We start from the raw sequence: 72089 nt of genomic DNA on the forward strand, positions 1-72089 counted from the left end.
TTTACTGTATGGCTTGGTATGTATCTACCTCACACTGGAAGGAGCCATCAGAAGATGGGTACACTGTAGTCATAAAGGGATGGACATGGTCATCAACAATACTCACGTAGTCTGTGGCATTTAAACGATGCTCTATTGGTACTAAGGGGTCCAAAGCATGCCAAGAAAATATCCCCCACACTATTACACCACCATCACCAGCTTGAACCGTTGATACAAGGCAGGATGGATCCATGTTGTTTATGCCAAATTTTGACCCTACCATCTTACTGTCGTAGCTGAAATCGAAACTTATCAGACCAGGCAACTTTTTCCAATCTTCTACTGTCCAATTTTGGTGAGCTTGTGCAAATTGTAGCCTAGTTTCTGGTTCTTAGGTGACAGGAATGGCACTCAGTGTGGTCTTCTGCTGCTTCAAGGTTCAATGTGTTGTGTATTCAGAGATGGTATTCTGCATACCTTGGTTGTAATGAGTGAGTATTTCTATCATCTGGAACCAGTCTGCCCATTCTCCTCTTGAGGATGCCCCACAGATGCTCAATATGGTTTAGGTCTGGAGACATGCTTGGCTATTCCATCACCTTTACCCTCAAGGAAGTATTCGTCTTGGAGTTGTGTTTGGGTTCGTTATCATGTTGGAATACTGCCCTGTGGCCCAGTCTCCGAAGGGAGGGGATCATGCTCTGCTTCAGTATGTCACAGTGCATGTTGGCATTCATGGTTCCCTCAATGAACTGTAGCTCCCCAGTGTCAGAAGCACTCGTGCAGCCCCAGACCATGACACTCCCACCAGCATGCTTGGCTGTAGACAAGACACTCGCCTTTGTACTCCTCACCTGGTTGCCGACACACACGCTTGGCACCATCTGAACCAAATAAGTTTATCTTGGTCTCATCAGACCACAGAACATGGTTCCAGTAAGCCATGTTCTTAGTCCGCTTGCCTTCAACAAACTGTTTACAGGCTTTCTTGTGCAGTGTCTACAGAAGAGGCTTCCTTCTGGGATGACAGCCATGCAGACCAATTTCATGCAGTGTGACCCCCCACCCCTTCAACCTCTGCAACAATACTGGCAGCTAGGCTTGTGCAATCCATTTCGTAATGAATCGAAATTCGGCCGAATTTTGCATCTTTCGGACATTCGGATGCATCCGAGTGTCCGAATAAAAAAATAACGAATAACAACGAATACGAAAGAAATATAACGAATTAATTTGACATGATTCGGTAATTCTTTAAAGATCTAATGAAACATATGGTCAGCTCAAAGTAAATCTTATAGTCCAATCAGCTAATTAATTTGTGCCGGAGGTTGGATTACTGGCAAAGTGCATTCCTGAGAACTGAGTTAGAAGGGTGTTGTATTGTATTTGAGCCAAGGAGAAGAGATATTGTCATTGTGTGTGTTAAAAGATTCAATAAACAAACGACTTTCCAAACTACGAATCATTATCACAAATGTCTATACATACATAAATAGCGAATTTCAACAAATACGAACGAATGAATTCGACACTCTACAAATAATAACAAATTATCGGAAAACGTATTAACGTAACATAACGAATATAACAGAACGAAATGATGTATTTTACGAATGACAACGAACCGAAACTAAACGAAATTTTCCATTGTGCACAAGTCTACTGACAGCACTCATACGTCTATTTCTCAAAGGCAACCTCTGAACATGACGCTGAGCATGTGCACTCAACTTCTTTGGTCGACCATGGTGAGGTCTGTTCTGCGAGAAACCTGTCCTGTTAAACTGCTGTATGGTCTTGGCCACTATGCTGCAGCTCAGTTTCAGGGTCTTGGCAATCTTCTTATAGCCTAGGCCATCTTTATGTAGAGCAACAGTTCAGATCTTCAGAGAGTTCTTTGCCATGAGATCAGTATGAGAGTGAGAGCGATAACAAATTTAACAAACCTGCTCCCCATTCACACATGAGACCCTGTAACACTAACGAGTCACATGACACCGGGGAGGGAAAATGGCTAATTGCCTCCAATTTGGACATTTTCACTTCGGGGTGTACTCACTTTTGTTGCCAATGGTTTAGACATTAATGGCTGTGTATTGAGTTATTTTGAAGGGACATCAAATTTACATTGTTATACAAGCTGTACACTCACTACTTTACATTGTAGCAAAGTGTCATTTTTTCAGTGTTGTCACATGAAAAGATATAATAAAATATTTACAAAAATGTGGGGGGTGTACTCACTTTTTTGAGATACTGTATATATATATGTGAGTGGAGTTATAGATTAATACATTTCTGGGGTGCCAGTCTATAATCCCGATTCTTGTATTTTATGGGTGTTGTTACCACTTGGGAGGGCAACCCCAGCAATTTACTGTTTGTTGCCACCACCAAATGATTTTATAGTGTGAGTTGTGAAGTACCCCCTTCCCCATTCCAAGTGCGGCCCACCCCAATGTACAATAGGCTAAGAATAGAATGAAATGACGGCCATCTAATCAAATATATTTCTCTTGGACAATAAAACTGGTATGATATTTAATATCTCTGGTCTTTTCTATTTATATTTTTACAATATTTCTACTTTTTATTCATACTTATTAACAATCCTCTGAAAGCATGCACTGTATAAAAAAACATTGTTTTATGGAGTTTTGGATTAAATGTTTTTAGCAAACCCGGTAAAACATATGACAGATTTTTCATCTTCTTTTTTGCCAGGCATGGGAATTTTATACATCAAGCCTTATGGCAATTAGGGCGACTGTCCATAGACTTGCCACAATATGATTTATTTAATTGCATTTGTAATTGCCAAGGTCGTGTGTCCTTGGACGGAATCCCACCACGCTTCTCCTTCAGGGTATAAATTCACGATAGGAGCAGCTAAGACTTTCACTCAACATCTCAGAGATCAACCATGAAGTTCCTCGTAATTGCAGCCCTCCTGGGCTTGGCAGGTATGAATTTAAATTGTACTATACAATAGCTATCTGCTGTTTTATCAGTTTTTTTTTAATGACTCATAAACGAAGAGATCTATTTATTAAACAAATGTCACAAGCATTTATCTAGGCTTCAAACATTTTCCCTGTATTTTCACTAATACTATAACCTTCAATGATCACCATCTCCGGCTGGTGGCAAAAATGCAGTATATTTCAATGCAATACTATAGTTTGGCCACTAGATGGAGATGATGATCATAGGAAGTCATAATATTAGAGGGATAGGCAACCAGTTGCCCCCCTGCTGTTGCGGAACTATATTTCCCATGAGGCATTGCAAGATAGGCAGTTACAATTACTCCCAGAGGCATGATGGGACTTGTAGTTCTACAACAGCTGGAGGGCCTCAGGTTGCCTACTATATGGCTAAAACTTGTGCAGTCTGGCCAAATGTTTGTGACATTCATCCAATAATGAATGTTCCATAAATAGACTCCTAAGTAACAGTTTTGATCTTTCTGATAAAAATGACTCAATGGAAATATCCTATTTGGCTGTTTTGCTTTGGTTAAAAGTAGTCCTTTTGGCTAATGTTTTTAAAATGGTAAATATAGAAAATATAGAACACCCCTCTTTATAAATGCCTTTTTAAAATCCCTGCCCTTTCAATGCTCTGCTTTATATTATAAGAAGCTGAATTCCAGGCAAATGTATGACACATTTTAATGCAAATCTGTATTAATTAATACATCATTCAATTTAGATTTTTAATACAATTTGACCTGGTATCAGCCGCATAAAGTCCCTGTACAGCTGACTGAGAGAGGGACGTACAGCAGAGCTTATAATGGGAGAGAGAAAAGCAATACAACGTGTCAGTTAGCTGTTCTGCAATGCCCATGTGCTAGTAAGAGACATCCTGATAGGAGGAAAGAGTAGTGTGACAGAGAGGTGAGATCTAGACATGTGCATGATGAAAAAAAAATGGTTTAATTTTTTTTAGATTCATTAATCTAGCTATTTAGTTTCATTCAATTCATATTTGGAATTTGTATTCGGAATTAGTTTTATCTTTTGAATTTACAAGTTGTTTTTTTTTTTGGATTCAAAACCTTCAAATCGATAGGTTTAGAATCGGTTGAATCAAAAACGTTATATTTTTTTTCAATTAGAAGTGAACAAACAAAAGAAAGATCTTCAAATTATTACAATGACTCTTTAAATCACCTTTGGCTTAACAAAATCAGCATTATTTCAAAATGGTACTCTAATAACACACAGTCTTAGATTTCAGAAATATGTTTACAGTTAGAATTCAAATGGAATTCAATGTAAAATTCGATTAAAATTTAAATTAGAATTTTCATAAATTCGGACTAATTTAGTTTTGTTATACAGAGCATTCTTAAAACTGTGTTTATACTGTAATTCGGGTATTCAGAAATAACCAAATCTCTGAATAGCGAAAAATTTGCCTGAATATTTATTTGAAACGAAACGAATCGCACATGTCTAGTGAGCTCATCAGTCTGCTGCTTCTCCTTCACTGTCCTGTGAAAGGCCGAAGGAAGGACAAGATCTGTAAGTATTATTAACTGCAGCAAAGCAAAAAGCAGGTCTTCTGCGGGGTTTTGCTGCATGACCCCCTTTCATTTCATCTATGTTTAGCAGAGGGCCTGGAGTTCAGCTTTAAGCAATCTGCTGTTATACTGGCTGGACAATAAGCATTACTAAATGACATTTTTGACTGCAGCTGCCTTTGATGATGATGACAAGATTGTTGGAGGTTTCACCTGCACCAAGAACTCCATCCCTTACCAGGTCTCTCTGAACTCTGGGTACCACTTCTGTGGAGGGACCCTGATGAACAGCCTGTGGGTGATCTCTGCTGCTCACTGCTACAAATCGTAAGAGCAATTTCTCTTCTTCTTTAAATTCTGTATGTTTTTTGTCCAATACATTTTTGTTTTCTTTGCTTTATTGAAATAGTCAAAGAATTTTTGCTCAGAAGTTATCTTTAAAGTTGAAGTTTGCCTTTCTTGGTTCCTCCCCCAATCCCCACCAGACTGCTAGTGAAATAAAAAGAAAAGCTTTTTTATTTTTTTACATATCTTATTTTAGCCCCCATGATATCATCACTGGGTCACTGTGCTTCTCAATGCAATGCTGGCAGATCGTGGCTGGTGGGAGGGCGCAATGCCTCAGTACTTCTTTCAAGAACCCTCAGCCCTGATGCAAGCAGTGGGCTGGCTTTTGGGAGGGGTTATGCAAATATCATGCCTTAAAGGGTAGATGGTGGTCTAGGAGAGAATCATAACTAGGCAGACTGCATTTGCACAGAGACAGCCAACTCTAGGGTCTGCATCTCCTCCCTGAATGGCCATGCCTGTTGTATTTTGGTCAGTTGCCTGATGTGCTGAATCCTCTTTTTCCTTGGTTTACTCTCTGCAGTGAGTGTGTCTGGCATATGCCAAAAGTGGTGCTGACATCAGTATAGCTCTGCATGAAAACAAGGTGCTCAGGGGCAGGGCAAAGGATTTTTCCTTGCGGAGGGTAGTCCTGATGGATGCACAAAGTAGTGCTGACATGATGGCATCAGCATAACTATCTGCATGAATACAAGGTGCTCAGGGGTGGGGCTAGGGTTTTCTCCTTGCGGAGGGTAGTCCTGATGGATGCACAAAGTAGTGCTGACATGATGACATCAGCATAACTATCTGCATGAATACAAGGTGCTCAAGGATGGGGCTAGGGTTTTCTCCTTGAGGAGGGTAGTCCTGATGGATGCACAAAGTAGTGCTGACATGATGGCATCAGCATAACTATCTGCATGAATACAAGGTGCTCAAGGATGGGGCTAGGGTTTTCTCCCTTTGGTGGAGGGTCCTGAGAAATGAAGAAAGTGGTGCTGACATGACATCAGCACAGGACTCTGCATGAATACAGGGTGCTCAGGGGTGGGGCTAGGATTTTCTCCCTGCGGTGGGTGGTCCTGACGGATGCAGAAAGTAGTTCTGACATGATGATATCAGCATAGCTCTCTATATGAATACACAACCCTCAGGGGTGGGGCTAGGATGTGCTGCTATCACAGTCTAGCCTTCTGGTTGCTTTTGAGTTGAGTGATCCTGGGAAGACTGAGGACATCTTGTGGTGAAGATAAGGTACTGTAGGCAACAGCAGTGGATTGAATGTTTTTTGTGTTTTTTAGGGTGCCCATTAAAAAAATGCCCATAAGTGAAGTTTTAACCTTCCTGAACCAATTACCTTATTACTCAACCAAGCTGCTAAAATTGATCACTTAAAGGCACTCTGGTGCTATGTAAAAGACATTCAATTAACTACATAAAGGCATAAAGATCCTTTTAGCATGTGATAAATATTTACATTTTCCTAATTTTTTCAGGAGCATTCAGGTCAGACTGGGAGAACATAATATTGCCCTGAATGAGGGCACCGAGCAGTTCATCAACTCTGCCAGGGTCATCAGACATGGAAGCTACAACTCCAGAACCCTGGACAACGACATCATGTTGATCAAGCTCTCCTCTCCTGCCACCCTCAACTCCTACGTCAAGGCCGCACCTCTGCCCTCTGGCTGTGCCGCTGCCGGCACCAGCTGTCTGATCTCTGGATGGGGAAACACTCTGAGCAGTGGAAGTAAGTCACAAAATATTATTTCCTAGACTTGTGATTCACAGCTAAATCTTAGATAGGTCAAACATAGAAGAATCATTTTTTGCTGACTTTTTTGTGTTTTTTTCCTTTTAGCTAATTATCCAGATCAACTGCAGTGTCTCAATGCCCCAATTCTGTCAGATAGCCAGTGCCAAAACTCTTACCCTGGAGAAATCACCAAAAATATGTTCTGTGCTGGCTATCTGGCCGGTGGAAAGGACTCCTGCCAGGTAATCTATGATTGTTTTTGTATTTGTAGAGCTATTTGCAAATAGGGTGGTGAAACAAAGTAACTACATCTGCAAATGTACATGTACTTTTGAGGAACCAAATAGCTAAGATATATAAATACATATTCCACTGGGTTTCATTCAAGTATAGTGCTTACCAATAAGTTTAGTCCAGCCAAAAAAAAACTGTTTTAGGGCTTTTTGACACACTTTAAAAATAAAGTTCCTTAAATTAGGATTTCTACACAGGGTTCAGCTTCATACAGCATTTAAAGCACAAAAACTTCATGTTACTAGCAGTTCACCTCATGCTACACAGCTCTCTGGGATACAGACTCGCAATCCAGTTCACACTATGCATCTACACCACTGAAACTCCAGGTGTCAGCCTGGTCTGTGTAGACGTGCCCCTGCTGCTCCCTGCAGCACTGGCCCATGCCCTTGCCTCTGGGCAGGGGACCTTCTGTCTCCCGGTTTGAGCCCTGAACTGCAGACTGCCTTTTGATTATAACAGCTGTGTGCTCCTGCATACACAGCCTGCTGGTCCTCATTAAAATCTGGACAAAATGATAGAGAATTTGTACTTTCATTGACTCTTTGAATCCTCCAAACGCCAGAATCCATGCTGGGTGTTCCTTGTTTATAAATGCTGTATGCTCCTGCGCACACAGAGTTGAAAGTTCAGTGGGCATTGAGTATTAGAGAATATATAACTATAAATGATAAGTACTGTGCATTAAGTGACCTCATAGCAGCAACTTTTCTATGATACACACACAGCATAAGTCAATAGTCCATAAATAAAGTTGCACTAAATTTGTGAAAAAAAAGTTAGACAAGAAAGACAGCAGAAAGACAGCAGAACACGCTGCAAGCAAAGAGTCCAAGCAAAGAGTCCAAACAGCGATGAAGGAATCAATCCCACGTAGCACTACTGATCGCCGGAATAGTGTGCGATTTCCACAGAAAAGCCTCTACCTTATAAATTTGCCGCTTACCTGCTCTTTATGACCTGCTATTATAGAAGGTCTATCACGCTGGCTATTATACCCAGCCAAGGCCTCTGTTCTTCCAGGGGGATCAAGTTGAAATGCACTTGCGACTCAAGGGAGAACCCGATCATAAAAGGATCCCAAAAAAAGATAAAGCTTCCATAGTGTAAAATCTTCAACATTGTGTTTAATATAAAAAAGATTGCACTTACAAGTCAGTAAAAACATGCATAAATAAGCCGGCCATCTCAAATGTAGCAGCCTGTCCTTCCGGGACCTGTGTGAATGTCACTGTTGAAGATTTTACACTGTGGAACTCTGGTTGAGAAACCTTGCCATACCTCATTGTTCTCTTAAGGAATCAATTTGCTCTGATATAAGATCATTTGACCACACAGAACTGCTACAATTGTTATGCAAGCTCTCTTAGTTTTACATCTGCTAAGATTATTCTTTTAAATGTGGTTTACGATTTTGAAGATGTCTATTTGATTTGAAAAATCTGTCTCCTCAGGGTGACTCAGGTGGCCCCGTGGTCTGTAATGGACAGCTCCAGGGTATTGTCTCCTGGGGATACGGCTGTGCTCAGAAGAACTACCCCGGTGTCTACACCAGGGTCTGCAACTACAACTCCTGGATCGCCAGCACTGTGGCTGCTAACTAAACCTTTATCCAGAAGGATCCTTTCTAATGATCTCAGAAACAAATTGGAATTACTATCTGCATTAATGAATAAATTAACACTAATGGCCTAAAAACTATGGTGTGATATTTCTTTTGATATTTAACCTATAAAAATATATAGTTTTTAATCAGGGTCAGATTGTCTAAACACTGAGCTTTGTATTTCTGTCAATTCAGTCCTGAGGTTACCACAGCTGTGCCACACAGTATAGTCCTGTCTGGTAGGGTAAGAGACCTTATTTCTCCTAGCTGTGATACAGTAACACTTACAGGTCTTACCCATCCGCTAGCCTGTGTTTGGACAGTAAAGGAGAAGCAGCAAACAAATGAGCTACTTCTCACTGTCCCGCTGCCCTCTCCTCCTATCAGCATTTCCCTTTTTAATACTACAAGCCAACTGATTTTCTTCTTATGCTACTTTTCACTCTCTCAGTTTAAGCTCTGCTGTACATGGGGGGCAAAAGGTTGATACCAAGTCAGATTAGGTACCTACATTTCTTGCATTAAAAACGTACACGAAAAATTTTCAACTTTAGTTCAGGGATATACAGACTTTGTAAATGTCCTGGCCTATGGTGAGGACTAGTACTGTACTCAAACAACAATCACTCAGTGTAGGGAGGAACAACTCTAGCCCCTGCGTGTACAGTTGACTCCTGAGAAATTACCCTAAAACAAGAAACTTGGGGCATTGATCATTGCACCAGCTTAAACTGAAACAAAGGCAAGGATTTAAAAATTTAGCAAAAAGTTGCATACTCAGTCAGGTATTGAAACCACAGCTGAAAGGTTTTTAAAAAAAACTGAGGGATTGATATTAGTTTAAGGGTTACCCTAGCTATGGAAAATACACACAGCTATACAAAACATAGTCCCTTCTAATCCCCTCACCCCCACTGGCCAGTCTGTTGGCAGCCAGCTTTGGGGTCTAAAGTCTAAGTTGAGGCGCTCTAAATTGAGTTTTGCTATCCAAGCAAGGGGAACACTCTTTAAATTCATGGGGTCCCAGAAAGGTGTAGCACTGTCCATTTAAGAAGGGATTTGACAATAATGGGGGTCAAAGGCTTTTTTTGCTTCTTTGGCCTCCATCCCAAAGAGTCCTACCTCTCCTGGCTCAAGCAGCCACTTACTTGTCTCTCTCCAAAGCTCTAAGTGTCGCTTCTCTCTGGTGTTTCGAACCTCTGTTATCAGCAGAGTCACTTCTGACAAGTTCTCTGACAAATGAGATAACATGAGCTAAAAATATGTATTGGGGAGGCTGCTTAGAGGGAGATAAGCACTGAGCTTGTCTGTTCACAATGCAGCTCTGCATGTTCCTTCATTCCTCTGCGTATGTGGAGAGAGGGGGGTCCCTTTTCTCCAATCAGCTCTCACGCAGTGTAAGTGCAATCTCCCCACCCTCTTCACTGTGCTGAGACAGTTGAAGGAAGTTTTTTAACACAATCTGCACTTCTGAAAGGGTGTAGAAAGGGGAAACAGCAGATATGCAAGTAAAAGTTACAGCGCCTTGAAAAAGTATTCATACCCCTTGAAGTTTTCCACACGTTACAACCAAAAACCTAAATATATTTTATTGGAATTTTATGTTATAAATCAACACATATGCTTCGTACACACAATCAAACAATCCGGTGAAAAAGTCTGCCGGACAATACCGCCATGTGTGGGCTCCGGCGGACTTTTTTTACCCAAAAGTCTGGCGGACTAAGAAAGTATTTTTGCACTCCAATCTGTCCGCCGGACTCGCATTTCGGCGGACAATCTGGCTGTGTGTGTGCCAGTCCGCCGTACTTTTGAAATGAATGGACTTTTCCCGCCCGGAGAAAAGTCCGCTAATTTTGAGCACGTCTCCAGGTAGCCGGGGCCAGCGAAGGAGTCGTTGCTGGCCCCGTCACCTGGTATGGACTTAAAGGGAACCCCTACGCCGAAAAATCGGCGTGGGGGTCCCCCCTCAGTTCCATATCAGACCCTTATCCGAGCATGCTACCCGGCCGGCCAGGAAAGGGAGTGGGGACGAGCGAGCGCCCCCCCTCCTGAGCCGTACCAGGCCGTGTGCCCTCAACATGGGGGATGCCTTGTACCACAAAGCACCTTGTCCCCATGTTGATGAGGACAAGGGCCTCTTCCCGACAACCCTGGCCGTTGGTTGTCGGGTCTGCGGGCAGGGGGCTTATCGGAATCCGGGAGCCCCCTTTAAGAAGGGGGCCCCCGGATCCCGGCCCCCCACCCTATGTGAATGAGTAGGGTGGAGGGCCGGGATCCGGGGGCCCCCTTATTAAAGGGGGCTCCCGGATTCCGATAAGCCCCCCGCCCGCAGACCCCGACAACCAATGGCCAGGGTTGTCGGGAAGAGGCCCTTGTCCTCATCAACATGGGGACAAGGTGCTTTGGGGTGCTTTGGGGGGGCACCCCCCATGTTGAGGGCACGCTGCCTGGTACGGCTCAGGAGGGGGACGCTCGCTCGTCCCCACCCCCTTTCCTGGCCAGCCGGGTAGCGTGCTCGGATAAGGGTCTGATATGGACCTGAAGGGGGACCCCCACACCAATTTTTCAGCGTAGGGGTTCCCCTTTAGGTCCATACCAGGTGACGGTGGCCCCGGCTACCTGGAGACGCGCTTAAAATGAGCGGACTTTCTTCCGCGTGTGTGGGCGAGTCCGTTCATTTCAAAAGTACGGCGCATAGTCCGGCGGACTTAGTACACCGTATTAGTCCGCTGAAAAAGTACCGTGTGTGGGCAAGTGGCTAGTTCGGAAAGTCCGGCGGACAGTCCGGCGGAAAGTCCGCCAGACTAAGTCCGTCGGATAGTCTGCTACATGTGTACGCGGCAATAGTGGCACATAATTGTCAAGTGGAAGCAAAATGATAAATGGTTTTCAATTTTTTTTTACAAATAAATATATGAAAAGTGTAGTGTGCATTTGTGTTCAGTCCCCTTTACTCCGATACCCCTAACTAAAATCTAGTGGAACCAATTGCCTTCAAAAGTCACCTAATCAGTAAATATAGTCCATCTGTGCCTAATTTAACATCAGTGTAAATACAGCTGTTCTGTAGAGCTCTCAGAGGTTTGTTAGAGAAAGTTAATGAACAAACAGCATCATGAAGGCCAAGGAACCCACCAGACAAGTCAGGGATAAAGTTGTGGAGAAGTTTAAAGCAAGATTAGATTATAAACACATTTCCCAAGCTTTGAATATCTTACAGAGCACAGTTCAATCCATCATCCGAAAATGGAAAGAGTAAGGCACAACTGCAAACCTACCAAGACATGACCATCCACCTAAACTGACAGGCTGGGTAACTCGGGAGGAGCTGCAGAGATCCACAGCTCAGGTGGGAGAATCTGTACACAGGACAACTATTAGTGGTGCACTCCACAAAACTGGTCTTTATGCAAGAGTGGCAAGAGGAAAGCCATTGTTGAATGAAAGCCATAATAAGGACCGTTAGCAGTTTGCAAGAAGCCATGTGGGGGACACAACTAACATTTTGGCCTAAAAGCAAAACCCTATGTGTGGAGGAACACTAACATTGCACATCACCCTGAATACACCACACCCACTGTGAAACATGGTGGTGGCAGCGTCATGTTGTGGGGCTGCTTTTCTTCAGCAGGGACAGGAAAGCTAATGGATGGGAAAGCAGTGGGTGGGAAGATGGATAGGGCCAAATACAGGTCAATCTTAGAAGAAAACCTGTTAGAGTCTGCAAAAGTCTTGAGACTGGGGCAGAGATTCACCTTTCAATGACCCTAAACATACAGCCAGAGCTACAATGGAATGTGTTAGCCCTTGTACACATGGTCGGACATTCTGACGGAAAATGTCGGACCGCGTTGTCGGATAATCCGACCGTCAGTGGGCTTCATCTGACTTTTTCCGTCAGAATGCCCGACCAACAAAGTTTGAGAGCTGGATATAAAAACTTTCCGACAACATGATCTGATCGGGCTTTGTCCGATCGTTTGAAGAGAATTCCGATCGAACAAAGTGCCACGCATGCTCAGATCAAATTCCTAGACCAAAGCTATTGCCTACTAGCCATAACGTAGTTCCGTCGTAACTAAATAACGTCATCACATTCCGAACGATCGGATTTTCCGACAACTTTGTCTGACCGTGTGTATGCAACACTAGTTTCAGACAAAATCCGTCAGAAAAAAATAAAAACGGATTTTGTTGTCGGAATGTCCGACTGTGTGTACAAGGGCTTAGAATGGGCCAGTCAAAGTCCAAATTGAGAATCTGTGGCAAGACTTGAAAATTGCTGTTCACAGACGCTTTCCATCAAATCTGACAGAGCTTGAGCTATTTTACAAGGAAGAATGGGCAAAAATGTCACTCTCTAGATGTGCAAAGCTGGTAGAGACATCCCCAAAAAGACTTGTAGCTGTAATCGCAACAAAAGGTGGTTCTACAAAGTACTGACTCAGGGGGGCTGAATACAAATGCAAACAACACTTTCCACATATTTATTTGTAAATACATTTGAAAACCATTTATCATTTTCCTTCAACTTCACAATTATGTACCACTTTGTGTTGGTCTATCACATAAAATCCCAATAAAATAAGTTTACTTTTTTTGGTTTTAACATGACAAAATGTAGAAAAAGGGTATGTAGGAGGATTTGTTCCATCTCTGTGTATCATCTGAGGCTATTCACTTCATTGGGTATATGAAAGGGTTTACAACCACTTCAACGTTCATTACCTCAGTTCCCAGGCTTTTGGTCTTGGGCCTGTGACACATAAATAGGGGAAAGGTCCAGTTCCAGGGGCAGCTGTGGGAACTCAAGAGCGAGGGAACACACCAAGTTCATGGAGTCCGGGAAGGTTAAGAGCCAGCATGTAGCCAGACAAAATCCTAGGGTTTGGGTAGACACTACCATTTATAGCAGATCGCCATTTATGGACTAACACCTTTAAAATTATGCCTGGGCAGCCACTCCCCATTAGTTACTTTAAGGCCTGGACTATGTTGTATCTGTTATTTGTTCTGCAAAGAAGAATATCGTGTACACACGATCAGAATTTCCGACAACAAATGTTCGATGTGAGCTTCCGACCGTGGGTAGGCTCCATCGGACATTTGCTGTCGGAATTTCTGACAACAAAAATTTGAGAGCTGGGTCTCAAATTTTCCGACAACAAAATCTTTCGGAAATTCCGAGTGTGTGTACACAATTCCAACGCACAAATTTCTATGCATGCTTGGAATCAAGCTGCACGCACTGGCTATTGAACTTAATTTCTCTTTTGTTGTTGTACGTTTTGTACATCACCACGTTCTTGACGTTCGGAATTTCAGACGTTTGTGTGATCATGTGTATGCAAGACAAGTTTGAGCCAACATTCGTCGGAAATAAATCCACGGTTTTGTTGTCGGAATGTCCGAACGTGTGTATGCGGCATTACAGTAAAGATTGTCAAACTGTTCTAAGCCTGGTCTGAAAATCATTCAAAGGGGTGCTTGATGGTTCTTAGCGTATAAAAGAACAGGGTCAGTAAAGCACGTGTTGAGTATGAAGCAAAACCACTACTTAAACAGTTAACAAGAGTAGGCAAAGCAAGAGGAGGAAGAATGCAATTGCTATGGGTAACCAGTCTCTAGTGTAAAGTACAAGCATCCGGTCATGAGGCATGGTACCTGGCATAGGTGAAAGGTTCTCCAGTAGCAAGGGGATTGGTGTTCTGATTCCCAACCTAGCAGTTGGACCCCCCAAAAGTAACAACAACCAAACCGCAGGTATGGAGAACCTATGTACCTGGCCACACGGTATGGGAGAGGAGTTAACAAGAGCTTGCATGAGGTCCACACTAGGTGCTCGCGGTACCACATTCTGTCACTGGGAGTTGGCAGAGGTACGCTGGTCTGATGGAGTGGGCAGAAGCTTAGCGATGTTCCTTCTAAATGCAAACACTTGACAGCAAGGTGTGTAGTAACACCGAATAACACATTTCACAGAGGAACCCTTTACTTTTAAAAAACAATGAATACAAAAAAAGGGGGTCTTCATAGGTGGTCTGTTGGTATGTACATTTCATAACAGAATACATTGAACCATCATCTAAAAAATATCCAAAATACTTTAATATACAAAATCATATTTCTAAAACCATACTCAAGTAAGAGAAAAAAAAGGGGGGTGAAGAAGGAAAAAAGGAGGTAACAACACATCTTACAAAACATCTCTAGGAGTGCAAAGAGAAGATTAGGTTGTTCCAGACTGCGGCAACGTTTTTGGCGAGATGAAATAGACGAAAAGGACCAATGCCCTTACTTTTGAAAATTGGAAAAAGTAAAATACTTGACCATTAGGGATGAGCCGAACACCCTCCGGTTCGGTTCGCACCAGAACATGCGAACAGGCAAAAAGTTTGAGCGAACATTCAAACCATATTAAAATCTATGGGACAGGAACATGAAAAATCAAGTGTTCATTTTAAAGGCTTATATGGAAATTATTGCCATAACAAGTGTATGGGGACCTGGGTATTGCCCCAGTGGACATGCAATGCAAAAGAAAGTCTTTAAAATTACAGTTTTTTCAGGATTTTTTCATGATTTTAATAATAGTTAAAGTGAAACAATAAAAATTAAATATTCCTTTATATTTCATACCTGGGGGGTCCTGCCTGTAAAGTGGTGCATCTGTGCAATGTGTAGAACAGTGCCGCATCAAAATTACATTTCTAGAGGAAAAAATGTCATTTAAACTTGCTCGTGGGTGGCATGTATTGCCAGCTCCCGGCAATATAGTTTCAAAATCAAGGAAAAAATTGGCAAGGGTTCCCCCCCTCAGTCCATACCAGGCCCTTAGGGTCTGGTATGGATTTTAACTCCTTCAGATCCGCGCTATAGCTGAATGATGGCTACAGCGCGGATCTACTTTGCCGGGAGGCCGTCAATAGACATCCTCCCCTTTGCATGATCCCAGCTCGCCCCCTGCAGGGCATGCAATGTGCCATGTGATCGCAGAGTCAATGAGACTTGGGTGATCACAGATCGGCCCCTTACCACGTGACCAGCTGTCAGCCAATGACAGCTGATCGCATGATGTAAACAGAAGATCTCTAATGCTGTGTGCACACTACTGAACTTTCCATCAGAAAAGGTCCGACAGAATAATTCCGTCAGATATTAACTTCATGTGTGGGCTTCATCAGACTTTTTTCTTCAAAAATTCAGACGGACCTAGAAATAAAACATGTTTCAAATCTGTCTGACGGAATCAATTTCTATCGGGAAAACCTTTCGTCTGTATGCTAGACCGATGGACCAAATACGACGCAAGGGCAGCTATTGGCTACTGGCTATCGAACTTCCTTTTTCTAGTCCTGTCATACGTCATCACGTTCAAAACTAACGGACTTAGCAAATCTGTTTGGTCGGACGTCCGTTGGAACTCCGTCAGGAAGACCATTGGACCTTTTCTGCTGGAAAGTCTGATCGTGTGTACGCGGCATTATAGTTTTTTTCTCCTCACGCTGACAGCATGAGGAGAGAAAAAAGCCGATCACCGGCTTCAGTACAAGAGACAACAGTCCCGAAGAGGAAGAGGCGAAGCCGCCTCATCCTTGCCCACCAAAACCGCCTTCCAGTGCCACCTCCCAGTGCCCACACAGTGCCACGAATCACTGCATAACTGCCAGCAATCAGTGCCACCTATCAATGCCCACAAGTGCCACCTATCAATGCCCACCAGTGGTGCCAATCAGTGCCTCATCAGTGCCACCCAGCAGTGCTGCCTATCAGTGTCACCTACCAGTGCCGATCAGTTCCCATCACTGCCATCCATCAGTGCCCATCACTGCCACCTATCAGTGCCCATCGGTGCCACCCATCAGTGCCACCTATCAGTGCCACCTATCAGTGCCACCTATTAGTTCCCTTCAGTGCCACCTATCAATGCCCATCGGTGCCATCAATCAGTGCCACCTTTCAGTGCCCACCAATGCCCCCATCAGTGCCCACCAGTGCCGCCTATTAATGCCCATTAGTGCTGCCTTTTAGTGCCCATCAATGCAGCCTATCGGTGCTTATCAGTGCAGCCTATCAGTGCCCATCAGTGAAGCCTCATTAGCATACATCAATGAAGGAGAAAAAATACCTGTTTGGTAAATTTATTGACAAAATATAAAGTGGTTTTGTATTTTTTTTAACAAAATTCGGTGATCAAATACCACCAAATGAAAGCTCTATTTGTGGGAAAAAAAATGTAAAAATTTAATTTGGTTAAAATGTTGTATGACCGCACAATTGTCGTTCAAAGTGTGACAGTGCTAAAAGCTGAAAATTGGTCTGGGCAGGAGGGAGGTTTAGGTGCCCAGTAAGCAAGTGGTTAAGGGGAACAGCAGACCCCGACAACCAACAGGCAAAAAGTTTGTGCGTACATTCTAATCATATAAAGTCTATGGGACACAAAACATGAAAAATCTAATGTGCTGGACACTGGTTGTCGAGTCCGCGGGCAGGGGGCTTATGGGAATCTGGAAGCCCCCTTTAACAAGGATGACCCCAGATCCCGGTCCCCCCTATGTGAATGGGTATCGGGTACATTGTACGCCTACCACTTCACCCAAAAAAGTGTAAAAACCACAGTAGACAGTTTTATACAATTCCTTTATTAAAAAATAAAAAAAAATAAGTGTCCAGCGATGTCCATCCATCTTCAATCACGCTGCCTAACAGGCTCGAAAGAAAGAAAATAAAAATGAAAAAAACTCTGCCTCCATGGGAGGTCTCACGGCGACTGCTGTCTTTTTTTGACAGCCCTTATATAAGCAAGGCAGGGCCACCCGCTGACATAGCTGGATGACCCTATGCCCTCTGACATCACATGATGCCACATGGCGTCAGAAGGGGGCTGGTCACTCAGTTACGTCAATGGGTATATAACAGGCCTATAAAACAGCTGTCACCTCCAAGAGGCGGCAGTTGCCGGGAGGCCTCCCATCGAGGCGGAGCTTTTTTCTTCTGTTTTTTGGGTCCGTCGGGCGGCATGATTGAAGATGGATGGACATCGCGGGACACTTTTTTCTTTTTCTTTTTTTTAAAAAGGAGTTGTCAAAAACTGTCTATTGTGGTTTTTACTTTTTGACACTTTTTTTGATGAATGGGTACCCGATACCCATTCACATGGGGGAGATCGGGATCTGGCTGCCCTCTTGTTCGATTTCCAATAAACCCCCCACCCACAGACCCCAACTACCATTGGCTAGCATTGTCAGGAAGAGGGCCTTGTCCCTATCAACATGGGGACAAGGTGCTTTGGGGGAGAAACACCCACCCCATGTTGAGAGCATGTTGAGAGCAAACAGCTTGGTATGGTTCAGGAGAGGGGGGCACTCGCTCACCCCCCCCCCCCCTTTTCTGGCCTGCTATCATAAGTTATAGTGTCTACAAACTATGGGATATATTTATAGAATTTTTTTGAATGTATTTTAATAGTAATAGCAGCGATTTTTAGAGGGTTTGCGACATTGCGGTGGACGAATCTGACACTAAGTGCCAATTTTGGGGACCAATGACATTAATACTGTGGTCAGTGCTAAAATAAAATGCACTGTCACTGTACAAATGACACTGGCAGGGAAGGGGTTAACATCGGGGGCGATCAAAGGGTTAAATGTGTTCCTAGGGAATGCTTGTTATGTGTGTGGGGTAAGTGCTTTGATTGGGGGAAGACAGAGATCCGTGTTCCTACTTAGCAGAAACACAAGATCTCCATCTTCCCCTCTGACAGAATGGCGATCTGCCTTACATAGGCAGACCACCGTTCTGCCTCTCTCTGGAATGATTGCCAGGTGCTGGTGAACATCAGGTCCACCAGACCCGCTGGTATCCTTCTGCTGTGCCCAATCACAGCGGGTCGCCAGCGGTGCGTTTGTGCACCCCAGACCTGGAAATCTAAATGACCTACAAGTGCCACCCTGCTGAAGTTAATATAGATTTCTGCTGAATAGAGTTCTGCTTTAAACACAATATGAATTACATAGTTACACAGTTACATAGTTAGTCAGGTTGAAAAAAGACACAAGTCCATCCAGTTCAACCTTAAATAAATAAAATAAAATAATATCATAAAATCCAATATACCCAATTTTATGCCCACAGTTGATCCAGAGGAAGGCAAAAAAAAAAAAACAGAGCATGCCCCAATTTGCTACAGCAGGGAAAAAAAATCCCTTCCTGATGCCCCGAGAGGCAATCGGATTTTACTTAACCTATAAATGTTAGTACCCATTTATATTATGTACTTTCAGGAAAGTATCCATGCCTTTCTTAAAGCAATCTACTGAGCTGGTCAGAACCAGCTCTGCAGGGAGTCTATTCCACATTTTCACAGCTCTTACTGTGAAGAAACCTTTTCGTATTTGAAGATGACATCTCTTTTCCTCTAGACGTAAAGAGTGCCCCCTTGTTCTCTGAGTTGACCGTACAGAGAACAACTCAACACCAAGTTCACTATATGGACCCCTTATATACAGTGGTGTGAAAAAGTGTTTGCCCCCTTCCTCATTTCCTGTTCCTTTGCATGTTTGTCACACTTAAGTGTTTCGGAACATCAAACCAATTTAAACAATAGTCAAGGACAACACAAGTAAACACAAAATGCAATTTGTAAATGAAGGTGTTTATTATTAAAGGTGAAAAAAAATCCAAACCATCATGGCCCTGTGTGAAAAAGTGATTGCCCCCCTTGTTAAAACATACTATAACTGTGGTTGTCCACACCTGAGTTCAATTTCTCTAGCCACACCCAGGCCTGATTATTGCCACACCTGTTCACAATCAAGGCATCACTTAAATAGGAGCTGCTTGACACAGTAAGGTCCACCAGAAGATCCTTAAAAGCTACACATCATGCCGAGACCCAAAGAAATTCAGGAACAATTGAGAAAGAAAGTAATTGGGATCTATCAGTCTGGAAAGGGTTATAAAGCCATTTCCAAAGCTTTGGGAATCCAGCGAACCACAGTGAGAGCCATTATCCACAAATGGCGAAGACATGGAACAGTGGTGAACCTTCCCAGGAGTGGCCGGCCGCCCAAAATTACCCCAAGAGCGCAGCGACGACTCATCCAAAAGGTCACAAAAGACCCCACAACAACGTCCAAGGAACTGCAGGCCTCACTTGCCTCAGTTAAGGTCAGCATTCATGCCTCCACCATCAGGAAAAGACTGGGCAAAAATGGCCTGCATGGCAGAGTTCCAAGGAGAAAACCACTGCTGAGCAAAAAGAACATCAAAGCTCGTCTCAATTTCTCCACAACACATCTTGATGATCCCCAAGACTTTTGGGACAACATTCTGTGGACCGATGAGACAAAAGTGGAACTCTTTGGAAGGTGTGTGTCCAAGTATATCTGGCGTAGAAGGAACACTGCATTTCATAAAAAGAACATTATACCAACAGTAAAATATGGTGGTGGTAGTGTGATGGTCTGGGGCTGTTTTGCTGCTTCAGGACCTGGAAGACTTGCCGTGATAAAAGGAACTATGAATTCTGCTGTCTACCAAGAGATCCTGAAGGAGAATGTCCGACCATCTGTTCATGTACTCAAGCTGAAACGAACTTGGGTTCTGCAGCAGGACAATGATCCTAAACACACCAGCAAGTCCACCACCGAATGGCTGAAGAAAAACAAAATGAAGACTTTGGAGTGGCCTAGCCAAAGTCCTGACCTGAATCCTATTGAGATGTTGTGGTATGACCTTAAAAAGGCCGTTCATGCTCGAAAACCCTCTAATGTAACTGAATTAGGACAATTCTGCAAAGATGAGTGGGCCAAAATTCCTCCAGGACGCTGTAAAAGCCTCATTGCATGTTATCGCAAACGTTTGGTTGCAGTTGTTGCTGCTAAGGGTGGCCCAACCAGTTATTAGGTTTAGGGGGCAATCACTTTTTCACACAGGGCCATGATGGTTTGGATTTTTTTTCACCTTTAATAATAAACACCTTTATTTACAATTTGCATTTTGTGTTTACTTGTGTTGTCCTTGACTATTGTTTAAATTGGTTTGATGTTCCGAAACACTTAAGTGTGACAAACATGCAAAGGAACAGGAAATGAGGAAGGGGGCAAACACTTTTTCACACCACTGTATATGAACATGTTGATCATATCACCCCTTAATCTCCTCTTCTCAAGAGTGAATAAATTCAGTTCCTCTAATCTTTCCTCATAGCTGAGTTCCTCCATGCCTCTTATCAGTTTGGTTGCCCTTCTCTGCACTTTCTCCAGTTCCCAGATATCCTGTTTGAGAACTGGTGCCCAAAACTGAACTGCATATTCCAGATGAGATCTTACTAATGATTTGAACAGGGGCAAAATGATCTCTCTCTCTCTCTGGAATCCATACCTCTCTTAATGCAAGAAAGGACTTTGCACACTTTGGAAACCGCAGCTTGGCATTACATGTTATTATTGAGCTTATGATCAGAAGGTCTAACCCTTCCTCATTGTGCTAAAAATGTGTTATTGTCTTTGAGCCCATTGGAAAGCATTCTCATAATTTCCTCTTTTGGCAGTAAGCCATTGGAAACCTTCCCATGAAGACACATACACACTTGAGGCTCTAACTCCCTACTCTATTCTAAATAAAATAAAATGGGGGCTGAGTTTGGGCTATAATAAATAAAAGGAAAAAAAAAAGAGAGCATACTGGAGCTAGCTTTAGATTTCTTCCCAGATTGTTTAAGTTTTAGCAGGAAGTAACAGGCCCTTTTTGAAGCTCATCATTTGTCTCATATTGACCCCTACCCTGCCATAATATAGTAATGTGATGTGTGCAAATAGTGGATCATTTACGAAGGACTTTAGTTGAGACAAGACCATATCTGAGTATTGCCAATAACACTTCAAATAAAAAAAAAAAGACACAAGATTTAGTGCTAAATGAAAATTTTATTTTATACGTTCCCATTACACAGCCCATCATGTGATGACATCATATACAACGACAATGATATTGTGTGGAAAGGTCTCAATTTATAGCTCTCAAAGAAGGTGGAAGAATAAACCTTGTTGCAGCCTAGGACAATGCTGGGCACAGCTGTGGACGGACAGGGGTTTTGCGGTGTTCAGATTTTGTAGGTGGAAATAATTGAACGTATGATGGCATCAGAAATTAGTTGCTGGCGACGGTATCCTCAATCCAGGAGATGTAATTACAGACTTTGGTGTAAACTCCAGGATAATTGGGCAGAGCGCAGCCTTTTCCCCAAGACACAACACCTTGGAGCTCTCCATTGACAGCCACTGGTCCACCGGAGTCACCCTGGATCAAACAAAAGGGGAAGAAAAAGACATGGGTGTGCATCCACTAAAACACCAATTGTAGCCATATAAAGTAATTTCACCTTCTGTCAGACTTGGTTACTTTAAATGTTTTTTTTGTATAACATTTATTTAAGGTTTACTGCACTTTTAAAGAACCTTGCAATTTAAATAGATCCTTACCACCAGTATTACCACTTATTAATTTACCAGTAGAGGAAAAGAGGACCCACTTAAAAGTTTTTTTACAAATACATGTATTTCTCTTTGCAAAAGTTAAGAACGATTAACGAGTTCAGAATTCCTAAGGGCCTCCATCATTAGGGCTTATAACTTTGATGATCTGCCCAGAATTGCTCAGAGGAAACAATTTGTTTGTCTAAACAAATAACACAATCGGTAGAGCTGTCGAGCTGTGGAAGTGTTTTTGTTTATGATAGGGCAGTCTGCAGTCTGCATTGTAACTGCAGATTAGGACTAATAACAACAAAGTCCTGATCCTGATCTGACAACAACACATTGCTATTTGATTCAGTGGGTCTTATTTACTAAGGGAGTGGATAATGTTCATTTAGCTTAGTGAAAAAAGTCAAGGTGTGTTCATTAAATTATCTGATTGTGTACAAGACAAAATCCTATTTTTTTTATATTTAAAGTAGCACTAGAGGCAAAACTTTTTTTTTTCATTTCACTTTGAATGATAATGGTAAACAGGATAAATAAAGGGGGTGAATCTCCTCAACAGGGACACAGACAGCAATAAAAACTGCTAAGCGTTCTAATCACTCTCTACTCTATCCAAAACGAATAAAGAAGTTTTGCCTTCAGGGCCGGGACAAGGAGTTGGCGGAAGGGGCAGCTGCCCTGGGCACTGTGGTATCATGTGAGGTGAAGGGGGCACCGCAAGGAGATTGGGGGGAAGGGATTTTTGTTGGAAGGGGGAACTTGGAGTGTGGCAGAGGGTAAGTATTGTTCTAGGAGGGGAAATTTGTGGGGGTATGCTAAGAGTGTTAATTTAGGGGGCTTTGTGTGGGGAAGGGGAATGAGAGAGGAAGATTTGTGCTTAGAGGGAGGATTGGGGGGGATTTCCAGAGGGGGGGGTGAAGATGTGTACTGGGAGGGGAAATTTTTAGAGGTAAAGACATTGTGCTAGGCGGGGGTGATTTTTTTTGTGGGGGGGCATTTGTGCTGGGGGGATTTGGGGGATGGAGGGCAAAGATGTATGCTGGGAGGGGGGATTTCAGCAGGGGGAATGATTTGTACTGGGAGGAGGGGAAATTATGCTTAGGGGGAGTGAAAAGGATTAGTGCTCAGTTTTTTTGTTGAGGGGGATCTTTGTTGATACATAATACTCATACATCTGGGGGGGGGGGGGGGGAGCGCAGTTTGGCATGTTCGACCTGGGCTCTAGAAGACCTTGTCTCAGCACTATTTGCCTTTAGTTATTCTTGAATTCCCCTGCACATGACTGATGATGATATTTAAAGTGCACAAAATATCATTTTATTAGCAAAGTAAAGGGGAGCATTTCCTTTCTGAGTATTTTTTATCCCTTTACTAAATCAGCCCCATTGGCTTAAACATAAGGAGCCATCAATTATTGTTATCATGCTGCACCGCACCAATGTAATTGCTGGAGTATGAAAACACAAAGTGCTACAAGCAAAACATTTCTGTATAAGAGTAGCTGCAATGTAAATAATTTGTTTGCAAAGCAATACTAAGTACAACAAAGGCTTCAGGGATCCATCTAGACATGCATTCTGCATTCTAATATTGGCTGTCTGGGAGGATAGGTGGGGCTTAGTTAAACATATGCAGTGGCCACCTCCTTCCAGCAGTTTTTGGTCTGTTTCTGCAATGATTACATGATTGTAAAATGTACATTATTTATGTTTCACATACAATATTGTATTTCACCAAAGTTATTTTGAAAAAGTCTAGTCCTGTCTTTCCATTTCTGTTTCTATACAATTTTTTTAATGACATCAGGTTCACACTTATTACCTGGCAGGAGTCTTTTCCGCCCTCTGGGAAGCCCAGGCAGATCATGTTCTCTGTAATTTGCCCTGGGTAGGACTTCGAGCAGTCTTCAGCAGGCACAACTGGAACATCAACACACTGCAGAAGATCTGGGTTGGAGGCTGGCAGAGGAAAAAAAAAAGATCTTTAAATCCTCTGCAAAAATAAGCGAGAATTTGACTCAAGAGCATAAACACACTTATTGTCAACGGACAATAAAATCACTCTATGTTTGCAGTCAGTATCTGTGTTTCTTGGGAGGTCTAGTTTTAAGAAATTTACTGGATGAATTTCACAAGCTTTCGCCTATAAGTGATCAATGACATAGTTACCTACATATACTCATACCTAAACCCAACATGAGGCATCCATTGCAGACCTAACCTTCTAGAAATAGTTACATAGTGAGTCAGGTTGAATAAAGACACCAGTCCATCCTGAGTGAGTCTACAATTATCCCTATCCCTGTATATTGCATCTCATTAAGATGCTCATCTATTATATTATTATTTATTTAAGGTACCCAAGTGCCATCAAATTACACATACATTACAAACTCACATTGGTTCCTACCTTCAAGGAGCCCACAATCCAAGGTCCCCAACACACATTCATATACTAGAGCCAATTTTGGACAAGAGTATATCTTTGGAGTGTGGGAGGAAACCAGAGTACCTGGAGGAAACCCATGCAGGCACAGGGAGAACATGCAAACTCCAGACAGGTAGTGTCATGGTTGGGATTTGAACCAGTGACGATTTTTACTGCTAGGTGAGAGTGCTACCCACTACACCACTGTGCCTCCCTAAAATGATAGAAAGATCAACTCTGACTCTACTTTCAGGATACTTTTGTGGGCTTAGTGAGTCAGAAACTTTACAATCCAAAGACAGCCAAGCACCTAGCATTTTCATAAGACCAGCAATGGTAGCTACCATATTTATTACAGCACATATTCTCTTGAAGGATTGTCTCCTCTTTGACTTCAGATTTTTCAATGTGGTATATGCATGGTAGTATGTGGTAGAAAGGTAGTCTTCGGTACTTACCGGTGTTCATGGTGTTCCCCCAGCCAGAAACCAGACACATGGCACCATCAGGTGCACATTTAGATGAGAGAGGGATGGGCTGAACTACTCCATTAAGCTGGGCTGGCTCAGACAACTTAATCAACATAATGTCGTTGTCAATTGTGTAAGAGTTGTACTTTGGATGACGGATGATCTTTGCCGACTGAATGAACTGCTCTGTTCCATCTGTGGATCTAATGTCATATTCTCCAATTCGGACTTCAATGCGTCTGAACAAGGGAAAAAAAAAAAGCAGACAAGCATTTTATTGGCTTTTTGGAAGTTCACTAGTGAACACTAGTGGAAATGTTTACATAGATGAAAAGGTATTAGCAGCTCTTATACATGTCTTTTAGGCTGAAAAGGTCGAGACTAGTTGTCGTTGTGCCAACATTCTTTTACATTTTTTTGGTTAGTTCTTGCTTTCACTATCTCTTCAGCTATATGGCCTCAAATGGATGGCCAGTAGCACATAGAAGGTCAGGCTCTCTGAAAAATCACTATACTTACGACTTGTAGCAGTGAGCAGCAGATACAACCCATTGCTCATTAATCAGGGATCCTCCGCAAAAGTGGTACCCGGAATTCAAAGAGACCTGGTATGGCACTTGGCAGGTGTATCCACCTACTATCTTATCATCGTCATCGAAAGGGGTTGCAGCTGGAAAGAAATATAAAATGAAGTTAAATAAAGCTTTGTCACTGACCTATCCCCAGGCTGGGTATTTAAAAAGGAAGATCATGACCACATTGGCCATCTCTCGGCCATGGCCTAAATTACTTCCTTAATGGTTTCCAGTGCCTTATAACATCTTCAGAATGGTGATACTCTCTAAGCCCTTGTACACACAGTTGGAGATTCCGACCAAAATCCGACGGATCTTGTCCGAAACTGTTCCCGGAAAATCCGATCTTACAGAACGTGATGACGTAATTTTGTTACGATGGGACTACGTTCAGGCGAGTAGCCAATGGCTTTGATGTAGGATCTGAGCATGCGTGGCACTTTGTCCGATCGGAATTCTCTACACATGATCGGAGTATGTCCGATCGGAGCATTTTGTCGGAAAATATTTCCAGCAAGTTGGAAAAGTTGGTCCGACGGATATTCCGACGGAAACAGTCCGATGCAGACCACACACAGTCGGAATATCCGACAAAACGCTCCAATCGGACATATTCCGTCGGAATCTCCGATCGTGTGTACAAGGGCTTATATAATAGAGTCTCATGGGCATACAGTTCCAGCCCTCTCTCTTTGAGGCCTAGCATACAGGGGATTATGGCACAATAATATAATAAAGATCCTACCACCACCACCAGTCATTGCAAAAGCAACTTAAAACAGCTCAAAGAAATTTAGAAGCAACCCAAAGCATTTGACTTGCTCTTTAGGTTGATGCCTTAAAACAGTTTAAACTCTAGTAACTCAAAGAGAAAGCGATGGATGTACTATAGAGGCAGCTCAAAGCATTTGACTTGCTTGTAAGTTTGATGCCATAAAACAGTGTGAACTCCAGCAGCTCAGAGAGAGTTGGATGCAGAAGCAGCTCAAAGCATTTGACATGCTCCATAGGGCTCTTTCACACTAGTGGCCAGGGGCGGTAACAACAGGGAAAAAGTCCTAGGTCTAAAGCTATATAAAATGGTGATCTCCATCAACTCAGAGAGAAATGGATGTAGACATTTGTTTCTCCTGCCACATATGGAGTTCATGTTTATACAAATCAATGTTAATTCTAAAGCATTTCAGAAGCAGCTTCTGAAAGTGAACTTGTTCTTTCCTATGTAAGATAAAAGAACCAATTTACATTAATGTAGTCCTCACCAGTAGCAAATGTGCATCTCTCTGTATCACCCCTACCACTCCGTTCTGCTGTCCAAAGTAAAGGAAATTCGAAGGTAAGCTATGAGTCACTGGAGTCATAGCTTAGACAGGGCTATGGAGACATATGACAGAACTGTCACATCAAGTTTGTCACATGTTCTTCCCTACTTGGGAGTATAAACTTTGGTACCCAGAAATGAACGGAGAAGAGAGAGGACAAAGGAGAGATGATTATATGCTGAGAGTATATGGGTGATTTGAGCAAACCTTTGCTCCAAATGGGCAAATCACAGGATTGTCATTTGCAATTTCCAACAGGCTAACCTGTTGGATATCAAATTATCCTGCCATGTTATATGATGAATCGTGGAGTGAATGTTGCTGTTTCTTTATGATGAGCTTTTGATGAATTTGCCATTTTGTGAGTATAATATTTACCGCCTCTATTTGAAAAAAGTTATGCTTTAAGGATAACGCACTAGGCTGGTGCTCCCTGGACTTCCCCGGTCTTATGCGGGCAGCAAGCCAAGATATATCCAAGAAAGTCAAGATGTGAACAATGTCAACTGTTACTCTGTCCACTCTCAAGCGTATGGGATTTTGTGTTTTTTATCTACTTGGAAACTATAATCTTTACCAGGACAATGGTGATGTAATACATTTTTATTTTTTTTGCAAAGTTCAGAAACCTTAAAACAAACCTTACACATATAAATTATCAACATATACAGCTGTGGCCAAATGTTTTGAGAATTACACAAATATTAATTTTCCCAAAGTATGCTGCTTCAATGTTTTTAGATCTTCTTGTCAAATGTTACTATGGTCTACTGAAGTATAATTGCAAGCATTTCAAAAGTGTCAAAGGCATTTTATTGACAATTACAATAAGTCTATGCAAAGTATCAATATTTGCAGTGTTGACCCTTTTTTTCATGGTGGTGTTCTTAGGTAAAATTATTAGTAAGTCCACTCCCTTGGCTGAGAAGCAACCCCACATACAAATAGTTTTAGGATGCTTTACTGTTGGCATAACACAGGACTGATTGTAAGGCTCACCTTTTCTTCTCCGCACAAGGTTTTTGCTGATGCCCAAATAATCAGAAAGGGGATTCATCAGAGAAAATGATTTTATCCCAGTCCTCAGCAGTCCAATCCCTGTACCTTTTGCATAATATCAGTCTGCCCCTGATGTTTTTCCTGGAGAGAAGTGGCTTCTTTGTGGCCCTTGACACCAGGCCATCCTCCAAAAGTCTTCTCCTCACTGTGTGTGCAGATGCCCTCACACCTGCTTGCTGCTATACCTGAGCAAGCTCTGCACTGGAGGTACCCCAATCCTGTAGCTAAATCATCTGTAGGAGATGGCCCTGGTGCTTGCTGGACTTTCTTAGGCGCCCTGAAACTTTCTATACAAATGCAGTGGAAATGTTTTTTTGGGGATTAAGTTAATTTTCATTAACTTAATTAACGTTGTGAAAAACGAACTCACTAGATGTGTGTGACCCCTTAAATTAATAAGACAGTCTCAATGGGGTTGATTTACTAAAACGTGAGCATGTAAAATCTGGTACAGCTTTGCATGATAGCAAGTCAGCTTCTAACTTCAGCTTGCTCAATTAAGCTTTGACAAAATAAACTGGAAGCTGATTGGTTTCTATGCAGAGCTGCACCAGATTTTGCACTCTCCAATTTAGTACATCAACCCCAATGTGTTTGCAAAAGTGCCAGCTTTATCCCCCTTTACCCCTTTCTTCTCTGGTCAAGGTCGCCACTAACCAGGCCCAGGTAGGACAGGAACCACAGGATTGCCATTCTGTTCTTCTTGGCTTTGTGGATAATGAGCTGGTAAGGCCTGCCCAGGTTAATCAGACAATCAGGTGATAGCTCACACCTGTAATAAGGACAGTTTTAGGTTGCCTTATTAGGATATCTTGAGAAAATCTTGATATTTTACCAACTTGGCTTGCTGATCCTGCCAGGGATAAGGCAGCCTAAAATTGTCCTTATTACAAGCAAGATCTCTCTCCCAATTGGCTAATTAATCTGGGCAGGTCGTACCAGCTCACCATCTTTCATAAAGCCAAGAAGAACAGAGCGGAAAGCCTGATGTTCCTGTCCTGTAGCCCTGCTTAGCAGAGCCTATGACCTTTGGGGTTGTAGTTAAAGCTGAATTTCAGGAATTCAGATGCTTTAAAAGCATGAAGATACACTATGAGTCCAAGAAGCTGCATGACACCTCCTGGGCTTATCTCTATTATTTACATTTGACAGGTTTATGGTTCTGCTGGAGAGGCACTCCAAGATATGAGAGGAGAGAAGCACACAGAGCAGCTATGCCCGCCCCTCCCCTCTGCTGCCCAATAACAGAAGCCTTTGTATCTTGTGAATGTTCTCACATAATACTAAGGTTTCTGTGATTGTGCAGGAGGAGGGGGAGGGCATTACAGCTGCATTGTGTGCTTCTCTCCTCTTAGATCCTGGAGTGTCTATGGATTGTCTCCTGTTCAAGATGCATAGCTCAGAAGGATCAGTGTCTGGCTCCAGGAACTACAGCGATAGCATTTTTTCAAATAAACTACAAAGCTATCAGATATAAATAATAAAGCTGAGCACCCCGCTGGACTTAACCTGTGAAGCTGGAGTTTTGCAAAATAGCGCATTGAGACCTTCTTATTAATTTAAGGGGTCACATAGATGGTTGGTTTGCTTTTCACAAGGTGATGAGTAGAGTGGCCCTGAAAATCACAAGCATTGGAAAAGTTTATAGTGTATTAAAATCATGTATGGAGGAATTTGGAGATTTTGCAGTGAAAACCAAGATATAGGTACTTGTAATAAATAAATAAATATTAATAAAAAAATAGATTACTTGCACAAAAAAGCCTTTTTTTTTTGACTATATGGACTATTTCGAAGCATATAATTAGCACTTTTTGCTAATTTAGAAAATTTGAGAGCACTTTACTAAAGAACATATGTTGCACAAAGAATGTAGGCCTATATTGTCATAATATATGTTTATGTTAATCATTTATATGTGTAAGGGATGTTTTAAGGTTCCTAAACGCTGCACCTTTTAAAACACAAAAAAAATGTTTTAAGTGTATATGTATGAAGCAAATGTGCTTGTACTGAGTATTAACTAATTCTTACAGAAAACAGTTTATTATTTTAGTAATCAGTCTCTAGGCAAACATAGATCATTACTGAACTGGGAATTTCTTGGCATAGAATAATAGTAAAGTATAAAGAAAATTGAATTGAATTGCAAAGTACAACAAAAGTGAATGGTAAAACTCACCTGCAAAGCCAAGAACACAGAGAAGTAGAAGGGCCTTCATGATGTTCAACCAGTTGTGTCTTCCATAGCTTCATACCAGCCTTTATACATCCCCATCTTCCTAATCTTATCATCTTTCCACATGCTGGGCCAACCTGAAAAAAGTGAAAGAAGCAGGTGTTCGGGGTTGGCACTAATCTATTTAGGCAGCTTTCCCAAATGTTTTATAAGTAGACTTTGCTCACAATGCCAGTGCTTCTGTCTCTGCTTTTGCTAGTTGTAATTCATATTCACTTAATATTAGAAAATAAACCTTGAAGCGGATTTCCAGCCTGTACAAAAAAAATTTGAGTCAGCAGTTACAAATACTGTAGCTCCTGACTTTTATTATAAGGACACTTACCTGTCCAGAGATCTAGCGATGTCTGCACCCCAAGCCGATTCCTCCATCGGCATTGGGTGCAGGTGGCAGCATTGAAAATAAGGGGAAACCGACAGTGAAGCCTGAATGGTTCCTTCATCTTCTGGGACACACAGGTCCCAGAAGGCAGCGGGGGGGCGTAAATTACAGAGATCGCTGTGCAGCGATTTTACCAGCCTCGTCCCCTCCCTTTCCTGACTTGCCAGACTGCATACGGATAAGAGTCTGGTCTGGATTTTGGGGGGGACTCCACACCATTTTTATTTCTAATTTTGGTGTGGGGTTCCCTTTAAAATCCAGACCAGACCTGAAGGGCCTGGTATGGACTGGGGGAGGGCCGCACGTTGTTTTGGTCAGGACTTTTTAATAGCTGGGTGTCGGCAATTGTAACTACTACACTACACTACAATCCAGGTCTCAGTGTATGTAGCGCAGTGGCTTAGTGGTGTGCACTGAGGTCTACAAAGGTTATGAGTTCAAATCCCAGACAACTTACCACACACTTAAGGTAGCTGTGTTGATTTTGCCAGTGCAAAAGTGAATTAAACCCCAAAAAAGTAAACACCCTGCATGTTAACTAGTGTATGATTTTGGAATACAATGCAAGTTTTCAGCAGGTGATACCATCGGTAGGATTCAAACCCGTGGCTTGAACCTTTGAAGGTAGCAGGGGACACCACTATGCTACGCCGCTGCATCCTTAACAACCGATGAGTCATCAGCTGTCAGCGGGATTCCCCACTGGCAGCTGAATGTAAAAAAAACACAAAAAAGCCAGCAAAAAAAGAAAAACATGAAAAAAACAGTGTGGGCCCCCCCAAGGTCCATACCGGGCCTTGTTTGTACCTATTGTTAGCCTTTCAATGCTTCTTACTGCGATAACCAGCTATAGATGAGAGCAAGATGAGTCTTTTTTCTTTTTTCACTGTCATGTTTTTTGTTCAAGCAACGCAGTGACCCCTTAGCAGCCATTGTTCTATATGCTGGGTGTTCATTGTGCCCCTGTACCTTTAAGAAGGGGTGGCTCCCCTTTAGACCACCTGCTCTCACTTATCCATCAGAATGCATGTGCCTCCACTGTGGGGACACTTATAAATTAGTGTTAGGTACCACAGATACCAGGGTGCCTTGACGAGGCTCTGTGGCTTATGCATGCATTTGCAAATGTGTGCAGACTAAACCCCTGCTTTTAACGCATAGTCGCATACTGTTAGACAGGTTGTTTGGTTGTCTGCGGGCTGGTGGTAAGTTAAGCTTGGTTTTTCCCTTGGATTTATTCTTGGCCTTGTTTTTACCTTTAGGTTTAGTATTTGAAGGTGAACCCCCCCCCCCCACACCAAATTGTAATTGAAAAAATACCGCACCCCTATCCGAGCATGCAGGATGGTTGGGTCAGGAAACCATACCAGGCCATATGCCCTCAACATGGGGGGTTCTTTTGGGCAGGGGGGCCTCTTCCCCACAGCCCTGGAGGTCAGAAAAGTGAGGGGACAAGCGAGTGCCCCCCCATCTTGTACCAAACCAGACCGCATGCCCTCTACATGAAGGGTGGGTGCTTTGGGGCGGTGGGCACTGCGCCCCTCACCCCAAAGTACTTGTCCCCATGTTGATGGGGACAAGGGCCTCTTTCTGACAACCCTGGGCTGTGGTTGTCAGGGTCTGTGGGCAGAGGGCATATCGGAATCTGGAAGCCTCCTTTAACAAGGGGACCCCTAGATCCCGCCTCCTATGGGAATGGGTATTGGGTACATCGTACCCCCTACCCATTCACCCCAAAAAGCAGTGAAATGTAAAAAAACAAGAGATGGGTTTTGACAAGTCCTCTATTGTAAAATAGTTCTGAGCTGACTTCTCCTGCCTCTCCTGCCACCATCTCCTCCTGCTGCTGTCTCTCCTGCCGCCGTCTCTCCCGCCGCCATCTTTTCCTGCCGACGTCTTCTCCTGCTGCTGCCTCTCCTGCCGCTGTTTTCTACAGCCACCGCCTTCTCCTGGCGCCATCTCTCCCACTGCCATTTTATCCTGCTGTGTTATTCCTCACTGCCGGTTACCCGCAAAATAAAATAAAAAAGCTGCCAGACAGTGGCAGGAGAAAACAGCTGAGGAAGAAGACAGCTCAGAGCTATTTTACAATTTTACTACCCAATACCCATTCACATGGGGAGGGGGGATCTGGGGGCCAGATTCTGATAAGCCCCTCGACAACCAATGGCCAGGGTTGTCCGGAAGAGGCCCTTGTCCCAATCAACATGAGGACAAGGTGCTTTGAGAGGGACCCCAAAGCATCCCCGCCCCCATGTTCGGGGCATGTATGCTTGGATAAGGGTCTAGTATGGATTTTTTTTTTAATTGTTGGCATGGAGTTTCCCTTAAAATCCATACCAGACCCAAAGGGACTGGTATCGATAATTCATACAAAATTTTGTTTAAACTATTGTTTTTGTGGTATTTCTTTCAAGATTTGGTGCTCAGAGAGAATGCACATTTAGTTGACATATTTCATGGTTTACCTAGTCCACAAAATAATTAGTAGAGCCCTGAAAGTCCAAGTCCCCCCAACCCCCCCCCCCCCCCCCCAATTAAACTTTCTAATCAAGGACAAGCATGTGTTTACAACCAAATACTTTTTTATGCAACTAGATTTAATACAGATTTGAAGGAGTATGAATAGTTTGCACTTATAAAATATGTATTTTGAGTCTGCAAAAGTCAAACATAAAGAAAAAAACAATCAACTTTCTGTTTCAACATTAGTATAAATATGTGTTACATTAACCACTTGCCGATCACCTGCGATCGCGTGCACGAGAGCAGAAACAGGGATTTGTGCATGTAAACACACAAATCTCTGTTCTGTCAGGGGAGAGAACACATATTCTTTGTTCAAACTAAGTAGAACAATATATATTCCCTCCCCCAGTCAGTCCTATCCCCATACAGTTTGAAACACTAACTAGGGAACACATTTAACCCCTTGATTGCCCCCTAGTGTTAACCCCTTCCCTGCCAGTGACATTTATACAGTATTCAGTGCATTTTTATAGCACTGATCACTGTATAAATGTCAATGGTCCCAAAAATGTGCCAAAAGTGTCCAATCTGTCAGCTGTAATGTCGCAGTACCGCTAAAAATCACAGATCACCGCCATAACTAGTAAATAAAATAAATAAATAAAAATGCCATAAATCTTTCCCATAGTTTGTAGACAATATAACTTTTGCGTAAACGAATCAATATATGCTTATTTCAATTTTTTACCAAGAATATGTAGAAGGATATATATTAGTCTAAACTGAGGAAGAAATTTGTTTTTTAAAAACATTTTGTGGATATTTATTATAGTAAAAAAGTAAAAAAACTATTGTTTTTTTTTTTCAAAATCGTCGCTCTTTTTTTGTTTAGAGCGCAAAAAATAAAAGCCGCAGAGGTGATCAAAAACCACCAAAAGAAAGCTCTATTTGTGGGGAAAAACTTACATCCATTTTGTTTGGGTACAGCGTCGCATGACTGCACAATTGTCAGTTAAAACGACGCAGCGAAATCTTCCGCTCTGTAAGTGGTTAATGTACTTGGGCAAAAAAAAAAAAAAAAGCCATGGAAATTATGCTCCAGCATTTGATAATATAGTTAGAAGGGCCCTGCTCAAAATAGCTTACAATATACAAGGGTAGGACACAAAAAATTAGAGCACAAAAACAGACAAAATGAATACTAAAGCCAAAAAGGCAGTGCACAAACTACATTGACACGGTAGGAATAAATTATCAGGAACCTTCATTTTCATCTAAACCATTACATAGCAGTTGTAAGTCTAACATGTGAGATTTATAAGCAATCATCAAACCACAGCCTTAGTGGGGCGTGGGTCAGGAATTATGCCCCCCCCCCAAAAAAAAACACAAATATATATCTATTTGTAACCCAATAAACACACTGAAAAGAAAGATTCAGGCCTGTTCTTGGGCCAAACACCTGCCACAAATGCAGGCCTTTAAATAACTCAGCTAGAATTGCTCACCCACCCAGTAAAGGACACATCCACCAGTGTAATTGATTCTGTCTCTTCATGTATGCCTCAAGTGCTCATACCGATTCATTAGGAATACACACTTTTTACAAATGAAAAAATGCATCAGCATAGATATCTATGCAGGGTAAACCACAAAATAACAAATGTCCAAGACTCTGGCCATGATCAGTGACCCCAAAAATCTCCAAATCAAACTTGTACATTGTTGGGCATGTGGAGGGTCCAAAACAGGAAATGACAACTTTGTGAGAGCTGATCAAACAAATTAATGACAAAGAACATTTGTCATTCATCATAAGCATACAACATTAAAATATGTGTGCAGGATCACACCAGACATATACATCTATCTGGCTCAAAACACCACAGTTCTAGATTTGTTGCAAGCCCACACTTGCTTGATTTATAATGTGATTTCTCAGGGTTCCATTAAGTGAAACCCATCAAAAATGTTATCACTGGTGAAAAATAAACTTTTACAGCACAAAAGAGGAAGAACATAGAAACCTCTAGCCAGGTAACGGGATTGTACCTGGCTAGAGTTTGAGAGGGAACACCTGTTAGAACACCTGGTCCCAGGAGGTTGCGGGTCCATTCACAAAGTGCAGTGCAACTCGTGCATGTGAAGTGGGGAACTGGCTGTGATTCAACCTCTTTATTTATCATGTTCGCCATTATCATTCAAAATGAAAGTAAAGGTTAAGGAAAGTCCCAAATTTGAGGTTGTCCCCAGAAAAGTAATAGAGTGGAAATCTTACAATGGGGCACTAGTTCTGGTGTCCTAGAGGTCCCCAACAGATTCCCTTAATTTGCAGGAATTTCCTCTGACTTGGCTATGGGACAGGAACTCAAGGGAAACCTCCGCAATTGGACACAGATGGCAAAAGAAATCTGGTAGGTTATAACCCTCCCTCGCTCTGTCCAAAAAAGAAAAAAAAAAGTTTTGCCTATAGTTCTACTTTAATTTCGGTAAGTCAGCACCCGCTGAATCCCTAGCAACTACTGCCAACACCAGAATATTGCTAACCTGGCTGGGAATTCCTGGTCACTTAACCTAAGGTGCATAAGGCATAGCAGTGACACCACTGCCCAAGTATGGTCATTCATCATATTTGGGCAATGACATTGACTAAATGTGAACATGGTCATATTTGATCAAATTATGTCCCTACTGTCCTCACCCCTTCCTTAATATAGCTGATGACAGTTTGAGGAGCTATCATTCAGTAAGTAATACCATCGGGCAATGCTGAACTTATAAGGGGGCAAAAGAAACAATTGCCCTGGGCCCCCCTATCAAAGGGTGCCCCAGACTTCCACAAAAAAAAAAATATAATTATAAAGTTTGCTTTATTATTAACCTCCTGAGAAAAGGTCTACCCGGCCGTTTATGTACAGTGGCCAGGTGGGCCTTTCTTCATTCTGAGTGGATGTTCAGGAACATCCTCAGAACAAGAGCCCACAGCATGGCCCAGAGACCCCGAAAGGCTTCACTGCCAGTTACCCTTACCAGGAATAGCGGTGGCAGCACCCAACAGCCGATCTAAGAATCGGCTGGGGTGCCAACATTATGGGAGTCCTGGACCGGTAAGTGTCCTAATATTAAAAGTCAGAAGTGACATTTTATCGTGGGGGCGGGGTAGAACTCCTATTTAATTCACTGTAAGGTGTTGAGATATTTACCAAAAGTATTGGGACACCTGCCTTTACATGCACATGAACTTTAATGGGATCCCAGTCTTAGTCTGTATGGTTCAATATTGAGTTGGCCCACCCTTTGCAGTTATAGCAGTTTTAACTCTTCTGGGAAGGCTGTCTACAAGGTTTAGCAAAAAAGGAGGGGAATTTTGGGACTTTAAATGAAGCACAAGTATGTGCCTCCATCCCGGTAATCGGTACGTAATAGAGGGAGTTTGGGACTTTAAAATGAAGCACTAGGATAATGGAGGTAGGTTTTAACCACATTGAAAAAAATATATATAATTTTTTATTGATTGTTCGGTAACAGATCATAAAAAATAATAAAGATCAAATTCATAAAGTATATAGGCGTAAGTACAGTAGAAGCATGATATATAGTATTCACATATAGCAGCACATAGTAGTAATAAATAAAATAATTGGGTAATATGGCATGGTAGTGCCTATGACAGCAAAACCGACATCAGCAAGTACATCCACATAATACATATGCATCCACTAGATGTAAAACAAAAATAAATTTAGTATATAGTTAAAAAAGTAAATTCATAACAAATTCATAAAGTATATAGGCGTAAGTACAGTAGAAGCATGATATATAGTATTCACATATAGCAGCACATAGTAGTAGTAAATAAAATAATTGGGTAATATGGCATGGTAGTGCCTATGACAGCAAAACCGACATCAGCAAGTACATCCACATAATAGATATGCATCCACTAGATGTAAAACAAAAATAAATTTAGTATATAGTTAAAAAAGTAAATTCATAATAAAATAAATATAGTTCCATATAAAGTATAACTGGGACATCATTTCAAAAGCTCGACGCGTTTCGTGGGTGTCTCCCCACTCATCAGGAGCTGATGCGACCAAAAAATTCCTATGGAATAGAATAAAGAATAATATAATATACTAACCATATAAATAAAAATAAATTAATGGGGATTTAATGCGTGTAAATGGTTAGCCAGGGCAGACTCACCAATCCGGATGGAAAGTGCAGTGTGCGGCAGTGGGCGTAGGGTGGGCCATGGGCAAGATCCCTCCCCGGGAACTGAGGCGGCATAGACATGGATGCGACATCAAACCAAAAAGATACAGCAGTGTTGAAGAGTATCAGATATGGAATGTGTGGCAATTGTTGAAAACAACATATCTAAAAACAAAATGTTAATAGTATGTATGATTAATGAAAATAATGTGATGCAAAAGTAATTGAAAATTGATAGTGACCCTCAAAGAGTACAGAGAGAGTGCTGGCCATAAGCCAAGTATATACTATGTAGTAAGTATATGCAGATGAATGTAAACAGTGAATGGTGTGCAAAAATTAAAGAAATGTAATAGTGTAAAAGAAAGTGTGAGTGTGCAGTTTAACAAAAAGTGAAGAAAATTGATGAAGGGTGTACATAGACCATGATAGACAAGGAGAGTGACAGAATTACCAGTCAGCAAGAAAAGAAAAGGTGTGAGTAGTAGGAGAAAAAAGATTTTTCACCTAAAAATCGCTCCTAAAACACCAGCAGACAAGATATTAGGATGAGAGATCCATCCAGCCGGCGTCCTGCCAATAAGGTCTGCAGACACCAGTCAGGGCGGCTCTGAAAATAAAGGCCCCTTTAACTATCCACAGCTGATACTGATTGCACAACAGCTGATACTGATTGATCTTGCCCATGGCCCACCCTACGCCCACTGCCGCACACTGCACTTTCCATCCGGATTGGTGAGTCTGCCCTGGCTAACCATTTACACGCATTAAATCCCCATTAATTTATTTTTATTTATATGGTTAGTATATTATATTATTCTTTATTCTATTCCATAGGAATTTTTTGGTCGCATCAGCTCCTGATGAGTGGGGAGACACCCACGAAACGCGTCGAGCTTTTGAAATGATGTCCCAGTTATACTTTATATGGAACTATATTTATTTTATTATGAATTTACTTTTTTAACTATATACTAAATTTATTTTTGTTTTACATCTAGTGGATGCATATCTATTATGTGGATGTACTTGCTGATGTCGGTTTTGCTGTCATAGGCACTACCATGCCATATTACCCAATTATTTTATTTATTACTACTATGTGCTGCTATATGTGAATACTATATATCATGCTTCTACTGTACTTACGCCTATATACTTTATGAATTTGATCTTTATTATTTTTTATGATCTGTTACCGAACAATCAATAAAAAATTATATATATTTTTTTCAATGTGGTTAAAACCTACCTCCATTATCCTAGTGCTTCATTTTAAAGTCCCAAACTCCCTCTATTACGTCTACAAGGTTTAGGAGTGTGTCTATGGGAATGTTTGACCATTCTTCCAGAAGCACATTTGTGAGGTCAGGAACTGATGTAGACGAGAAGGCTTGGCTCACAGTCTCTGCTCTAATTCATCCCAAAGGTGTTCTATGGCGTTGAGGTCCGGACTCTGTGCAGAATAGTCAAATTCCTGGACTTTGCTTTGTGCATTGGTGCGCAGTCATGTTGGAACAGGAAGGGGCCATCCCCAAACTGATCCTACAAAGTTGGGAGCATGAAATTGTCCAAAATGTCTTGGTATGCTGACGCTTTAAAGTGGTTGTAAACCCTTACAACCAACTTTGACCTACAGGTAAGCCTAGATTAAGGCTTACCTGTAGGTACAAGAAATATCTCCTAAACCTACACGGTTTAGGAGATATTTGCCGAAAGACAGGCACCGCTGTCTACGGCGCTCTCTACAGCTCCCATGCGCATGTGCGGGAGTGACGTCATCGCGGCTTCGCTGAATGACAGCCGCGGGGCAGCGAGACCCACCGAGAAGATGGATGCGCCGGACTACAGGGGACAGCGGTGACTTCGCTCGCTCCTGTGTCAGGTAAGTGACACATAATGAACTACTATGCGATGCATAGTAGTCCATTATGCTTTACCTTTGCAGGGAATGAAAGAGGAAGTAAACTCATCAGGGTTTACTTCCTCTTTAAGGCTGCATTCACACTTCAGCGTTTTGAATCGCGGGGATGAATGGGATGAATTAGAGCAGAGACTGTGAGCCAGGTCTTCTCATCCACTTCAGTGCCTGACCTCACAAATGCACTTCTGAAAGAATGGTCAAACATTCCCATAGACACACTCCTAGACCTTGTGGACGGCCTTCCCAGAAGCTTTGAATCTGTTATAGCTGCAATGAGTGGGCTAACTCAATATTGAACCCTACGGACCAAGACTGAGATGCCATTAAAGTGCATGTGTGTGTAAAGGCAGGCATCACAGCACTTTTGGTAATATAGTGTATGTCATATAATCAATTCTTGCCTCATTCTGTAAGTAACATTCAATAGTCAACACTTGGAGATTATGTTGGAGGATTTAACGCCTTCAAATATTACTAATATTACTAATAGCAAGGATTTCTTATATGCCTCCAAAGCTGAAGTTTTTTTTATCATAGAATGCATGAGTGTAAAAAACCTTCTATGTTTAGCAGTCCCCCCAGCCCCCCCTAAAACTCACCATTTGGATATCCACATGAAGTTTTGAACTTTTTCTGGACATTGCTATTTAGTCTTTGATCTTCATGGACATTTAATAACCTGCATGCATGGAATATTACATATGTTTATGTTTTATTATTGAGAGCATTTGGGTTCATTGCTCATATTGATCTGTATCATGTTCAGTTCACGTTTTATTTTACAGAGTGCTACACTATTTGTTTTTCCATGTGCGTGTAAAGGCTGGTGTCCCAATACTTTTGGTAATATTGTGTATGCCAACACTTTATACTCACCTACACAAACTCTCTGGTAACTTTAACATGAACTGTAAACAAAAGTGGGGAAAAGACTTGGGTACTATACCTTTTGACCTGTAGGATGATATTTTATAATCTTTACCATGTGCTTCTATATCTTCCTCTCACAGATGGTGCAATTCTTTATTTTTTTTATAGGGTTTATAGAACCCCAGCCTTTCTATACAAGATAGGGATCTGAGACAATACCAACAGCAACAAATTCAGAGAGGCTCCAGGTGACCTCATAGATTTGGAGAAGTTTGAATAATGTCGGGGCTATGTGATTACACAAAATTAATTCAGTCCTTGGTATACTTATTAGAAACTTGCCCCTTACATGTATTTTAGAATACTTTGATTCAGTCAATCTAGACCCATCTGTGACTCTAGCCGTAACCAAATTACTATTTGGCTGCCGAACAGGTTGATGGTGCTTAAATGGGTCTCATTCTCTCCCCCTTCATTAGGAAATGGTTTGCCGAAGTCTATAAACATCTCACCTTCAAAAAAACGTATGCATGGACAGGGGGCACACTTAAAGTTTACAATATCTGGGATACATGGCAAGCTGCTACCCAAGGGATTGTCATGCAATAGCTTATTCTACCCCAAGTGCCTCCTTCTCCCACCCCTTTCATTCATTGTCTCTATCTCCATGTAACATATTTGGGCTTACCAATTCTTAAATGTGTTGGCTTTATTCAAGCTGTTTATTTCTTTATTTTTACCTGGTGATTCTTCCAGTAACAAACTTTCTATCCTAGGGTGACCACAATCATTCTCTGCACTGTATCTATGGAGGAGTAGCATTGTCATCTCAGGCCAGGAAGTGTTAGATCTACAGAAGACGTTCTCTTCTCCTCTTCTCCATAACTAAGGCTAGGTTCACAGCAGTCCATGGTAAAAAAAAAAAAAAAAAAGCTCTCTACATTTTTCAGAGTGTGTCTAAGTAGTCACTGCCGGCCAATCAGGTGGCAGTACTGGATTTATAAGTGGGCAAGAGGACAGAATGGACCCCCCCCCATGCAAAAATAATATAAAACAATATGAAATGATATAACCTATTAGAAAATAAATGATAATAAAATAATATAAAATATATAATAATGGACAATTACTTTCCTGTATTAATATCTTGGATGTTTTTATTCTGAACTGGTATATTGTATCATTTAAAAAAATATGAAATTTGGCATCTCAAGCTAACCACAGCAAAATGAGATAGGTAGTCTTTGACTACATGTGTGTGTGCACGTGTGACCTCAGAATAATGCTGTGTCATGCATTTATAAAAAGTGTGACTGTCACTGAGAATGTTAACAAACTCTATGTAGGAGGGCCAATGTAATTAAGTGAAAATAATCGTACCTGGAATTCTTTGTTAACCCACACCTCAATTTGAATTTAAACTATTAGATAAGCACCTGAATGACCACAACAAACAGGGATATTCAATGTAATACTGACATATAATCACACACATAGGTTGGACTTGATGGACTTGTGTCTTTTTTCAACCTTGCCCACTATGTTATTACATAAAACAATCACTCAACTCGGTAAGATAATACCACATATCATGACTAAACCAGAAGTGTGTGGGTGGGGGGTACAAACTTTCTTTGCAAATGGCTGCCTCGCTTACATTGGTTCTCCCATCCCCATATAATACCCTGCCCACTTTCCACTTATCACCAACAACCCTTTAAATCCCATTGAATCCTTTATTTGGCTTACCCAGCCTATTTAAATCATGCCCTTCTTCCCTCTTGTTAGCTCAGGGCATTCAATAACATAGCGGGGAGCTGTTCTGTAGTCCATAGGGCTGACTTTATTGCCTACACAATGTAAAAGTAAGCAGAGAAACGTGCAAGTTTACAGGATAAAAATTCTGGTGCTAGAAGTAGCCTGTCCTTTAATTTTTTTAGATTATACCCCTCTTCAATTGTTCTGCTGGCTACGGGCCTGTGATTATGTGGGTCTGCCATCTTTATCCATCCTTCACTACTTTGCGAATCATTGACCTTCAGCAGGCATCAGGTGTCAGAATAATATGATTTAGGAGATGCTGGAACTGAAACAAGGTTACTGATAATGTCCACCATGAGTAAATGCCAACATCTGCTAGATTTTCCTCGATTCAGTTGGCATGGTGGCATGGGAACTTCCAGGTGTCACCATATGATAATGGATATTTGTGGTATAAAAGTTTCCTGTGGAGCCCAGAAATCCTCACTCTCTCACCATGAAGTGTCTTCTCCTTCTCTCACTCCTTGGCCTTGCTGGTAGGTTCTCAACTGAAACCTTTACTTTTAATGACTAAATAATAACATGATGTAAATTTAACACTTAGGAAATGGTGAATAATCCCAATTTAATGAAGTTAGCCTTCTTCTCTATGCAGATATAAAAGACACAGATTGATGAAGCTATGTAATGATTAATACATGGTTACATATATTTTTAAAAAACTAGTAATGTAAGTACCTGAAGCTAAACTGATATCAGCCTCTTGCAGTCTCTGCACAGCAAAGCTAGAATGTGGGAGAAAGAATTAAAAGTAGAAGTAGTAGGGCCCAGTCAGTTCATGTGCTGACAAGGAACATGTGGAGTGACGGAGAGATGAGCCTATCACTGTACTACTTTTCTTTTCACTGTCCAGTCACAGCCTGGGGGTGAGTCCAAGAGAACCTGGGCTCAGATGAAGTGGGCTGAATGATGCTGGCCATTAGACTGAGGGCATCTAGAGGCAGAAAAAAGTACTACAGTGGAAACTGAATATTGCAGCAAAAACGGGTTTAATTATTTTATTTTTTAATGGGCTATTGTTTGTTATTTTCTTAATTTTGGCTGACGTTCAGCTTTAAAAATGAACTCCAGGGATTTTTTTAACCTTACATTGGCCCAGCTTGGTTATATCTAGTTTTTTTTTGTATGTCACATCTGGAGGGCCACTGGGGATAGAGATGTTTCTTCTAGTAACCTACAAGAAACTGTTAACTGGGCAACTATGTAGAAAATGAGGTTTAATTTTGATAAATTTAAAGTTATGCACTTGGGGACTAAGAATGTGCATGCATCATACATACTGGGGGGGTACAACTGGGGGAATCAATGGTGCCGAAGGATCTGGGCGTTTTGATGAATCACAAGCATAATAATAGCATGCATGCAGTGCCAAGCTGCGGTTTCCAAAGCGAGCAAAGTCCTTTCTTGTATTAAGAGAGGTATGGACTCCAGAGAGAGAGGTATCATTTTACCCCTGTACAAATCATTAGTAAGACCTCATCTGGAATATGCAGTTCAGTTTTGGACACTAGTATACAAAAAGGATATTGGGGAACTGGAGAAAGTGCAGAGAAGAGTAACTAAACTGATACGAGGCATGAAGGAGCTCAGCTTTGAGGAAGAATTAGAGGAACTGATTTTACTATCTCTTCAGAAGAGGATTGCCTCTCGAAGCATAAGGAAGGAATTTTTTCCCCTGCTGGATCAAATCGGATCATGCTTTGTTGGTTTTTTTTCCTTCATCTGGATCAACTGTTGGTATAGGATTGTACATATGGGATTGTATGATTTTTGTTTCCCCCCCTTTTATTGGTTGAACTATATGGACTTGTGACTTTTTTCAAACTGACTGACTATGTAACTATATTGCAGTACCTCTTTTGTAGTTTTTATCCATAAAGGTAAAGGTGCTATTAATTTGCGTTGAAAAACCGAACCTGGACTATTCTCATTAAATGTAAAAAAATATTTTTTTTAGCTGCCTTCCACTACAACGATGATGACAAGATTGTAGGAGGCTACACTTGCCCTGTCAACTCTGTCACCTACCAGGTGTCTCTGAACTCTGGGTACCACTTCTGTGGAGGGTCCCTCATCAATGACGAGTGGGTGGTCTCTGCTGCTCACTGCTATAAGTCGTAAGTAATGTTATTGGCTAAATGGAATGGTTCAGGGGGAAACAATAATTTAGGAACAATATTTTAGGTGTCCAAAACTAGTGGCAAGGCACCGAATTGGACAAACTGACTCTTTAAGCAAAGTCATAAACAAAGCACAGAAAGTTGAGAATGTCTCCTCTAGTTCTTCATAGGACTTTATTTAACACCATTGCTTGCTTATTCAATCTGTAGGTAAATGTTCCCAGAAAGAACAATAATCTACAGTGGTGTGAAAAAGTGTTTGCCCCCTTCCTCATTTCCTGTTCCTTTGCATGTTTGTCACACTTAAGTGTTTCGGAACATCAAACCAATTTAAACAATAGTCAAGGACAACACAAGTAAACACAAAATGCAATTTGTAAATGAAGGTGTTTATTATTAAAGGTGAAAAAAAATCCAAACCATCATGGCCCTGTGTGAAAAAGTGATTGCCCCCTAAACCTAATAACTGGTTGGGCCACCCTTAGCAGCAACAACTGCAACCAAGCGTTTGCGATAACATGCAATGAGGCTTTTACAGCGTCCTGGAGGAATTTTGGCCCACTCATCTTTGCAGAATTGATCCTAATTCAGTTACATTAGAGGGTTTTCGAGCATGAACGGCCTTTTTAAGGTCATACCACAACATCTCAATAGGATTCAGGTCAGGACTTTGGCTAGGCCACTCCAAAGTCTTCATTTTGTTTTTACTTCAGCCATTCGGTGGTGGACTTGCTGGTGTGTTTAGGATCATTGTCCTGCTGCAGAACCCAAGTTCGTTTCAGCTTGAGTACACGAACAGATGGTCGGACATTCTCCTTCAGGATCTCTTGGTAGACAGCAGAATTCATAGTTCCTTTTATCACGGCAAGTCTTCCAGGTCCTGAAGCAGCAAAACAGCCCCAGACCATCACACTACCACCACCATATTTTACTGTTGGTATAATGTTCTTTTTATGAAATGCAGTGTTCCTTCTACGCCAGATATACTTGGACACACACCTTCCAAAGAGTTCCACTTTTGTCTCATCGGTCCACAGAATGTTGTCCCAAAAGTCTTGGGGATCATCAAGATGTGTTGTGGAGAAATTGAGACGAGCTTTGATGTTCTTTTTGCTCAGCAGTGGTTTTCTCCTTGGAACTCTGCCATGCAGTTCATTTTTGCCCAGTCTTTTCCTGATGGTGGAGGCATGAACGCTGACCTTAACTGAGGCAAGTGAGGCCTGCAGTTCCTTGGACGTTGTTGTGGGGTCTTTTGTGACCTCTTGGATGAGTCGTCGCTGCGCTCTTGGGGTAATTTTGGGCGGCCGGCCACTCCTGGGAAGGTTCACCACTGTTCCATGTCTTCGCCATTTGTGGATAATGGCTCTCACTGTGGTTCGCTGGATTCCCAAAGCTTTGGAAATGGCTTTATAACCCTTTCCAGACTGATAGATCTCAATTACTTTCTTTCTCAATTGTTCCTGAATTTCTTTGGGTCTCGGCATGATGTGTAGCTTTTAAGGATCTTCTGGTGGACCTTACTGTGTCAAGCAGCTCCTATTTAAGTGATGCCTTGATTGTGAACAGGTGTGGCAATAATCAGGCCTGGGTGTGGCTAGAGAAATTGAACTCAGGTGTGGACAACCACAGTTATAGTATGTTTTAACAAGGGGGGCAATCACTTTTTCACACAGGGCCATGATGGTTTGGATTTTTTTTCACCTTTAATAATAAACACCTTCATTTACAAATTGTATTTTGTGTTTACTTAGGTTGTCCTTGACTATTGTTTAAATTGGTTTGATGTTCCGAAACACTTAAGTGTGACAAACATGCAAAGGAACAGGAAATGAAGAAGGGGGCAAACACTTTTTCACACCACTGTATGTTGCAAGAAGGAATGAAAAGTGTGCACTTGTGATATCTGCTCCTTCCATGCTACTGACAGCTGCACAGGCATTGTCCAATGGGAATATCTCAGCTACTTATAGACCTATTATCATTATATTTTTTTCCACAGTTCCATGCCCTATGGGACTTTGTCTCATATTTCTAAGTGCCTTCCAACCTTAGGTATGAAGTTCAACCTGGCCCCTTCCTCTTCTGCCACTGCCAATCTGACAACAGATATGAAGGAGATGGCTGATTCATAGCTGCTGCTTGTCTTGGCTGTAAACATTTCCCCAAAACATACAATGACTGACACATCCCCTTTTCCTCTGCATTCCTCTTGCCATTACTTTTCCCAGGAAACTGCTCACAGTTGAGACAAGCTGTAGCTATGAATCAGCCATTTCCTTCATAGCTGTTGTTGTATCGGCCACTGTAGCAGGATATGGGGCCAGGTCAGACCTCATAACTAGAGTTAGAATACAACTGAAGAGAGGCACTGCTCCAGGTCAGCTAGCAACAATCAGGTTCAGTAGTAAAGACTAGACTAGTTTGCAGCTAATGTATTAATGAGAAGAAAGTCTGTATGGCCACGCCATTGAAAAAACTCCTGTGTTGGAAAAAATATGTCAAATACAGGTAAAAACATCACAAAATAAGCAGGAGGGGAATGAGGTAACCCACATACGTGTTTAGCGCTATGCTACCACTTACTCATAGTAGCCCAACTGAACCCTGTCACACCACATACATATACTGTATATATATATATATATATATATATATATATATATATATATATATATATATATATATATATATATATAGTATACATATACAGGGCATTCAGGAACGGAAGCAAATCACAAAACCCCATACAATAAAAAAACATGTTCTCTGTATAATCAAGGAACAGAGCCATATAGCAAAAGACAAAAAATAAATAAATAAGATGAAAACGAAAATAAAACAGAGTAATCAAATCATATAAAAACAAAAACTTAAAATAATTTAAACATTAATAAAATGTTTCTAAGCTCATCCAGGATCATACATACTGCAGAAAAATCAAATACTGGAGGAGGAAATCAGTTAGCAGGTGTCATTCATAAAAAATTGTCAAAATTAAGACCCACAGAGTATCTCATTTGTATCTACAAAATTCAATATATTTTCCTGTTTTGTACAGACATCTAAACAATTCTGTATGCTAGTCCGACGGACGAAAACCGATGCTAGGGACGCTATTGGCTACTGGCTATAAACTTCCTTTCTAGTCCGGTCATATGTCCGATTCAACGGATGTCCGACAAAAGTCCATCAAAAGTCAGTTGAAAAGTCAGACGGAATTCAGTCCGCCAAAAAGTCCGGTCGTGTGTACACGGCATTACTGGACCTCACAATGTCACCACCAATAAAGTGAGAACAGCAAGGAAATTTCCTATCTCCATATTTGAAATTGGTCTTAAAAAGATAGCCAACTTGTAGTGTCTCAACTCTCACTGGAGAACCAGCTATGAGACTAGTAGCTATCAAAAGGATGGAGTCCGCCTCCATCCACCTTTTTGTCCACCTTTAGATAGTTTCCTAGAATAAACACTATCCTTAAATAATTCTAGTAAATATCCTAATACAATATATTTAACGTTATTGAACTCCAGGCTATAGGCAGCGGAAAAAAACAGGTATTACCTAATTTTGTTTATCTTTTTTTGGTCTATCAACAGTTCATCTCTGGTTTTAAGCCAGCCATAAATGGATCTAATCTCTGCTGGTTTAGCATGGACTGGCTGAGATTCAATCCATCTACGCGCAGGCTGATTGTACCCAAGTTGATCGGGGGACCTTCATGTTGGATTTTAGGATGTGACTATTGCCAATGGTTAAAGCCGCTAACAGTAATCATTGTGTTCTCACGGCAGGGATGGCTCCCCATGCCGCCCAAACATAATTTAGATATAACAGCCAGTTCCCCATGCTGCCACTTTCCCTCGAACAAACAGAAAATCATCAATATAATGAAAGTAAAGTTTATATAAGTACAACATTGGTTCACATCTCCAAAGATGTGGGTCCTCTAACACCAACCCATCAACCAACCAACAAAATAGGCCAGTGAGGGATGGGAGAAAACATAGCCCCCATGGCTGCTCCACATCTCTGGAGATAATGAACCGCATCAAAAACAAAAAACTAAAATGTGAGTAAGCAAATAATCTAGGGTATGCAAATAAACTCCTTATGATACAAGGAATAATTGCTGTGTTATTGCAAGAAATATAAGACAGTCTAGTGTCCCAGCATACATGTCACACATCCCCCACACATACTCATATTTCCAGGAAAGTCTTTACATTTTTTGCGAAACTGTTTGGTGTCTGTCAAATATCTAGGCAGAACCAGAGGCTGTAACTGATGGTCAACCCACTGGCTGAGCCTTACATTTAAATAACCAATGCGTGCAACAATCAGCCTTTAAGACAAAGATTCAGGCACACCCATAACCAGAGGCTGTAACTGATGGTCAACCCACTGGTTGAATCTTTCCTTTAAAAAACCTATGCTTGCAAAAAAAAAATGTCTTCCAGAGGTTCAAGGCCCTTGTGGGTTTTGGGTAGATGTTGGAACACCAGCATAATAAGGGCAGATGGAACACACATATGCCCTTCCTCCTCAGTGAAAAAAAACCCTTTAACCTTCTAGATAGGACGGATTATACTTCCTGAATGTATTGGTTGGGTAAACCCTTGACTCAGCATAAGTATCAGCATAAGATAGCTCTAAACTGTACATCTCTGCATTCAAGATGACCACCAACCTTCCCTTATAAGAACTCCTAATCACAATATTAGGATCCACACACAAAATTTTAAGAGCCATTCAATTATTATCAACAACAAAGCCTAAAGCAGACACCTATGAAGCTAGAGGTGTGACATCTTGTTCAACCAGCCTCCGATAATGACCATTTCTTTGCCCCTGCAACTCACAGGGTAAAAATCCAATCCTAACTAAATGGAATGTTAGATCTAAAAGTAATATACTCATCTAACATATGGTCAGACTCAGGTCTTCAAGGCCACTTTTAGTGTTAGAATGCACCGAGCAACATGGGACAATGTACTACGTGAACTTTTCCCCATAGGGGACAAAACTGCAACATAAAAATTATAGTGATTGATCTTCTTAAAGGACTGTGGTTGGGTACCACTGGGCTATATAGAAAGGTAGGGTTATAAATTAGCACAATGTGACCACACAAACCTTTCTGTCTTACAGACGTATTGAGGTCAGGCTTGGTGAACATAACATAGAGGTCTTGGAGGGGACAGAACAGTTCATCTCATCTGCTAAGATTATCCGTCATCCTAAATACAACTCCTACCTTCTGGACAATGACATCATGCTTATCAAACTGTCCCAACCTGCAGTGATAAGCTCCAGGATCCAGGCCATCCGTCTGCCCAGCGAGTGTGATGTGGCTGGCACTCAGTGTTTAATTTCAGGTTGGGGAAACACTCTGAGCAGTGGAGGTGAGTCCAAATATATTTGAATTTTATTCTCAATCACTAATTTAAGCAGAGTGATTCTATCTTGTTAGAGGAAACAAAAATATGTTTCTCTAAGACAATTTCTGTGCAACAGCCTCACTGCACATCCTGTTCAGATATCAACTCATTCCTGTATTTCTCCTTGCTAGCTAATTACCCAGACCTCCTGCAGTGTCTTTCGGCCCCCATCCTGTCTCATGAGGACTGTCAAAATTCCTATCCTGGTCAAATCACTGGAAACATGATCTGTGTTGGGTACCTTGAAGGTGGCAAAGACTCTTGCCAGGTGAGCATAACGTCTTCATCTTCACTAAAGCATGTCCTCCTTAAATTATCCTGGACTACAACATTCCTCTTTTTAGGGGGGCACAATCTGGAGCATTATCTCAGGTTAGATATATGGTTCTTTTATGATAATCTTATATTTTAGTGTCCCAAGATGGTGATAAATTAATAACAAGGTACTACGAATTCCCTCTTGGAGACCGATCATGAACAAAGCAAAAAAGAGAATGTCTCCTCTAGTTCTTCAAAGAACTTTAACCCCCTTGTGTATGCAACCTGTAGATTTGCACTGCTTTACATAAGACCCTAGGCAGAGAGAACATGATTCTATTTTGCAATTTTGAATGGCTCACTTGCGCTATTGGCTCATTTAATGCTATTGACAACTGCACATGCATAAGCCAATGAAAACCAAGCATGACATGGCTACCACATGGGTTTGTTTGCAAACGGGTGTCCCTAATAGTGATGGCTGATGATGTATTTCTTTCTGAATGTACTCACATATGTATGCTAGCTAGCTAGACAGTTGGCACAATTGAATGCCTCTAGCTCTCTTCTTACTCAAATATCTTCTCATCTAAAGCAGGCGCTCTATCATACGAGCAAGGTAGCAGCCCATATCTCAAAAGAGAGATCAACACCATCATTCACCCGTATAACCACCTAATATCTATCATTCTACTGGTTCAATGGGGTCTCTAGCTCAAGCTTAAAAATTCTGACAATGTATCTCACTTAAACAATATCAAGTCATGGAAATATCATTTAATCTGGTAGTTGGAGACCCTACTTGTAAGGATAAAATGTCAATGGGTTTTCCTTTCTGTATCATGTAAGTGAAACATTGCTGGCATCTCCACACAGGTTTTTGAAGTTATTTTCCATCCGAAACCAGTAAAATAGATAATAAGCCTATGTTTTTTTTTCTTGCAGGGTGACTCTGGTGGTCCTGTGGTTTGCAATGGAGTGCTCCAGGGGGTGGTCTCCTGGGGTATTGGCTGCGCTCTTCCTGGCTACCCTGGCGTTTACACCAAGGTGTGTAATTACGTGTCCTGGATTGGAGACACCATCGCCCAGAACTAAACATCTCTACAAATAATGGTGGGATGAGAAGGATGACATGTATCATTCCAAATACAATAAAATCATGCACGTGAACCATTACTTTTCTTGTTTTATTTCATATGCAATAGAATATTTTATATTCTGTGATATTATTTTTTTGTGTGTTTCAAATGAAGAATGTAGAGCAAAGTTTGAGACGACTGTCCTGGAAACCTGAGCTGATCTACCAGGCACCTGAATAGCTCTACTGTATAGTCTGGGCTTTTTTATGTTAAACATCTACTTATACCTGTAGCACTAACCCCCGAAGGAGCTGCTGGTTAGATTGGGCTTACCGTTACCTTCTTTATCCTTACTTCACGTCTAGGGGTGTCCCATGGTAAATGGCCCAGTAACTTGAGAGACTGACAACAGATCCACTTAAATGGATTTTATTTGCAAAAACGTAGACAATGAACAGTTTCTTGACATGGGATCAGAGGGTTGGAAAGAAAGTTCAGGTACTCTTAGCCCTTGTACACACGGTTGGAGAATCCGTCGGAATGTGTCCTATTGGACCGTGTCGTCGGATAATCCGACTGTGTGTGGTATGCATCGGACTGATTCCGTCGGAATATCCGTCGGACCCAATTTTCCAACATGTTGGAAATATTTCCCGACCAACTGGGCCGGTCGCACATACTCCGATCATGTGTAGAGAATTTTGATCGGACCAAGTGCCACGCATGCTCAGATCAAATTCCTACATCAAAGCTATTGGCTACTAGCCTGAATGTAGTCCCATCGTAACGAAATTATGTCATCACGTTCTGAAAGATCGGATTTTTCGCCAACTTTGTCCGACCGTGTGTATGCAACAGTTTCGGACAAGATCCGACGGACAAAATCCGACGGGCAAAATCCGACGGATTTGGTTGTGGAAATCTCCGACCGTGTGTACAAGGGCTTAGTGTCAAAGTAAATTTTGAAAAACTTGCTTACTTTGCATCCAGAGAATAGCCATTCGCAACTGGATGTTCACTCAAGTTGGACAGTCCCTCTCTCACAATGCCTAGCAGCCAACTAGGTGCTTACTCAGGAACAAGTCTCTGCCACAGACGTTGTTGTAGAACATACAAGGATAAGTCTCTGCCACAGACGTTTTTGTAGAACACGTAGGAAACTAAACTTGTAGAACACTCGTGTGATACCTGGATCTATCAGCCAGCTTGGCTATATCCACGATTCTCTTGGGTACTTCAGCCCCTCCAAGCTCTTACTAAGAAACCAACCCATACGTGGTCTTCTTATGAAGAGTCCTCCCCTGGATAGCGTGAAGTCACTGGGTCTCTCCCAAACCGTAGTACCCAACCACCTCAGAATCCTCCTTTAGTTTCCTTGCCTTGAGTTAGCCAGCCCCGAGACAACAAGATTGGGTGGATCTGCACCCCAGGCCATAGCCTTCCTGGGGGCTGGTCTGGAGGACCATGACGTCAGTACATCCTTCTGGACCGGAAACCCCGAACCACGTGACATCCACATCTTAACCACTTCAGCCCCGGACCAATAAACACCTTAAGGACCAGAGGTCTTTTTACAATTTCGCACTGCGCTGCTTTAACTGGTAATTGCGCAGTCATGCAATATTGCACCCAAACGAAATTTGCGTCCTTTTCTTCCCACAAATAGAGCTTTCTTTTGATGGTATTTGATTGCCTCTGCGATTTTTATTTTTTGCGATATAAATGGAAAAAGAGCGAAAATTTTGAAAAAAAATGATATTTTCTTCTTTTTGTTATAAGAAAAATCGAATAAACTAAATTTTAGTCATACATTGGGGGCAAAATTTATTCAGCCACATGTCTTTAGTAAAAAAAATGTCAATAAGCGTATATTTTTTGGTTTGCGCAAAAGTTATAGCGTCTACAAACTAGAGTACATTTTCTGGAATTTACACAGCTTTTAATTTATGACTGCCTATCTCATTTCTTGAGGTGCTAAAATGGCAGGGCAGTACAAACCCCCCCCAAATGACCCCATTTTGGAAAGTAGACACCCCAAGGAAACTGCTGATGGGTATGTTGAGCCCATTGAATATTTATTTTTTTTGTCCTAAGGGATTGAATAATGACAAAAAAATAAAAAATTACAAAAAGTTGTCACTACCTATCACAGTTTTGAAGGCTAGTCAAAAAGCCTCCAAAATCAATAGGATACCATCGTCCCAATACGTATATAAGAAAAAACTGGGCATATAGCTCAGAACAACCAAGAGGAAACAGCCTCAAAGAGATAAATTTCCAATTGGTTCAGTGGGAACAGGGACTATTGCGGTATCAGAAAATATTGTGAAACAATCGTTAAAACACAATTACATTTTATTATAATTTAATCCATATAACAGATAATACAAAGACATTGCTGTAGCAGAACCACATTATTAAATCCAATCACAGGACCCAATTGGTTCACGTTCTAAACAATTAAATGTTTTACGGAGATACAGGGATGACGCATAAATCCGACCGGTTTCGCGGTACTAAGAACACCGCTTCCTCAGGGAACGTCACTTTTAAACAATCTAGTATGAAAAATATATATGTAAGTATACAATAATATCATACAAAATATCAAGGAGTTTTTTACAGAAAAAAGGAAATAACAATAACAGCAGTAGTGAATAGACAATACATCAGCATTACATTAGAAAAAAAAAACACAAAACAGTGTTGGATCATAACTCACCCCTGGAGCTCCCAACCCACAGCACACGAGCGACCTATTTCGAGACACCCTCAGAACAGGGTGCCCCCCCTAAGGGCGGACACGGGGGGCAAGGTGGAGAGACTCAGAGCAGCGCAAACAGGGACTGAAAAAATAATGATGCAATGGTCCGTTTAAATGGTGTTCAATAAAGAGGGATAAATATATCAGAGACCATGGGCTGGTAAAATAGAGCAGTATAGGGGAATAAGTAAAGAGATGAATAGATAAGATCTCTCATGTTGACAGAAGGCACCCAGTGAGCCATGGTCAATGAAAGCAGTGTGCACCTCAGAGGATTATTGTTGTTTAAACGGAAAACATACCCCAAATACATTGGATAGTTAGATCAAAAACTTCTAAGGTATCACCAAATTTTCTATAAGGGATGTCCAGAAATTCAATTACAGATCTTTCCTGGTTCAGAATAAAAGGTAAGCATAGTTAGTCAAAGACCAAGCATCTAAACAGACCAGGAAAGAAAGTGCATGTAACTGAAGTATATGTAGAGTCAAAATGAAGGGACAATACCTGAAGCTCAAAGGTCCTACGCATTGCTCGTCTCCACACAGGCAGCGCTCTGAAGATTTAAATCTCGAGCGCGCCATTTAAACCCCCAACCCGGAAGTGTTCAGGGCACAGTGGTGTGCTCCTTAATCCTGTCCCCGCATCACGGCGCATGCGCGGATGTACTCGTGCGCACGGCCAACATATTCCCCATGAATGAAAGACCAGGGGGAATGTCTAGGGGCGTGGCTGGGCGGGGATTTGTGTGACACATAATCCCCGTTCACCATCGCCTCAACTAAGCAGGGATCAGTCCGGGTCAGGCAGCCTGCGCATTGTATTGCGCTCCCATGTAACGCTGCAGAGGATATCCGCAGTGAAATGGGAGGTGTGAAAATCACACCAGGGTGCCACACGTCCGCCCGAGGGGGGGGAGAACAAACTCCTCAGGTCTATCCAGCTGCGGGGCACGGAAGAACCAATAGGGGAAAACATAGCAGAGTCATGATCCAAGACTGTAGTACAAAGTTAGCTGCTGTGAATGGACTGGGGAGTGTCACAATGCCGCGGACCCCCGTCACCAAGCGGGGCGGCAACAAAGGCCACCCTCACCCGGTGGCTCAGGCCGGCCGCAGGTGACAGTCGCCAGACCAAGCCAGCCAACATACAAAGAAATGTATATATAAAAGTCCGAAAAGGACCGTCCTCAGAATAGCACCTGAATCATATAGGTTCCGCATTTAAAGGGGAACCAACTTTTTCTTTAATAAATATGAAAGTTACTAAATAGTGATATAATATCACAAAATCAGTATAACCAAGCGAGTATTAGCGTCTGGTGGTAAAGAATTCTTAATACTAGGAACGACAGGAGGGGGGGGAAAAAAGGGGAGTAAGCGTAAGAAAAACGTAAAAATGAAACAGAAAAAAGGAAGGAAAGAAAAAGGGAAAAGGTAAGGGGAGGGCTAATGTCACTTCCCTCACAGAAACCCTCTTCAGTCCAGTGCCCTCACACCAAATGCAAGGTTTCTAGGGCATTACCTGCATTTTTTAAAAAAGGGGGAAAAAAAGGGGGAAAAAATGTACAATGTACATGTACAACATGTAACCTATTTAAAGAAAACATTTGTAGGAATGGGCTTCATTTAGGCCAGGAGGGGTGAGAGCATTCAGCCGCTCTATCCATAATGCTTCGCGTCTCAAAATGGCCTGATCCCAATTACCCCCTCTGGGGTCCTGTGAGATAACTTCAAGGACAAAGAATTTTACTAGATCAAATTGAAATTTGTGGTGTATACCCACATGGCGACCTACCGTGGTCATTTTCCCATTAGTCGAATAGTAGAGATGGTCACCCAAGCGCTGGCGTAATTCCCTGATGGTCTTCCCTACATAGAATGCTTGGCAGGCGCAGACCATCAGGTAAACCAGTTATGATCCAACACTGTTTTGTTTTTTTTCTAATGTAATGCTGATGTATTGTCTATTCACTACTGCTGTTATTGTTATTTCCTTTTTTCTGTAAAAAACTCCTTGATATTTTGTATGATATTATTGTATACTTACATATATATTTTTCATACTAGATTGTTTAAAAGTGACGTTCCCTGAGGAAGCGGTGTTCTTAGTACCGCGAAACCGGTCGGATTTATGCGTCATCCCTGTATCTCCGTAAAACATTTAATTGTTTAGAACGTGAACCAATTGGGTCCTGTGATTGGATTTAATAATGTGGTTCTGCTACAGCAATGTCTTTGTATTATCTGTTATATGGATTAAATTATAATAAAATGTAATTGTGTTTTAACGATTGTTTCACAATATTTTCTGATACCGCAATAGTCCCTGTTCCCACTGAACCAATTGGAAATTTATCTCTTTGAGGCTGTTTCCTCTTGGTTGTTCTGAGCTATATGCCCAGTTTTTTCTTATAACAGTTTTGAAGGCCATAAAATGCCAAGATGGCACAAAACCCCCCCAAATGACCCCATTTTGGAAAGTAGACACCCCAAGCTATTTGCTGAGGGCCATGTTGAGACCATTGAATATTTTTTTTTTTGTCCCAAGGGATTGAATAATGACAAAAAATAAAAATTTTTTTTTTTTTTACAAAAAGTTGTCACTAAATGATATATTGCTCACACATGCCATGGTTATATGTGGAATTGCACCCCAAAATATATATTCAGCTACTTCTCCCGAGTATGGGGATACCACATGTGTGGGACTTTTTGGGAGTCTAGTCGCGTACGGCACCCCGAAAACCAATCACCACCTTCAGGATTTCTAAGGGTGCAAATTTTTGATTTCACCCCTCACTACCTATCACAGTTTCGAAGGCCATAAAATGCCAAAATAGCACAAAACCCCCCAAAATGACCCCATTTTGGAAAGTAGACACCCCAAGCTATTTACTGAGAGGCATGTTGAGTCCATGGAATATTTTATATTTTGCCACAAGTTGCGGGAATATTACAAACTTTTTTTTTTTTGCACAAAGTTGTCACTAAATGATATATTGCTCACACATGCTATGGGCATATGTGAAATGACACCCCAAAATACATTCTGCTGCTTCTCCTGAGTACAGGGATACCACATGTGTGGGACTTTTTGGGAGCCTAGCCGCGTACGGGACCCCGAAATCCAAGCACCGCCTTCAGGATTTCTAAGGGCATTAATTTTTTTATTTCACTCCTCACTACCTATCACAGTTTTGAAGGCCATAAAATGCCAAGATGGCACAAAACCCCCCCAAATGACCCCATTTTGGAAAGTAGACACCCCAAGCTATTTGCTGAGGGGCATGTTGAGACCATTGAATATTTTTTTTTTTGTTCCAAGGGATTGAATAATGACAAAAAATAAAAATATTTTTTTTTTTTTACAAAAAGTTGTCACTAAATTATATATTGCTCACACATGCCATGGTTATATGTGGAATTGCACCCCAAAATACATTTTGCTGCTTCTCCTGAGTACGGGGATACCACATGTGTGGGACTTTTTGGGAGCCTAGCTGCGTACGGGGCCCCAAAAACCAATCGCCACCTTCTGGATTTCTAAGGGCGCACATTTTTTATTTCACTCCTCACTACCTATTACAGTTTCGAAGGCCATAAAATGCCAAAATAGCACAAAACCCCCCCAAATTACCCCATTTTGGAAAGTAGACACCCCAAGCTATTTACTGAGAGTCATGTTATCTGAACGAAAAAAAAGAGATTGATCGGTGGGTATGCCCACCATTAGAATACCTCCCTTCATCCACCCACTTCTAATGATGGACATACATGCACCATTTATATATGCCGAAGCATGGGGGCATCCTCCCGCAAAAAAGTTATGCCGCGTACATACGTTCAAACTTTTCCATGGGCAAGCCCTCCGTCGGAATTTTGACCGTATGTACGCAGCATTAGGAGCAAAATCGCTCCTCCACCCCTTATGCCCCCATGCTTCGGCATATATGCTCTTTTTTAACTGTGGTGGTGAAATCACCTCCTACAGCACTGGAGTCACGGCTTTATGTATCGTGGGAGCAAACGCTGTTGCTGTCAAGATAAATAAATCCGCGCTGCAGCTGAATGGCGTACCTGCTAAGCAAATTATGGTTAACGTTAAAACAAAGTAACATCACAGTAAAACCTTACCATACCATACCTGCAAAGCAAATGCCAAAAAAAACTGTAAAAAAAAAAAAATTTTTTAACACAACCTGTGCCTAAAATATATATATGCTGAAGCATGGGGGCATCCTCCCGCAAAAAAGTTATGCCGCGTACATACGTTCAAACTTTTCCACGGGCAAGCCCGCCGTCGGAATTTTGACCGTATGTACGCGGCATTAGGAGCAAAATCGCTCCTCCACCCCTTATGCCCCCATGCTTCGGCATATATGCTCTTTTTTAACTGTCGTGGTGAAATCACCGCCTACAGCACTGGAGTCACGGCTTTATGTATATCGTGGGAGCAAACGCTGTTGCTGTCAAGATAAATAAATCCGCGCTGCAGCTGAATGGCGTACCTGCTAAGCAAATTATGGTTAACGTTAAAACAAAGTAACATCCCAGTATAACAGTAAAACCTTACCATACCATACCTGCAAAGCAATTGCCAAAAAAAACAGTAAAAAATAAAACATTTTTTAACACAACCTGTGCCTAAAATATATATATGCCGAAGCATGGGGGCATACTCCCGCAAAAAAGTTATGCCGCATACATACGTTCAAACTTTTCCATGGGCAAGCCCTCCGTCGGAATTTTGACCGTATGTACGTGGCATTAGGAGCAAAATCGCTCCTCCACCCCTTATGCCCCCATGCTTCGGCATATATGCTCTTTTTTAACTGTGGTGGTGAAATCACCTCCTACAGCACTGGAGTCGCGGCTTTATGTATTGTGGGAGCAAACGCTGTTGCTGTCAAGATAAATAAATCCACGCTGCAGCTGAATGGCGTACCTGAAAACATGAAAAATGGTTAACAATAACACAGTAAACAGTAAAGTATAAAAAATTTGAGAGAAGAGAGAGAGAGAGAGAGAACAATAAAACGACAACTATTTTTGGTTTTTATATTTTATATATTTTTTGGTTTTTTTATTTTACTTATTTTTTTTTTTATACACTTTTTTTTGAACTGTAAACTGTAACAACTGTAACGGTTCGGGTCTCTCAAAATGCGATGGCATCTTGGGAGACTCTGTGTTAGTGTGCCTAGCCTGTGAAATGCTGTACCCTACGCTAATACTTCACTAGTGTGTGGTAGCGTTCAAAACACTCACCCTGACAAAGACCAGGATTGCCAGGACAGCGTGGACAATAAGAACGGGTGTCACGCCTAAATCCGCGCTTTTTTACAGACACGACATCTTTTTTGGGGGGCTCGTTGGGTAGGGGTACTCGGGAGGACATAAGAATAATGCTTCTCATGCAGCCGGCTTACTGCATTTGGTTGGGAATGGTGAGGTGCAGAACCCTCTGGATACAGAAGCTCTGTGACAACCTCTCTTTGGAAGAAAAGAAAGGTTAACCACTTCAGCTCCGGACCAATAAATACCTTAAGGACCAGAGGTCTTTTTGCAATTTCGCACTGCGCTGCTTTAACTGGTAATTGCGCGGTCATGCAATATTGCACCCAAACGAAATTTGCGTCCTTTTCTTCCCACAAATAGAGCTTTCTTTTGATGGTATTTGATTGCCTCTGCGATTTATTTTTTTTGCGATATAAATGGAAAAAGAGCGAAAATTTCGAAAAAAAAAGATATTTTCTTCTTTTTGTTATAAGAAAAATCGAATAAACTAAATTTTAGTCATACATTGAGGGCAAAATTCAGCCACATGTCTTTAGTAAAAAAAATGTCAATAAGCGTATATTTTTTGGTTTGCGCAAAAGTTATAGCGTCTACAAACTAGAGTACATTTTCTGGAATTTACACAGCTTTTAATTTATGACTGCCGATCTCATTTCTTGAGGTGCTAAAATGGCAGGGCAGTACAAATCCCCCCCAAATGACCCCATTTTGGAAAGTAGACACCCCAAGGAAATTGCTGATGGGTATGTTGAGCCCATTGAATATTTATTTTTTTTGTCCTAAGGGATTGAATAATGACAAAAAAAAAAAAAAAAAATTTTTTTTACAAAAAGTTGTCACTAAATGATATATTGCTCACACATGCCATGGTTATATGTGGAATTGCACCCCAAAATATATTCCGCTACTTCTCCCGAGTATGGGGATACCACATGTGTGGGACTTTTTGGGAGTCTAGTCGCGCACGGCACCCCGAAAACCAATCACCACCTTAAAGATTTCTAAGGGTGCAAATTTTTGATTTAACTCCTCACTACCTATCACAGTTTCGAAGGCCATAAAATGCCAAAATAGCACAAAACCCCCCAAAATGACCCCATTTTGGAAAGTAGACACCCCAAGCTATTTACTGAGAGGCATGTTGAGTCCATGGAATATTTTATATTTTGCCACAAGTTGCGGGAATATTACAAACTTTTTTTTTTTTGCACCAAGTTGTCACTAAATGATATATTGCTCACACATGCTATGGGCATATGTGAAATGACACCACAAAATACATTCTGCTGCTTCTCCTGAGTACGGGGATACCACATGTGTGGGACTTTTTGGGAGTCTAGTCGCGCACGGCACCCCGAAAACCAATCACCACCTTCAGGATTTCTAAGGGTGCAAATTTTTGATTTAACTCCTCACTACCTATCACAGTTTCGAAGTCCATAAAATGCCAAAATAGCACAAAACCCCCCCAAATGACCCCATTTTGGAAAGTAGACACCCCAAGCTATTTACTGAGAGGCATGTTGAGTCCATGGAATATTTTATATTTTGCCAAAAGTTGCGGGAATATTACAAACTTTTTTTTTTTTTGCACAAAGTTGTCACTAAATGATATATTGCTCACACATGCTATGGGCAGAAGTCAAATGACACCCCAAAATAAATTCTGCTGCTTCTCCCGAGTACGGGGATACCACATGTGGGGGACTTTTTGGGAGCCTAGCCACGTACGGGACCCCGAAAACCAAGCACTGCCTTCCGGATTTGAATATAAAATGCTACCAAAAAACCTGTTAGCGATGGCAGGGATCAGGCCTGACTCTGCGATCGCTGCAGTTATGTGTTTAGTGTTTTGTAAGTGACAGTGATCGATCGATACTGCACTTGGGTGGGCTGGGCAGAGGGGCAAAACGCAGGTATTTGGGCTGAACCCGCTAACAATGCGTTTTTTTGGAACCCTAAACTGCTGGGGACGCTAGTATAGATCTGATCAGATCAGATATTGATCTGTTCAGATTCTATACCACTACGGGAGGTGTATGCTTTGCGTGTGGGTGTTAGCGGTACTGGCACTAACCTAGCGCTGCCTGGGGCGACGCAGACCCTGACCCTAAAACCTAATTGATATCACCCGCCGGGTGATCAGGGGGTTAAACCTTTATTGGGTAATAAATGGTGGGTGCCCTGATGCTATAAAAAACAAACTAACCAGAGTCACCCGTAACACTTATACGGTGATCAGTGGTGAAAGGGTTAACTAGGAGCAATCAGGGGGTTCAAATTTTTATTAGGTAGTATATGGGGGTCCCTGGCGCTATATAAAAACCTGACGGGGAACCTAAATAACTAACTGGCTAACCAGCGTCACCAGTGACACTTATACTGTGATCGCTGGTGAAAGGGGGTGAAAGGGTTAACTAGCAGCAATCAGGGGGTTAAAACCATTATTGGGTAGTATATCGGGGTACCTAGCGCTATAAAAACCTGGCGGTGAACCTAAAAAAATAACTAGCTACCTAGCGACACTAGCGACACTGATGCAGCGTTCAGAAAAATTATCGCTTAGTGACACTGGCAAAAGGGGGTGAAAGGGTTAACTAGCGGAAATCAGGGGGTTAAAACCATTATTGGGTAGTATATCGGGGTACCTAGCGCTATAAAAACCTGGCGGTGAACCTAAAAAAATAACTAGCTACCTAGCGACTGTAGCGACACTAATGCAGCGATCAGAAAAACGATCGCTTAGTGACACTGGCAAAAGGGGGTGAAAGGGTTAACTAGCGGCAATCAGGGGGTTAAACCCATTATTGGGTAGTATATCGGGGTACCTAGCGATATAAAAACCTGGCGGTGAACCTAAAAAAATAACTAGCTACCTAGCGACACATGCAGCGATCAGAAAAATGATCGCTTAGTGACACTGGCAAAAGGGGGTGAAAGGGTTAACTCTAGGGGCAATCAGGGGGTTAAATCTTTATTGGGGGGTGATAGGGGGCTACCCTGGACCTAACACTAACTGTCCTGACAGTTTTTACTGTCACAACTGACACTGAATGCATTGATCAGTAAAGAAATGATCAATGCAATCAGTGACACTGTGACTGGGGGGGGAGGGGGGGCGGGGGCGATCGGGGGGGGGATCGGGGGGGGGTTTGTGTGCCTGTGTGTACCTACATGTCAGTGTAGTGTTGGTGCACACTTACTTTTACTCTTCTCCTCGTAGTCCGGTCAAAAAGACCGCCCCGAGGAGAATGACATCACTTCCTCCTTCCTGTGTAAACAATACACAGGGGAGGAAGCTTCTCATTGGCCAGGAGCGATCCAGAGGGGGTGGCCGAAAACCAACGGCCATCCCCTCATCACGGAGCACTCCTGGACCGATTCGGACCGCCGTAACCAGCGGGAGGGGGTCCGATCGGACCCCCCACCCGCTGGAAGGCAATCACGTAGATGTACGTGATTCTGCCTGCCTGTGCCATTGTGCTGACGTACATTGGCAATACGGCGGTCCTGAAGTGGTTAAAGTCCCACCTGAAGTTTTGTATAGCACAAAAGCATTCAGCAAAGCCAATTGAAATAAGTAAGCAGACACTTTTTTGTACCAGAGTCTGGCCTTACGGGAAGCTAGATACGGCGCCAACATCTGGTCATTGAGGTCCACCCCTCCCATATTTTTGTTATATTCGTGGACAGGGGTTTCTCCACAATACTAGTCGCCGTAGAAATTTGAACCGTCGTGTCTGCATGAAGGGAGGTAAGAACGAAAACATTCTTATTATCCCTCCACTTCATAGTGAGCAAATTATTACACCGATAGCAGGCTCTCTCCCCCAGCCTAAGACGGGAATCTACAAGCCGCTGGGGAAAGCCCCGGCAATTAGGTCGCACGGTGCCACATGCTCCAATCTGATGATCAAATAAATGACTAAACAGTGGCACGCTGGTGTAATAGTTGTCCACGTACAAGTGGTACCCCTTTCCGAATAAGGGTGACACCAATTTCCACACTATCTTGCCAGCGCTTCCTATGTAATCAGGGCAGTTCTCCGGCTCTACGTAACTATCTTTACCCTCATAAACCATAAAGCTCCATGCATAGCCTGTGGCCCTGTCACAGCACTTATAGAGCTTGACCCCGTATCTGGTACGCTTGTTGGGAATGTACTGTTTGAATGACAAGCGACCAGTAAACTTAACCAGGGACTCATCAACGCAGACAACTTTTTGGGGAGTAAACAAGTCTGCAAAACGTTGGTTGAAGTGGTTTATGAGGGGCCGAATTTTGTAGAGCCGATCATATTCAGGGTCTCCACGTGGACAACAAAGTTCATTGTCACTGAAGTGCATGAACCGCAAGATCTGCTCGTATCGTTTCCTGGACATGGAGTTAGAGAACACGGGCATGTGGTCAGCCGGATGCGTGGACCAATAAGCCCGCATCCTCATGAATTTATGTGTGCCCATGTTGAGAGAAAGGCCCAGAAAGGTCTTAAATTCGGAAACCGTAACTGGTTTCCAATCTCTGGCAAGAGACGGCAACTGGGGATTAGCGGCGATGTGTTGACCAGCATATAAATTGGTTTGGCCCACAATAGATCTATAGAGATCTTCCGTGAAATACAGAGAATAAAAATCGAGTGGCGTAAAATCATCTGTATCCACCTGAATGCCGGGTTGGGCAGTGAATGGGGGAAGTACTGGTGCTGCAGAAGTGGTGGGCACCCAATCAGGATTGGCGAATTCTGCAGGAAGGGCACTATGGGAACGACGGGCCTGTCTTCGTCTTCTTGATGGCAGTGGGACACTACTTGTGCTTGCCACCTCGCCAGCTTGAACTGCACTTATGGGACTCGCCACGTCACCACGTGATACTGCAGTGCTGGATGTACGTCCAGGGTGTACTAGGCCGCTGGTGCTTGCCAGTTCACCAAAAGGATGAGCGGCGCTAGTACTGGCTCTATACTCCATACAAGGGACTTGCGGTTCCTGCACCTCAACAACATCAGAAGATCGGGGTCGGGTACGCCTGACGTTAGCAGGGACCTCTTCTTCGTCGCCAGAGCTATCTGACATGGAGGCGCTGTCCTCTACAGGTTCGTATTCTGAGCCTGAATCTGACAGATCAGTGTCTTCCTCTTCACTATCTGTCATGCTCAGAAACGTGTAGGCCTCTTCACTAGTGTACCTTCGCTTTGCCATTTTGGGCTCTAAATTTAGGGGTACAGTAGTGAGACTCACAGGTAAAAAAGCACCTAGCCTGTCAGCGACTGTATAAAACGCTACAAAAAAAACTGTTAGCGATCGCAGGGATCAGGCCTGACTCTGCGAACGCTGCAGTTATGTGTGTTGTGTTTTGTAAGTGACAGTGATCGATCGATACTGCACTTGGGTGGGCTGGGCTGGGCTGGGCTGGGCAGAGGGGCAAAACGCAGGTGCTAGCAGGTATCTGGATTGATCCTGCTAACAATGCGTTTTTTTAGAACCCTAAATTGCTGGGCACGCTAGTATAGATCTGATCAGATCAGATATTGATCTGTTCGGATACTATACCACTAAGGGAGGTGTATGCTTTGCGCGTGGGTGTTAGCAGTACTGGCACTAACCTAGCACTGCCTGGGGCGACGCAGACCCTTTCTGACCCTAAAACCAAATTTATATCACCCGCCGGGTGATCAGGGGGTTAAACCTTTATTAGGTAATAAATGGCGGGTGCCCTGATGCTATAAAAAGCGAACTACCTAACCAGCGTCACCCGTAACACTTATACGGTGATCACTGGTGAAAGGGTTAACTAAGGGCAATCAGGGGTTAAAACCTTTATTGAGTATTTATATGGGGGTACCTGAAGCTTTATAAAAACCTGACGGGGAACCTAAATAACTAAATAACTAACTGGCTAACCAGCGTCACCAGTGACACTTATGCAGCGATCGCTGGTGAAAGGGTTAACTCTAGGGGCAATCAAGGGGTTAAAACCTTTATTAGGTTATATATCGGGGTACCTAACGCTATAAAAACCTGGTGTTGAACCTAAAAAAAAACTAGCTTCCTAGCGGGACCAGTGACACTATTGCAGCAATCATAAAAACGATCGCTTAGTGACACTGGTAAAAGGGGGTGAAAGGGTTAACTGGGAGGGCAATCAAGGGGTTAAACCTTTATTAGGGGGGGTAGGGGGCTACCCTGGACCTAAAGGGGCCTAACACTAGCTGCCCTGACACTTTTTACAGTCACAACTGACACTAAATGTAGTGATCAATAAATAAATGAACACTGCATTAGTGACACTGTGACTGGGGGGGGCGATCGGGGGGGTGATCGGGGGGTGACTGGGGTGAAATGTGTGCCTATGTGTACCTATGTGTCAGTGGACTGTTGGTGCACTTACTTGTGTGTCTTCACTCCGCGCTGTCCGGTCAAAAAGACCGCCACGAGGAGTGTGACATCACTTCCTCCTCCTGTGTTTACATTTTCACAGGGGAGGAAGTTCGTCACTGGCCAGGAGCGATCGAGAGGGGATGGCCAGAAACCAACAGCCATCCCCTCATCGCGGATCGCTCCGGCAGCGAAAGGGACCGCCGTATCCAGCGGGAGGGGGTCCGATCGGACCCCCCACCCGCTGGAAGGCAGGCACGTACATGTACGTGCTTGTGCCTGCCTGTGCCATTGTGATGACGTACAATGGCAATACGGCAGTCCTTAAGTGGTTAAGTACCCTCTCCCAGAAAGCACAGCAAGAGCGTCACTCCCACTGGGCGGGTTCCGAGAGAAAGTAACTTAAACACCCAACCAGACCATAGTTCCAAGCCTGCCAGAAGAGACAGTGCCCCCTGTGGCCAGGCTGAACATCTCATAGTCCAGTCAGATTGATGCTGAAGTCCAAATTTAGACAATTGCACCCAAACCAAACTGTAGTTCAGGTGTAACCTTACATTTGAAAAACACATAGCGTGTGCTCTTCAGGAGCCGGCGCTACATACCTTTGACCAATTCAATAATTTAATTACACCTTAACCTCGGTGCCTCTTGTAGTTCCTTAAAGCCCACCATTTTCATAGCTTTTGAGTGATTAATATGGAGTAGAGTTATTCTTCCTTTAAAATAGTACACACATTTGTTCTGTGAGCATGGAGACAAAATAAAATGTTACTCATTTATAAGTAGTAGAGTGAATGAGGAAAATACTACATTATGGCCACTAGACGGAGTTGACATTTATAGGGAATAAATACTTGTTGACGATGATCTTCCGCTCCATCTAGGGGCCATAATGAAGTATTTTCCTGAACCAGTCTATTTTTTATAAATTAAGAATGCTTAACCTGGAGAGAAACTAGCCTAATAACATTTGTTTTTGCTCCCATTCACACAGAATGAATACACTGCAGTTTTGCTGGATGAATAGCTCTGTTATGTTTTTTTTTTTAAATAACTAAGCTCTAGGTGTTTGTCACTATTATGTGTTTTCTTCAAACCTAGTAAAACAATTCCTTATAGGAGTTGTTTACCTGCTGACATCAGCAAGGCTGCTATGATTCATATGAGAGCTGATGTCATTTCTCAGCTCCCTCCCACAGTCTGTGTTGATGCTGCAGCCCACACCAGCCATACTAGTCCATACTAATATCATATGGAAAGGATAATCCTCACTTTTATTGCTATGTCCCCACTGAGATGATTTAATCTTCCTGCCTGCATTGTAAATACATTTTCCAAGTTATTGTGACCCTTATGTGAAAATAAAATGTTGCTATAATGTGCAACACTCACCTGCTCATGTGCTATCAATTGCTGCAGATGTGAAGAACTGCTAGCTGAAGATCCACCAAAATCTGACACTTCTACCCTGTTTCCCCTAAAATAAGACCTAGCGTGAGTGTCGTTGATGGCTGCAATATAAGCCCTACCCCCCAAATAAGCCCCACCCCTTTCCCCCGAAAATAAGCCCTACCCTGAGAATAAGACATAGAAGGACTTTAACCAGGGCTTATTTGGGGGGTAGGGCTTATATTGCAGCCATCGTCGACAATCACGCTAGGTCTTATTTTAGGGGAAACAGGGTAGGTGTTTTGGGTGCCTGGTCCTCCTCCTTCAAATAGTGGTTCAATCCACCAACCCTACATACATCACCTATAGTGATGTACTGGCTTGAAGGAAAAACCACAGCATGCAGTAGGGGACTGCAAATCAACACTTTTGGATATATCAGATTCTGTAGGATTTTCAGCTAACTATTCCTTTTTAGTATTGCAGAGATCAGCAGTGAGGGCAGTAGGAGAGATGGGTATTCATTGTCTTATTTGCAGGGGGCATATTACTGTAAAATTTTACTTTAGTCCCTGTAATTCAGTTTGCAGTAAACTTTCTTAATATGGGGGGCGTCAAGTGCAGCCTCTGACATACTCAAAGGGCCATACAGTACATAAAATTCTGTGAATAATCATTATTAGATTCAACAGACACAGAACACTTACCCTTGAACCATTAAAGAGGAAGTAAACCCTGATGGGTTTACTTCCTCTTTTTTTCCCTGCAAAGGTAAAGCATAATGGACTACTATGCATCGCATAGTAGCTCATTATGTGTCACTTACCTGACACAGGAGCCAGCGAAGTCGCCGCTGATCCCTGTAGTCCGCCGCATCCATCTTGCTTGTGGCGTCTCGCAGCTCCGACCAATGACAGCGGCGAAGCCGCGATGATGTCACTCCCGCGCATGCGCACGGGAGTCGCGTCTCGCAGCTCCGCCTCTGCCATTCGGCGAAGCCGCGATGACGTCACTCCCGCGCATGCGCACGGGAGTCGACAAATTAGGCAAATCCATTCTTGGATTTGCCGCATTTAGTGCGCCTGCGCGCCGCTGTCTACGGCGCATGCGCCGTAGACAGCGGTGCCCATTTTCGGGCAAATATCTCCTAAACCATATAGGTTTAGGAGATATTGCTTGGACCTACAGGTAAGCCTCAATCTAGGCTTACCTGTAGGTCAAAGTGGTTTGAAGGGGTTTACTTCCTCTTTAATTAGAATGGTAAATAATTCCCCATCAATACAGGGCTTTCAAGTGGCAACCAATATTTTATATAAATCTACGGTAATCTTTATATAAATCTGCTGCCAATCTCCTGTTTTTTATCACCCAACCACATATCTCACTGCCTAACCTATGTAAAATCTTCACACATTACAACTATCTCTCTAACTTCAAAGTAAACTATAACAAATCTGAGCATAACACTAACAGGAAATAATTGCACCTTTAAATGGGAAGACAAGGCCATTAAATATCTTGGTATCTGGCTCACCCCGAAATTGGAATCAATATATATGACGAATTTTAAGCCAAACATTAATAAGGATTTGGAGGAATGGTCCTTAAAATATTTTTCCTGGTTTGGTAGAACAGCCATAATAAAAATGACAATCTTGCCTAGAATTCTGTATTTCTTCCAGACTCTCGGTCCTGTTACCAGTGAGCTTTTTTCATGCATTGAACTCCAGGAGATTCCTTTGGGTGTCTAAAAACCCACGTATCAACCTCATGCTACTCACCAAAGCAAAACACATTGGAGGCATGGGTTTTCAGAATTTTAGAAATTATTATCTAGCCTCACATGTGAATCGCATCGATTGGAACTGTCATGCAGACAATAAGGACTAGGTTAGTCTGGAAAATGTCATAGGGCCTATTCCGATAAAATACACACCTTGGATCGCATGGGAAGCATTCCCAACACCACTTAAAAATCATCCAAATATGAGCCACGCTAAAAATTACACAGCAAATTATTAAAAATACAGGACTGATCTCCGGGTCCATTGACTCCAATAAGTAATAACACTGAATTCCAACCAGGTCTAAAAATGCGAACAGAAAAGATAGAAGACGAGATAAAACCCTTGCTACCAATACACTGTTTTTAGAAAAACAGAGTGAAATCATTACTAGAATTTAATCGCAATATTTGCGGGAGGCAACAATTTTACACTTTTGTGTACCACATCCAAAGTTAGACCAAAATTGTGGAATACCCCTAATGGTGGACTGTTAAGGCACTTACAGTAAGTATAAAATTTTGAAAATACAGAAAAAAATGTTTTTATTATTATTTTATTGAAAAAATGTATTAAAAGAATACATAAAACAAGGAATGCATAAATACACTGATGATCTGTACATATATTGGTTATTCTAAATTCCCTACGCGTTTCAGAGAGACTAAATCTCCTTCTTCAGGGAATATGTACATTGATAAGTGATAATCTATTGAAACAGGAAATAAAATGTACATTAGAGAGAAATTCCTATCTTCAAAAATGCACATATGTGATATATTTACTAATACTTTACTTACATATTCATAACAGTGTGTTGAATAGACATTCCATCAGAGTTATGATTAAAAACATGACAGAAAACCAGGGAAGATTTTACCAATGGTTGTTGTGCCCCCCTGAATCCTTCAAATATGGTCACTCCGACAGTAGAGGCCAAAACTCCAACAGGATGTTATAAAGGAACCAACCCTCTAGCACGTGTGGGCAGATTGGAGCTAAAAGCTCCCAACCCGGGAGAGACACTGGGGCAAAGCATCCGGTCCTAAGTAGAAAAGACTAGGACAAGATGAAGTGTAATTTTTTCCACACATGGAGAAGGATAAGTAGGTATATCACTACATAAAATAATGACCTATAAAGAATGAAATGAAACAAAAAAGCAAAAAGACATCATACCTGGGAGTAAATGAATAGTTCTAGAGGTGATGTCAACACATAGAGCAGCACCTAGAAAAGTTTATATTTATAATAGTGTTAAAGTTGTGATTCTATATTTATTTTTCGCCTAGGGTATAATAAATAGGCCCAAAATATTTCAGTCAGGAGACCCAAAGTGGCAATCAGAATGGATGTTATATAAAACTATAAATCTGATCCCATGGTGAAGCACTCTTAAGGTGACCAAAATATTAGATCAGCCACCAAATTCTATCAATAACTTCTTATAAAGACTTTAGGTGATGTTGAAACAGAGAATAAAGTAGTTTTGATTAAAAGAAAACAGTGAAATTAATTATAAAAATAAAAAGTAATAAATAAATGGGTGAATAAATAAATAATAAATAAATAAATAATAAATGGCAATCGATAAGTTAAAAAAAATAAAAAAATAAAATCAATTTAAATTATTAATTAATTTTAATTTAAATGTAATATTAGAAAATCGAATGATAATTATAAAGGAATTATATTTACATCATCAGTGGGATTAAAACTCTATCAATGTAATCCCTGTTTGTGTTATAAGTTTTAAAAAACATTTTTTAACTTATCAATTACCATTTATTATTTATTTTTAATTTTTTATTATTTATCATTAAATATTAATAAACTTTTTTTTTTTTTGTCGAGATAGACATACCTTCCATTGACATTGAATTTGGTGATGGGGAAGCCTTGACATTCACCCAGCCTGACATTTATGGACTACTTTTTTGGGGGTATAGTAAAAGACAAGGTTTTTGAGAGGAATCTGTGTGTTACTGTGTCAGTGTTGGGGACAGGATCTAGGAATATTTCAATGTTGATGGAGGACATTTCGAGAACCTATGAGACTGACCCGATCAATACTGTATGCCTACTATTGCCCATATTGTTATCAACTTTTACCCATCCAACTATCAAAAAGTGTTTTACAAAGCTAAACCTTTCATTCAATTTCTAAATCGCTACAATTGTAAATTCTAAAAACCAAAATAAAGAAACAGTAGTGATAAAAAAAGCACTTGTGGGTTTAACCATATATACATAGTTAGTCAGGTTGAAATATGGTCCAGAAATATTTAGACAGAATAAAGGTGGATAAAGCACCTGGACCAGATGGTATCCACCCACAGATCCTAAAAGAATTGAGCTCTGTCAATTCAAAACCATTGTTTCTAATATTTAGGGACTCGTTAATAACTGGAATTGGACCACTGGATTGGCACAGGGCCAATGTGGTGTCCATTTTTAAAAAGGGAACAAAGTCTTTAGCAAGTAACTATAGACCTGTTAGTTTAACTTCTATAGTCAGGAAGAAACTGGAGTGTTTAATAAAAGACCACATAGACTTGTTCTTGCTTGAAAAAAATGTGGGCAACAGACAGCATGGATTCATAAAAGACAGAAGTTGTCAAACAAACCTGATTTCTTTTTATGAAGTGGTAAGTAAAACCTTGGACAGAGGGATGGCGGTGGACGTGGTATACCTGGGTTTTGCAAAAGCATTTGACACAGTTCCCCACATATGGCTACTGTATGTGTAAGGTAAAGTCTACAGGCTTGGAAAGATCAATTTGTACAGTAAATGGATAGAAAACTGGCTAAAAGACAGAATTCAGAGCGTAGTGGTTAATGACTGATAAGGCTATCAACGGTGCACCCCAAGGTTCAGTGTTGGGACCCTTACTTTTTAATAACTTTATAAATGATATAGGGTCTTACATTAAAAGTAACATTTCTGTCTGTGCAGATGATGCTAACCTATGCAGTGGAATAACTTCCTTACAGTATGTCTCCAATTTACAAGATGACCTCAATGCACTAATGTCTAATTGGGCAACTAAGTGGTTTAATGTTGATAAATGTAAAGTTATGAAATCGGGGGCTAAGAATATGCATACATCGTACATACTAGGGGGGAGTACAACATAGTGGAGAAGGATCTGGGGGATTTGGTAGATCACAAGCTCAATAATAGCATGCAATGCCAAGCTGCGGTTTCTAAAGCGAGCAAAGTCCTTTCTTGTATTAAGAGAGGTATGGACTCCAGAGAGAGAGATCTAATTTTGCCCCTGTACAAATCATTAGTAAGACCTCATCTGGAATATGCAGGTCAGTTTTGGGCACCAGTTCTCAAAAAGGATATCGGGGACCTGGAGAAAGTGCAGAGAAGGGCTACTAAACTAATAAGAGGCATGGAGGAGTTCAGCTATGAGGAAAGATTGTAGGAACAGAATCTATTCCCTCTTGAGAAGAGGAGATATGATCGACATGTACAAATACATAAGTTGTCCATATAGTGAACTTGGTGTTGAGTTATTCACTTTCAGGTCATCACAGAAGACAAAGGGATACTCTTTACGTCTAGAGGAAAAAAGATGTCAGCTCCAACTACGGAAAGGTTTCTTCACAGTAAGAGCTGTAAAAATTTGGAATAGACTCCCTCCATAGGTAGTTCTGGCCAGCTCAGTAGATTGCTTTAAAAAAGGCCTTGATTATTTCCTAAATGTATATAATATAAATGGATACTAACCTTTATAGGTGAGGTTGATCCGGGGAAAATCCGATTGCCTCTCGGGGAATCAGGAAGGAATTTTTTTCCCCT

At 41.8% G+C, this 72089-nt stretch overlaps 3 protein-coding genes and 2 long non-coding RNA genes across 5 annotated transcripts; 3 read left to right on the forward strand and 2 right to left on the reverse strand.

The window, feature by feature from the left end:
• The first annotated feature begins 2882 nt into the window (after nt 1-2882).
• Nucleotides 2883-8594, forward strand: LOC143930633 (trypsin-like). The gene is made up of 5 exons (XM_077455130.1): nt 2883-2948; nt 4690-4843; nt 6343-6596; nt 6708-6844; nt 8351-8594. The coding sequence occupies exons 1-5, from the start codon at nt 2909-2911 to the stop codon at nt 8498-8500; spliced, it is 735 nt and encodes a 244-aa protein (XP_077311256.1). The 5' UTR covers nt 2883-2908; the 3' UTR covers nt 8501-8594.
• Nucleotides 8595-21426: 12832 nt separating this feature from the next.
• Nucleotides 21427-30067, reverse strand: LOC143930634 (anionic trypsin-2-like). The gene is made up of 5 exons (XM_077455131.1): nt 30028-30067; nt 25409-25559; nt 24878-25128; nt 23814-23950; nt 21427-21807 (listed from the first exon to the last, which is right to left on the reverse strand). The coding sequence occupies exons 1-5, from the start codon at nt 30065-30067 to the stop codon at nt 21658-21660; spliced, it is 729 nt and encodes a 242-aa protein (XP_077311257.1). The 3' UTR covers nt 21427-21657.
• Nucleotides 30068-36429: 6362 nt separating this feature from the next.
• On the reverse strand, nt 36430-37210 carry LOC143930635 (uncharacterized). The gene is made up of 2 exons (XR_013262803.1): nt 37145-37210; nt 36430-37042 (listed from the first exon to the last, which is right to left on the reverse strand). It is a non-coding gene; the product is annotated as an uncharacterized LOC143930635 (long non-coding RNA).
• A 619-nt stretch (nt 37211-37829) lies between these two features.
• LOC143930636 (uncharacterized) lies at nt 37830-38379 on the forward strand. Its single transcript, XR_013262804.1, has 2 exons — nt 37830-37888; nt 37991-38379. It is a non-coding gene; the product is annotated as an uncharacterized LOC143930636 (long non-coding RNA).
• Nucleotides 38380-43344: 4965 nt separating this feature from the next.
• On the forward strand, nt 43345-50740 carry LOC143929791 (trypsin-like). Its single transcript, XM_077453768.1, has 5 exons — nt 43345-43501; nt 43726-43885; nt 49037-49290; nt 49458-49594; nt 50530-50740. Exons 1-5 carry the CDS (start codon nt 43345-43347, stop codon nt 50677-50679), a joined length of 858 nt encoding a protein of 285 aa, XP_077309894.1. The 3' UTR covers nt 50680-50740.
• Nucleotides 50741-72089: the final 21349 nt, after the last annotated feature.

Source organism: Lithobates pipiens, unplaced genomic scaffold (assembly GCF_037356315.1).
Source record: "Lithobates pipiens isolate NorthernLeopardFrog02 unplaced genomic scaffold, aLitPip1_a1.2 Scaffold_25, whole genome shotgun sequence".
Taxonomy (NCBI): domain Eukaryota; kingdom Metazoa; phylum Chordata; class Amphibia; order Anura; family Ranidae; genus Lithobates; species Lithobates pipiens.

Excerpts from the sequence above, each read along its gene's own strand:
- LOC143930633 (XM_077455130.1), top strand. The coding sequence starts at position 2,909 with ATGAAGTTCCTCGTAATTGCAGCCCTCCTGGGCTTGGCAG. Across the intron at positions 2,949-4,689 it reads AGCCCTCCTGGGCTTGGCAG|CTGCCTTTGATGATGATGAC; the intron begins GTATGAATTTAA and ends TTTTGACTGCAG. Across the intron at positions 6,845-8,350 it reads GTGGAAAGGACTCCTGCCAG|GGTGACTCAGGTGGCCCCGT; the intron begins GTAATCTATGAT and ends CTGTCTCCTCAG.
- LOC143930634 (XM_077455131.1), bottom strand. The coding sequence starts at position 30,067 with ATGAAGGCCCTTCTACTTCTCTGTGTTCTTGGCTTTGCAG. Across the intron at positions 25,129-25,408 it reads GCTGCTCACTGCTACAAGTC|ACGCATTGAAGTCCGAATTG; the intron begins GTAAGTATAGTG and ends TCCCTTGTTCAG. Across the intron at positions 21,808-23,813 it reads GCGGAAAAGACTCCTGCCAG|GGTGACTCCGGTGGACCAGT; the intron begins GTAATAAGTGTG and ends TGTTTGATCCAG.
- LOC143929791 (XM_077453768.1), top strand. The coding sequence starts at position 43,345 with ATGAAGGAGCTCAGCTTTGAGGAAGAATTAGAGGAACTGATTTTACTA. Across the intron at positions 43,886-49,036 it reads GCTGCTCACTGCTATAAGTC|ACGTATTGAGGTCAGGCTTG; the intron begins GTAAGTAATGTT and ends TCTGTCTTACAG. Across the intron at positions 49,291-49,457 it reads AAACACTCTGAGCAGTGGAG|CTAATTACCCAGACCTCCTG; the intron begins GTGAGTCCAAAT and ends TCTCCTTGCTAG.